Below are 72089 nucleotides of genomic sequence, written 5' to 3'. Positions count from 1 at the left end.
GAAGCGGAGGGTATTGCACCTAGCAAGTAAATGGTGTAAAGCAAACAGAAGTTTTTTTCCTAGCAACTGCACATCCAGTATACCTAAAGAGAGAGAATGCGTGCACAGTACTGCTGATATTGTAAAACTTACCCAAGAAAAAGAAAAGTCTACAGAGATGCCTGTGAGAGCTACGACCTCTACAAGCAAAATATGCCCACCTGTAAGACTACCACAATTGGGGGTTCTAGCAAATACAGTGGTAACAGCTGCAATAGCGCCTCCTGAGGTCAGGAAGAAAATTACACCTGATTTCCCCAAAATGGAGGACAAGATGCAGCGTTCCTGTAATGAACCCTACCCCATGGAAGAGTGGCCCTTCCAGTCTCATAAAGAGGAAGACATCTCTTACGGGGAACCCGAACCGAATCACACCCCCAAAACACCCCAAGAATGGTGGGGGTGCCTGAACTCGGCACGAACCGAAAAGACCGCTCTCTATGATGACAAGTATGATCGACGGGAGAAAGAGCGGGAGCAGCAGATCACCAAATATTTCTGTCAGCTAACGCAACTGCAAGAAAAGCCTGGCGTATACAGTGAAGCCGCTGATGTAGCAAATAAAGAAGGAGACCCCAGTATTCCTGATCAGACAGAGTCATCCAAAACAAAAAGACGGAAAAAGAAAAAGAAAGGAACAGACACGTCCGCAGATCCTGTGGAGGAAAAGGGGGACCGAGATGCCCTGCAGCCTAGAGAAAATGGAGAATTCGTCCCGCGGATAACCGAATATCCAGAGGGCCCAAGGCAGAAGTCGTGTACCCCAAAGAAGTGTCTGTCCAGTGCCAACAGTGAGGAACCCTCAACCAACCATCCCAGGGAAGCGGAGCCGGAACCAGTGAGTGTCGATCCCTTGACCAGCCCTGAAGATGCCCTGAAAAATGCCAGGCATGACTGTGATATGCTCCATGAACAATTGAAACAAAAGAAAGATGATTACACAGAGCTACAGAAAAATAACGTGAGGCTACAGAAAGATGTGCTCACAATTTACTCTTTGGCCAGGACAGAATTGGACGATCTCAAGACTGAGCTAGATACTACAAACCCTACTATTTCCGCCATGGATGAAAAGCAGAGCCAATCTGATAAAATGATGGCTAAGCTGAAGCGGAAGTATGAGGAGGCACTGAAGCAGATGACAGTCTTTCAGCAAGAGGTTCACACTCTTCGCGTAGAGCTGAATGCCTCACAACAGGATTTCAACAGTGTCCGGACAGAGGTGGACGTATCTCAGAAAGAGGTTCAGACACTCCGCAGAGCACTGGATGCCTCACATCATGAGACCAACAGCTGCCGCACAGACCTGGAAGTCTCCAGAAAGGAACTACATGGTCTCACTGAGGAGCTGGACATTTCTAAAGAAACTATTGTCCATCTTAATACAGATCTCAAAGTCTCTCAGAAGGAGCTTCAGACCCTCAACCTAGAGAAGGAAGTCTCGCGCCAGGAGACTGTCATTCTCAAAGCAGATGTGCGTAAATGGAAGGAGGACTACATGGAGGCCCTGAATAGTACAGAGACTGAAAAAGGAGAAAATTTAAGATTAAAAAGAGAAAACTTAAAACTGAAAGAAGAAAATTTTCATTTGACAGACGAAGTCAAGGAAAAGAATGAAAAGCTGCACGAGCTTAAAGAAATAAATAGACTGTTGGAAGGTGAGATGTTTGAAGCAGAGCACCGACTGCAGAACCAACTGCAAGGTCTGCGTATGCACCTCCAGATGGCCGAGGAGAAGCAGCGAACTCTGCAGGAAGACAATCTGCAGGCTGTTAAAGAAATACAGGTGCTGCAGGAACGTCTGATTACACAATATGTCCCCGCAAAGCAGCATGAGAAACTGAAGGCTACCCTGAGCCTCACCAAAGCATCGCTAGAGGCCAAGCTTAGAACCCAGGTGAGTCGGCACAAAAGGGAGCACAAGAAGGTCCAGAAACTGAGACAAGTAACTCTGGCCCGAGCAAAGAAATTCATAGTGCTTCACAATGCTGTGAAAATGTGGAAGCAAGCTCAGAGAAAACAAAGTGTGCAGGTAAATTCCCTGAGAAGAGACTTGCAAGACGCACTCAAAAAACAGGGATCTCTCGCGGATGAGATTACAGTTCTACAAGGACAAGTATTGACCATGATTAAGCGTCAGTATCCCACAGCCACAAAAACCCATGAAGACAAGGGTACAGTGAGAGCTGGGAATACCGCTCGTCTGAAAAACAAGGTTGCAAAATGTGAACCACCTAAACAAGCACGAGCAAAACCTTCAGCCACCCAACAGGCAACAAAAGAAGGTACACGTGCTGAATCAAAACCAGAAGAACCCTTAGCTGATGAAGCTAAAAAGATGGGACATTCTCTGGAAGTGGATATGGATTTGCAACTTAATCCCAAAGAGGCTAAACTAGCAACTCCATTATGTGGGAAAAGTGCAGAGAGACAGCTCCAAGAGCGGAAAACTCAAAGGGCTGTTTTTAAACGCTCTGCAACTGCTGCCATGCAGTCTGCCTACAATAAAACGAGCGCCCGACGCGAGGGAAATCTCATGACCACGCACGTAGCAAAAAGACTATACTTAGAAAAAGTCCTCCTCGAGCGACTGAGGAGTGCTGATCTCAAGCACCTTAGGGAGGAGACACGAATGAACTGAAGAAAGGGCTCCGATCCCAGCAGGATGGAGGATTCTCTTCCTCTATCCACTCTCATTCAAGTCACGGAGATATCTAGAATGAAAGTGGAAGTATGGGCTTTGGCCGTGGCAAGCCCGAGCTTCCCACAAACAGGGGAGGTATGTAACAGGGGAGTTATCCCTGTTCAGGAAATGTGCCTCTAATCCAGCAGTGTGGTGGTTTACTGCTGGTAGTCAATTATCCAACACCACCTGCCTGATTAGCTTCTTAGAAAAGCCTGTCTTTTGAGACAGGAAGGGAGATTGTTCCTGAGTCTCACAAGCTGTGAGACTGGCCATGGGGACAGATGTCTTGAGCCTGCCAGAAGAAACAGCAGAGCTGCTTGCAAGACACAGGGGAAAACACCTCTAAACCTGAATGCTGACAAAACCTGAGGAAAAAGGCAGCAACCCAGGAACAGAGAAGACTTTCCCTCCAACCACAAGAATCAGATAAGACTTGCCTTTATAAGACTTTTTGTATATCTGCTCATATCAAGATATATGTTTGGGGCTGGGAGACATGCTTATCTAAAGGGAGTTGTGGACCATAGGTTTCGCTAGAAATACTCCCAAGTGAATAGAAGCTTTGTTTGACCCCTTGTTTGGATTGTTTTCTGCTGTTAAGGAAACAGGCGCAATAAAAGCCTTATTTAATTTCACCGTAACAAGTCTCCCTTGCATACCTCTGTGCGCGTTCCTCCTACACTTTCCCTCCCTCTACTTCGCTCGCCCACTCCCTCCACTTCTCTCTCCCTCTCCCTCCCTCCACTTCTCTCTCCCTCTCCCTCCATCCACTTCCCACTCACTCTCCCTCCACTTCTCACTCAATCTCCCTCTATCTACTTCATATTCACTCTCCCTCCACTTTTCACTCACTCTCCCCCCTCTATTTTTCACTTTCTCCACCTCTCTCCCTCTACTTCCCTCTCCTGCCCTCCACTTCCCTCTCCCTCCCTCTACTTCCCTCTCCCTCCCTCCACTTCTCTCACCCTCTCCCTCCACCTCCCTCTACTTCTCTCTCTTTCCCTCCCACTACTTCTCTCCCTCCACCTCACACCCTCCCCCTACTTCTCTCCCACCCTCCCTCCACTTCCCTCCCACCCTCCCTCCACTTCTCTCACCCTCTCCCTCCACCTCCCTCTACTTCTCTCTCTTTCCCTCCCACTACTTCTCTCCCTCCACCTCACACCCTCCCCCTACTTCTCTCCCACCCTCCCTCCCTCCACTTCCCTCCCACCCTCCCTCCACTTCTCTCACCCTCTCCCTCCACCTCCCTCTACTTCTCTCTCTTTCCCTCCCACTACTTCTCTCCCTCCACCTCACTCCCTCCCCCTACTTCTCTCCCACCCTCCCTCCACTTCCCTCCCACCCTCCCTCCACTTCTCTCCCACCCTCCCTCCACTTCTCCCTTTCTCCCTCCCTCCACTTCTCTCACCCTCTCCCTTTACTTCTCTCTCACTCTCTCCAACTACTTCTCTCTCACTCTCCCTCCACTTCTCACTCACTCTCCCTCCACTTCTAACTCACTCTCCCCCCTCCCACCGCTTCCCTCTCCCCCCTCCCACCGCTTCCCTCTCCCCCCTCCCACCACTTCCCTCTCGCCACTTGTTAGGACCAGTATGTCAGGCCAGAATCTGCATTTGTGTTAAGCATCCATGTTGTCTGTTTATAACTAGTTAAGATTCTGCAGTCAGCCTTTTGCTGAAATATAATTCCTAAATGCACTCAGTTTCTGCCAAATAACATCTCCTTTCTTCCTGCTCAGGATATTGCTAAGATACTTTTTATATTGTCAGTCTCCTGCTCTTTTAGTTAGAATATAATAGACTGGTTCTCTGAAAGAAGCAAAATAGTATAATTAGTTGCTAAAGATTCAAGGTCTCTTTTGATAACAGACAATGAATAAGCTATGTATTCAGACATTGCTTGTATTGGGAGAAACACGTCCCAAAATCATGCCACTAATATGTCCTGCCCCTAAATCACGCCTCTAATCAAAGCTACGCCCAAGACACACCCAGGTTATGCCTATGTTACGCCTATGTTACGCCTCTAACCAATATCTTCTTTTTCCTGTATAAAAGTCATTACCCTATGAGTAATAAATTGAGACAAAGGATTTGAAACCTGGCTTTCGTTACGTTTCATTTCTTTCATATTCCCGGGCCTGTAAGTTCAACAAAAAATCGGATATAACAAGTGGCAGGGCATGAAAGCTTCCCGGGGCGTCTGCTGCAATAATGGTGCAGAATGTGTATCCAGTCACAAGGCCTTCAGCTTTCTTGGCAGAGGAAAGGTTCCTCAGTTCTGGAGCCTAGCCAAGGAAGAGGTTTTTCCTTCACCGCTCCTTCCACTTCCCTCTCCCCGCTCCTTCCACTTCCCTCTTCCCATCCCTCCACTTCCCTCTCTCCCTCTACTTTTCTCACCCTCTCCCCCACCTCCCTCTACTTCTCTCTCCCTTTCCCTCTCTCTACATCTCGCCCTCTCCCTCCACTTCTCTTTCCCTCTCCCTCCACTTCTCTCTCCCTCCCTCTCTCCCTTCCTCCACTTCTCACTTCCTCCCTCCATCTACTTCTCACTCACTCTCCCTCCATCTACTTCCCACTCACTCTCCCCACTTTTCACTCACTCCCCCCTCTACTTTTCACTTTCTCCACCTCCCTCTACTTCTCTCTCCCTCTCTCTACTTCCCTCTCCCGCCCTCCACTTCACTCTCCCTCCCTCCACTTCCCTCTCCCGCCTCCCTCCACTTCCCTCTCCCTCCCTCCACTTCTCTCACACTCTCCCTCCACCTCCCTCTACTTCTCTCTCTTTCCCTCCCACTACTTCTCTCCATCCAACTCCCTCCCTCCCTCTACTTCTCTCGCACCCTCCCTCCACTTCTCTCCCACCCTCCCTCCACTTCCCTCCCACCCTCCCTCCACTTCCCTCCCTCCACTTCTCCCTTTATCCCTCCCTCCACTTCTTTCACCCTCTCCCTCTACTTCTCTCTCACTCTCTCCATCTACTTCTCTCTCACTGTCCCTCCACTTCTCACCCACTCTCCCTCCACTTCCCTCTCCACGCTCCCTCCACTTCCCTCTCTCTCTCTCTCTCTCTCTCTACTTCTCTCACCCTCTCCCTCCACCTCCCTCTACTTCTCTCCCTTTCCCTCCCTCTACTTTGCTCGCCCACTCCCTCCATCTACTTCCCACTCACTCTCCCTTCACTTCTCACTCCCTCTCCCTCTATCTATGTCATACTCACTCTCCCTCCACTTTTCACTCACACCCCTCTACTTTTTGCTTTCTCCACCTCCCTCTCTCTACTTCTCTCTCCCTCCCTCTACTTCCCTCTAACGCCCTCTACTTCCCTCTCCCACCCTCCACTTACCTTTCCCTCCCTCTATTTCCCTCTCCCTCCCTCTCCCTCCCCCTCTCCCTCCCTCCACTTCCCTCTCCCGCCCTCTACTTCCCTCTCCCGCCCCCCACGTCCCCCTCACGCCATCCACTTCCCTCTTCCTCCCTCCACTTCCCTCTCCCGCCTCCCTCCACTTCCCTCTCCCTCCCTCCACTTCTCTCACCATCTCCCTCCACCTCTCTCTACTTCTCTCTCCCTTTCTCTCCCACTACTTCTCCCTCCCTTTCTCGCCCACTACTTCTCTCTCCACCTCACTCCATCCCTCTACTTCTCTCCCAACCTCCCTCCACTTCTCTCCCACCCTCCCTCCACTTCTCTCACTTTCTCCCTCTACTTCTCTCACTCTCTCCTTTGCACTCTCTCCCTCTTACTTCTCTCACTCTCTCCCTCTACTTCTCTCACCCTCTCCTTTGCACTCTCTCCCTCTACTTCTCTAACTCTCTCCCTCTACTTCTCTCACCCTCTCCTTGGCACTCTCTCCATCTACTACTCACTCACTCTCCCTCCACTTCTCACTCACTCTCCCTCCACTTCTCACTCACTCTCCCTCCACTTCTCCCTCCCTCTACTTCCTTACCTCTCCATCTACTTTCCTCTACCCCCTCCCAACCTCCACTTCCCTCTCCCCCTCCACTTCCCTCTACCCCTCCCTCCTTCCACTTCCCTCTCCCACCCTCCACTTCCCTCTCCCATCCTCCACTTCCCTCTCCCCTCCACTTCCCTCTCCCCCCTCCACTTCCTTCTCCCCTTCACTTCCCTCCCTCTACCCCTCCCTCTACTTCCCTCTACCCCCTCCCTCCTTCCATTTCCATCTCCCACCCTCCACTTCCCCCTCCACTTCCCTCTCCCCCCTCCACTTCCCTCTCCCTCCACCTCCCTCTACTTCTCTCTCAATTTCCTCCCTCTACATTTCTCGCCCTCTCCCTCCACTTCTCTCTCCATCTCTACTTCTCTCTCCCTCTCTCTACTTCTCTCTCCATCTCTACTTCTCTCTCCCTCTCTCTACTTCTCTCTCCCTCCACCTCACTCCCTCTGTCTCTCTCCCTCCACTTCTCTATATCTCCCCCTCCCTCTACTTCACTCCCTCCCTCAATTTCTCTCTCACCCTCCCTCCACTTCTCACTTTCTCCCTCCACTTCTCTCTCACCCTCTCCCTCAATCACTCTTCTTCCAACCCATTTATATTTAATTGTCCTTGTTTTCTTCTTCTTCCTTTGCTTTCTTCTTTTTTTCTCTCCTTTTCCTTTTCTATTTTATGGTATACTTCCATTTAATAGCCAAATTAATTTTGTCTTTGACATCATCTTTTTCTTTTTTCATACATTATTTACCCCTTCATAACTTTCCCCTTTCCCGAATTGATCAATAATGTATTCAAATGTAATCTAAAAAATTATAATAAACTCTTAAATTATTGTCTTATAAAAATATTAAACTATATTTGGTAATATTATTGGCAATTTTTGAATAACGTATTTAAAGTCGGACACAAGGCTGTAAATGTGACTCCTGGGGAAGCACAGCCTGTGCGAAACGCGTAGCAGTCACATTGCATAAAAGCTGTTACTTTATCCTATATCCGTACTTACAGTATATTGATCCAGAGGAATGCAAACAAAACCCCCCCAGTGAAATATCATCCAATGATATCTAATAAGGGGCAAAATAAATCCCTTCCTGACACCAAGAATTGGCAATCAGATTACTCCCTGGATCAACATCCTTCCCAACTTTACTTATTTGTTATATCCCGGTATACCTTTCCTTTCTAAAAAGATGTCCAACCTGTTTTGAACAGATCTATTGCATCTGCCATCACAGTCTCCATGGGCAATGAATTCCACGTTTTAACTAATATGTTTTTTTCTGGTGCAATACTTGCCTGCATAGCAGGCGGAGTTGACAGAGACCGGGGGAGTTTGCTGGCAAAATGCCCCCCCCCCCACTTCCCTCTACTCACTCTCTCCACTTCTCACTCCCTCTCTCTGCTTACTTCTCTCTCTCTCACTCTACTCACTCACCCTCCCTCGCTCTCCCCCCTCCCTATTTCTATCTCCCCTCTCCCTCTATTTCCCCTTCACCTATTTCTCTCTCTCACACTCCCCCTCCCTCATTTTCTCACACTCCCACTTCCTAATTTTCTCACTCTCCTCACCCCCCATTTCCTCTCACTCCCCCCCCCCATTTCTTCTCACTGTCTCCACCCCATTTCTTCTCACTCTCCCCCCCCATTTTCTTCTATCTCCCCCCTCTACCTCACACTCCCACATCTACCTCTCACTCTCCCCCCTCTACCTCTCACTCTCACTATCTCCCCTCTACCTCTCTCTCCCCCTCTACCTCTCCCTATCTCCCCCTCTACCTCTCACTCTCCCCCTCTACCTCTCTCTTCCCCCTCTACCTCTCACTCTCCCCCCTCTACCTCACTCTCCCCCCTCTACCCATCACTCTTCCCCTCTCTACCTTTCACTCTCCCCCCTCTACCTCTCACTTCCCCCCTCTGCCTCTCACTCTCTCCCCTCTACTTCTCACTCTCCCCTCCCCGCTTCTTCTCACTCCCCCCATTTCTTCTCACTTCCCCCTCCCCCATTCCTTCTTACTTCCCCCCTCCTATTTCTTCCCACCACCACCCCCATTTCTTTGCCTCCCCATTTCTTTTCCCCATTTGTTTTCCCTCCTCTCCCCATTTCTTTTTCCCCCCCCATTTCTTTCCACCCCTAACCCCCCATTTCTTTCCACCCCTCTCCCCCCCATTTCTTTTCCCTCCTCCCCCCATTTCTTTCCCCTCCAATTCTTTTCCCCTCCCCCATTTCTTTCCCCCCTCTCCCCATTTCTTTTCCCTCCTCCCCTCCATTTCTTTCCCCCCACCCCCATTTACCCCCCCCCCATTTCTTCCCGTCCCATTTCTTCCCGTCCCATTTCTTATCCCACCTTCCCCCCATTTCTTTCCCCCCATTTCCCCCCCTTCCCCCCATTTATTTCCCCCCCTTCCCCCCATTTATTTTCCCTCCTTCTGCTCCCATTTCTTCCCCCACCATTTCTTTTCCCCCTTTCCCCCCCATTTATTCCCCCCCATTTCTCCTTCCCCATTTATTCCCCCACTATCCCCCCCATTTATTTCCCCCCTGCCCCCCCATTTATTCCCCCTACCCCCTTTTAATTCCCCCCCATTTATTCCCCCCATTAATTTCCCCCCTCCCCCCTATTTATTTCCCCCCATCCCCCCATTTATTCCCCCCTCCCCCTATTTATTCCCCCATTTATTTCTCCCCCTCTCCCCCCATTTATTTCTCCCCCCCATTTATTCCCCCTTACCCCCCCTTTTATTTCCCCCCCATTTATTTCCCCCCTCTGCCCTATTTATTTCCCCCCCATCCCCCCATTTATTCCCCCATCCCCCTATTTATTCCCCCATTTATTTCCCCCCCTCTCCCCCCATTTATTCTCCCCCCTCCCCCCCATTTATTTCCCCCCCTCCCCCTATTTATTCCCCCACCAATTATTCCCCCCCATTTATTTCCCCCCTCCCCCAATTTATTTCCCCCCTCCCCCCCATTTATTTCCCCCCTCCCTCCATTTCTTTCCCCCCCTCCCCCCCATTTCTCCCCCCCCATTTATTCCCCCCCATTTCTTCCCCCCCCATTTCTTCCCCCCTCCCCCCTCATTTCTTCCCCCCCTTTATTTTCCCCCCTTCCCCCCATTTCTTTTCCTCCCATTTCTTCCCCCCCTTCCCCCCCATTTTCTTTCCTCCCATTTCTTCCCCCCCTTCCCCCCATTTCTTACCCCCCTTTTCTTTCCCCCTTTTCTTTCCCCCCATTTCTTCCCCCCCAATTTATTTACCCCCATTTTCTCCCCCCCAATTTATTTACCCCCATTTATCCCCCCCCATTTCTTCCCCCATTTCTTTTCCCCACCTTACCCCCCATTTCTTCCCCCACATTTCTTTTCCCGCGTCCCCCCTCACCCCCCCATTTCATTTCATCCCCTGCCCCCATTTCTTCCCCCCATCCCCCAATTTCTTCACCCCATTTCTTTCCCCCCTTCCTCCCATTTATTTCCCCCCCTCCCCCTCATTTATTTCCCCCCTCCATTTATTTCCCCCATCCCCCCATTTATTTCCCCCCTCCCCCCCATTTATTTCCCCCCCTCCCCCCATTTATTTCCCCCCCATCCCCCCATTTATTCCCCCCCTCCCCCCCTTTGTTCCTCCCTCCCCCCATTTATTTCCCACCTCCCCCCCATTTCCCCCCCCCCCCATTTATCCCCCCCATTTATTTCCCCCCCATCCCCCCATTTATTTCCCCTCTCCCCCCCATTTATTTCCCCCCTCGCTCCCATTTATTTCCCCCCTCCCCCCCATTTATTTCCCCCCTCCCCATTTGTTCCCCTCCCCCATTTATTTCCCCCTCCCTCCCCTCATTTATTCCCCCCCCTGCCCCCCATTTATTCCCCCCCCCCATTTATTTCCTCCCCTCCCCCCATTTATTTCCCCCCTCCACCCCCATTTATTTCCCCCCTCCCCCCAGTTCTTTCCCCCCTCCCCCCATTAATTTCCCTTCCCATTTATTTCCCCTCTCCATTTATCCCCCCCATTTATTTCCCCCCCTCTCCCATTTATTCCCCCCTCTCCATTTATTCCCCCCTCCCCCATTTATTCCCCCCCTCCCCCATTATTCCCCCCCATTTATTTCCCCCCCCATTTATTTCCCCCCTCCCCCATTTATTCCCCCTCTCCCATTTATTCCCACTCCCCCATTTTTCCCCCCTCCCCCATTTATTACCCTCCTCCCCCATTTATTCCCCCCTCCCCCATTATTTCCCCCCCTCCCCCATTTACTCCCCCCTCCCCATTATTTCCCCCCCCTCCCATTTATTTCCCCCCTCCCCCATTTATTCCCCCCTCCCCCATTTATTTCCCCCCCTCCCCCCCATTTATTCCCCCCCTACCCCCTTTATTCCCCCCCGCTCCCCCCATTTATTTCCCCCCCCCTCCCCCCCATTTATTCCCCCTCCTCCCCCCCTTTTATTTCCCCTCCCCTCCCCCCCATTTATTCCCCCCCCCCATTTATTCCCCCCCCCATTTATTTCCCCCCTCCCCCCCATTTATTCCCCCCCCCATTTATTCACCCCCCTCCCCCACATTTATTTCCCCCCCTCCCACCCATTTATTTCCCACCCACCCCCTTCCCACCCCCCATTTATTTCCCCACCCCTCCCCCCCATTTTATTTCCCCCCTCCCACCCATTTATTCCCCCCCTCCTCCCCATTTATTTCCCCCCCCTCCCCCCATTTATTTCCCCCCCCTCCCCCTTTATTTCCCCCCCCTCCCCCATTTTTCCTTCCCCCCCTCCCCCATTTATTCCCCCCTCCTCCATTTATTCCCCCCTCCTCCATTTATTCCCCCCTCCCCCCATTTATTCTCCCCCTCCCCCCCATTTATTCCCCCCCTCCCCCCATTTATTTCCCCTCCTCCACCCATTTATTTCCCCTCCTCCCCCCATTTATTCCCCCCCCCTCCCCCCCATTTATTCCCCCCCCCCATTTATTTCCACCCTTCCCCCCCATTTATTTCCCCCCTCCCCATTTATTTCCCCCTCCTCCCCCCCATTTATTTCCCCCCCCTCCCACCCCATTTATTTCCCCCCCCCTCCCACCCCATTTATTTCCCCCCCCCCTCCACCCCATTTATTTCCCCCCCCTCCCACCCCATTTATTTCCCCCCCCCTCCCACCCCATTTATTCCCCCCCCCTCCCACCCCATTTATTCCCCCCCCTCCCACCCCATTTATTCCCCCCTCCCCCCCCATTTATTTCCCCCCTCCCCCCCATTTATTTCCTGCCCCATTTATTTCCCCCCTCCCCCATTTATTTCCCCCTCCCCCATTTATTTCCCCCCTCTCCCATTTATTCCCCCCTCCCCATTTATTCCCCTTCCCCCATTTATTCCCCCCCTCCCCCATTTATTCCCCCCCTCCCCCATTTATTCCCCCCCCTCCCCGATTTATTCCTCCCCCCTCCCCCATTTATTCCCCCCTTCCCCATTTATTTCCCCACCTCCCCCATTTATTTCCCCCCCTCCCCATTTATTTTCCCCCCTCCCCCATTTATTTACCCCTCCCCCATTTATTCCCCCCCTCACCCATTTATTCCCCCCCTCCCCCATTTATTCCATCCCCCTCCCCCATTTATTCCCCCCCTCCACCCCCCATTTATTCCCCCCCCCATTTATTTCCCCCCCTCCCCCCCCATTTATTTCCCCCCCATTTATTTCCCCCCCTCCCCCCCATTTATTTCCCCCCCCATCATTTCCCCCCCTCCACCCCCATTATTTCCCCCCCTCCCCCTCCACCCCATTTATTCCCCCCCCTCCCCCATTTATTTCCCCCCCTGCCCCATTTATTCCCCCCCCTCCCCCATTTATTTCCCCCCCTCCCCATTTATTTCCCCCACCCTCCCCCATTTATTTCCCCCCTCCCCCATTTATTTCCCCCCTCCCCCCATTTATTTCTCCCCCTCCCCCCATTTATTTCCCCCCCTCCCCCCATTTATTTCCCCCCCCATTTATTCCCCCCCTCCCCCATTTATTCACCCCTCCCCCATTTATTCCCCCCCCTCTCCCATTTATTCCCCCCTCTCCCATTTATTCCCCCCTCCCCCATTTATTCCCCCCCTCCCCCATTTATTCCCCCCATTTATTCCCCCCCCATTTATTTCCCCCCCATTTATTTCCCCCCTCCCCCATTTATTCCCCCCTCTCCCATTTATTCCCCCTCCCCCATTTATTCCCCCCTCCCCCATTTATTCCCCTCCTCCCCCATTTATTCCCCCCTCCCCCATTTATTTCCCCCCCTCCCCCATTTATTCCCCCCTCCCCCATTTATTTCCCCCCCCTCTCCCATTTATTTCCTCCCTCCCCCATTTATTCCCCCCCTCCCCCATTTATTTCCCCCCCTCCCCCCCATTTATTTCCCCCCCCATCATTTCCCCCCCTCCACCCCCATTATTTCCCCCCTCCCCCCTCCACCCCATTTATTCCCCCCCCTCCCACATTTATTTCCCCCCTGCCCCATTTATTCCCCCCCCTCCCCCCATTTATTTCCCCCCCTCCCCCATTTATTCCCCCCCCCTCCCCCATTTATTTCCCCCCTCCCCCATTTATTTCCCCCCCCTCCCCCCATTTATTTCTCCCCCTCCCCCCATTTATTTCCCCCCCTCCCCCCATTTATTCCCCCCCCCCATTTATTCCCCCCCTCCCCCATTTATTCACCCCCTCCCCCATTTATTCCCCCCTCTCCCATTTATTCCCCCCTCTCCCATTATTCCCCCCTCCCCCATTTATTCCCCCCCTCCCCCATTTATTCCCCCCATTTATTTCCCCCCTCCCCCATTTATTCCCCCCTCTCCCATTTATTCCCCCCTCCCCCATTTATTCCCCCTCCCCCATTTATTCCCCTCCTCCCCCATTTATTCCCCCCTCCCCCATTTATTTCCCCCCTCCCCCATTTACTCCCCCATTTATTTCCCCCCCCTCTCCCATTTATTTCCCCCCTCCCCCATTTATTCCCCCCTCCCCCATTATTTCCCCCCTCCCCCCCATTTATTTCCCCCCCTACCCCCTTTATTCCCCCCGCTCCCCCCATTTATTTCCCACCCCCTCCCCCCCATTTATTCCCCCCCTCCTCCCCCCCCATTTATTTCCCCTCCCCTCCCCCCCATTTATTCCCCCCCCCCCATTTATTTCCCCCCCCATTTATTTCCCCCCCTCCCCCCATTTATTCCCCCCCCCATTTATTTCCCCCCCTCCCCCCCATTTATTTCCCCACCCCTCCCCCCCATTTATTTCCCCCCCTCCCTCCCATTTATTTCCCCCCTCCCTCCCATTTATTTCCCCCCTCCCTCCCATTTATTTCCCCCCCTCCCCCCATTTATTCCCCCTCCCCTCCCCCCTTTATTTCCCCCCCTCCCCCATTTATTTTCCCCCCCTCCCCCATTTATTTCCCCCCTCCTCCATTTATTCCCCCCCTCCTCCATTTATTCCCCCCTCCCCCATTTATTCCCCCCCTCCCCCCCATTTATTCCCCCCCTCCCCCCCATTTATTTCCCCCCCCTCCCCCCCTCCCCCCCATTTATTCCCCCCCCCATTTATTTCCACCCCTCCCCCCCATTTATTTCCCCCCTCCCCCCCCCATTTATTTCCCCCTCCTCCCCCCATTTATTTCCCCCCCCCTCCCACCCCATTTATTCCCCCCCCCCTCCCACCCCATTTATTCCCCCCCCCTCCCACCCCATTTATTCCCCATCCCACCCCATTTATTTCCCCCCCCTCCCACCCCATTTATTTCCCCCCCCTCCCACCCCATTTATTTCCCCCCCCTCCCACCCCATTTATTTCCCCCCCCTCCCACCCCATTTATTCCCCCCCCCTCCCACCCCATTTATTCCCCCCTCCCCCCCATTTATTTCCCCCCTCCCCCCCATTAATTTCCTGCCCCATTTATTTCCCCCCCCCATTTATTTCCCCCCTCCCCCATTTATTTCCCCCCTCCCCATTTATTCCCCCTTCCCCCATTTATTCCCCCCCCTCCACCCCCATTTATTCCCCCCCCTCCCACCCCATTTATTTCCCCCGTCCCCCCCCATTTATTTCCCCCCGTCCCCCCCCATTTATTCCCCCTCTTCCCCCATTTATTCCCCCCCTCCTCCCCCCACATTTATTTCCGCCTCCCCCCCATTTATTCCCCCCCCCTCCCCCATTTATTTCCCCCCATTTATTCCCCCCCCCTCCCCCATTTATTTCCCCCCTCCCCTCCCCCATTTACTCCCCCCCCATTTATTTCCCCCCCTCCCCCATTTATTCCCCCCCTCCCCCATTTATTCCCCCCCCTCCCCCATTTATTCCCCCCCTCCCCCATTTATTCCCCCCCCTCCCCCATTTATTCCCCCCCCCTCTCCCCCTCTCCCCTCCTGACCCCTCCCTCCCCCCATTCTCTCCTCCTGACTCTCCCTCTCTCTCCTTCTGACCCCTCTCTCTCTCTCCCCCTCTCTCTTTCTGACCCCTCCCTCTCTCTCCCCCTCTCTCTTTCTGACCCCTCCCTCTCTCTCCCCCTCTCTCCTTCTGACCCCTCCCTCTCTCTCCCCCTCACTCCTTCTGACCCTCCCTCTCCTCCTGACTCCTCCCTCTCCTTCTGACCCCTCCTCTCCCTCCTCCCTCTCGCCTCTCCTTCCCTCCCTTGATCCCTCCCTCTCCTCCCTCCTCCCTTCTCTTCCCTTGCCCTCCTGCTGTTTGCAGATTGTACAAGATGAGCGGCCGGGGCGGTTTCTACCGGCAAGAGCTCAACAAGACGGTGTGGGAGGTCCCGGAGCGGTACCAGCGGCTCACCCCGGTGGGATCCGGCGCGTATGGCTCTGTGTGGTAGGTGGAAGGTGTGAAGTGGTCCTTTAAAGCGCCTTTGATGTCGGGGGAGGGGGTCTTGTAACGCTTTGCAAGCCCCCCTGGCGGGGTTAACCACCCTAGTTTCCCATCGCACTTATTCATTTACAGTGTAAGTGGCTATGAGCCCCCGCAGTGATCGTGCATAGGGGCAGTATAGGGTTAATGTACCATTGGTGGGTAAGTGACCTGCTTCCCGGGGGTGTCTCGTGTACACACCGTGTGTCTTGCAGGTGTGCATGCAGCAGCTGGGTATTATACAATGCTTGGTGTGATTAGTGATAGTGTATTATCACAGAGCAATGGTGTCCTGGAGCAAGGCTTGTGTGTCAGAGGGACAGTGCGAGTCTGCATGTCCTATAGGTTATCAGCGGATGTATGCATCAGTCTGTGTATGACTGCAGTATGTTAGACAAGAGAACAGTGTGTCCTATATCTTTTTAGGGGATTCCTCAGCTTATCATACAGGAGAACCCCCATTTTTATCCTATCACTTCCTGTTCCGTAGTCTATCTCCCTGGGTTCCCTCTATCACATTGTGCCATGCACTGTGCCCATGTGAAATCCTCCTGCTGTCTCTTCCTTCCCATGTTACTGCAGTTCTCAGGGGGGGGGGGGGGTGTTGTGTGTGAATTCTTTCTCTACCTCCTTTGTTTTTATTTTTATGCTCCTGCATTAATTTTCCTTTTCCGGGATTACCTCTGTTTTTTTTATTTTCATGGTTGTATGCCTCATTCAAAGCCCATTACTCTGATCCCATGTTTCTCTCCATTCTGGTTTATATACATGCTTCACCCCCCCCCCCCCACCCCCTGATTTAACTCTTAACCCTTTGTCCTGTTTTTTCTATCATTCCTGTGTCTGCAGCTTCTTTTCAATTTATCTATTTATATTGTAATGGAAATTCCACCCCAATCATGAACAATGCACAGATTCCTCTACTCCAAGCGTTGCTGTTGAACTAGCTGCTCTGTATATTGGTCTGCCCTTGTGTATTGGCCTTAAATGCACGATTACAAACCAATTATTTGGTTCCTTTAGAGATGGGCGACTAGTGTAGCCATTAGGTAAATATGTACCCGTTTTAAATAACTAACCCCTCATTTATCAGCACTATAAGTGTTTTGTCTACAGAGACAGTGTTTGTGGCCCTAATAAGATCATTTCACTCTTTGGTGCCTGTAGGTTCTTCAACACTGTTCTGGAAGATGATCTCCCACTTAAGTGGCCAATCACAAGGTTGCTCCTGCTCCAATATTTACTGTTGTCACAGCTGAGAGGTGGAAATGTGTTATTTTAGATGTATACTTTTACCTCTTTTTCACTTGCCGTTGTTCTAAACACTAACCACTTAATTGTTTTCTGTGTGGGATAGTGGTCACCTCTTACCCATAGGCACCTGATCTCATGTTGTATTTGTTGCTGATTGGAAGTGTGCAACATTTGTATGAAAGCCGCAATCCCTTATTGTTGATAGTCTGGCTGCAGATTTCCACTCAGAAGAACTATTGCTTAAAAAAACAAACATTTTTTTGTTTAATAAAATAGGATAGTCTCCTTACCCCACTGAACATGTGCTGCAGAATAATTGGGCCATGTAATATTTTAAAAGGATCATATGTTTTCCTTTCACATACAGGATTGAATGGTGTCTCGCAGATGTATAACATACAGTACTGAACCCATGTTCAGTGCCTCAGACTGAAAAGGCACAGTTCAGTTTTCTAGTCTACCTGTTTTGCAACAATTTGATACATAACCCTGCTGCCTGTACTCCTGTAGTACTCATCACAACTATGACCTACATAATCGCTAATGTAGGTTTCATCTTCCTGCTACATTTTATGCATATATAAGCTATGACTGTTTCAATGGTTCCTAAACTATAATTGCATATTACACAACACTAAACCCTTATTCTATACAGATTAGTTGTTTTTTTTTAACTAGTCATAAACCAATATACTAAATACTATATTGTGATCACTTTGAACTAGGTTCTTCCTTAGGCCACGGACATGGTCAAAAAGACCGTGCTGAGGCGCGCTGAGGGGAAACATTATCCCTATCGGCGTGGCTTTAGACGGCGCTTGCGGGAGACGTGTGGAAATGCAGGAGACAGGCAAGTTTAAATTTTGTCGCGCAGGGCCGGTCACGTGACTGCCAGAAGCCAATGGCAGTCCGTGACATCGGCGCCGTGACGTGGCGCGCTAGCCCCGCCACCAGGCCTGCCTCCCACCCGGCACACAAGCGCGCTCGCTGACGCTCATGCAGGGACAAGAAAAATCTCCTGCTTGAGCAGGAGAGCATGAGCGTCAGCGCTGCCCAGCGCCGCTCCCTGCACCATGTCCCAGGCCTTATGTTGTCATTTGCTGCTCTTTTCCCCATTGTTGGTACTTTATTTTTCCTGTATTATAATGATGTGAAGCGCTGCGCACACTGCCTGCACTATATAAATAGAATGATACATACTTCTTGTCTTAGGTGTACAATGCAGTCACTGCACTTAAAACAAAGTGCTTATATTTAATGTGCTGCCTCTGTGTGGATTTCCTTTCTGCGTCACAATCATGCCTGTATTCCAGCATCATTGCTATAACTGTTACCTGTTTGTATAGGCGATTTGCTAAATAAGCAAAGGAGGAAAAGCGACAGAGTAGATTTTGGGCCCTCGAAATGCATTGTGACCTATTTTCAAGGTGAAGTTCTACTTGAGACCAAACTACACTAAAACCACTCAAGTGATAATTTCCAATATTTCCAAACATGTTGCTGCAATTAGTTTGTATTAGTCATCTGTCCTACAAGAGACTGCACTTTGAAACCAGGTCTAAATGCACTAAGCTCCATTAAATAAGGGAACATAATGTGACATTACCTAAAATAGGAAGAGACGCTGTGTTCCCTGAGTTTGTGTGGTAAATTAAAGTTAAGCGCAAAGTTAATTAAATGCATTATATGCACTAATTATTGTTATGCATAACAATGTCCGTACTACATCTTGTTAGACTAGGGTTAACATCACATTATTGTAGCGATATCATGCTATGCTGGTCTTGGTGTTACTTCTATCCAGACTCTGAAATAAGGCTTGTGTGGAGAGAGGAGGGCATTAACACCAGGAAATAACGCTATGTTATTTAAACCATGTCTAAACGGGAATCTTGTAAGAACGGTTCCTAGACTTGGTGCATCAAAAAGCCTTCAGAGGTAAATGATTGTTTGTAGGGACTGTTAATAAGTCTTGATTTGAATCAGGAACCATCTTAGTTGGTAGGTAAGGATCAAACAGAGCCTCTATACATGTGGCGATAGGGGGTGAAGGAAGGGACATGGAGACCACACACCTGGCATGTCCTCCGCAACAACTGAGCTCGACCTAGAAATCGGTCAACCCGGATCCAAAACCACACTGGCTCAATTTATGCAAGAGGAGAAGTAAATGTGGTACCAAAGTCCCTGATGGTTTCTTCCTCATAGGCGTGCTCCTGCCAAATAGATGAGCACATAGCAAAAAGAAGGAAAACATGGCGGTGCATTGTGGGTGACGTGTCTCCTGGCTGTTCTGGTGCTTTACCAAAGAGTTACTTTTTGATAAAGTGCCGGAACAGGCGCGAAACGCATCTGTGGACTTTTTTTACTTTGTACATGTTTGCTTAGTGCAGATTTTAATTTGTTTTGCGTCCAGCCCTTTTTAAAAAATTCTCGCAGTGCACCGCCATTTTTTGCCTTTTTGCCGTGCCTAAAGTGCTGTTACAGCCATCCAGAAACCACAAAAGCCTTATTCCAGGCTCTGGGTGGGAGTAACACCAAGTTTACGTTCTGGCCTAACTAACGTAACATTAAGTCCCTGCATTAACCTTGTGTATGATCTTATCCCTAATGTGCGTTATAGTTAACGCTCTGCTCGTTACCGGAGAAAGCGTGACTTTCCATTGTGTTAGTCCTTTTGAGGATACAATGTTATGCTTAACTTGGTGTTGAGTAGCTTAAAGGAGCTTAGTGCATCTAGGCCCATAGTGCAATAAAAATAATAGAAATTCCCAATACACTCTGATAAGTAAAGTTAAAAATTCACAGTTTTTTATTCAAATACCAACAAAAAAAAAAAGTATTGAGAATCCTTGAACACCATATATGACTAACTCACAAAAGTATCACACGTGGAAAAGTTAAAACCGAAAAGGGAAAAACTAGACAAAAAAAATGGAAAAATAAATAAAACTGTGAAGAAAAACGTGTGCGCCCCCCACCGGGCAGCAAAAAACTGAGCGAACAATATTGATAGTGAGGAACGTTTTAGGCTTCCTGCCCATGGTCAACCATAATCCACAGTACAGACCCCATAATCTGAGGGGTATAAATACAGTATTGACAAACTACCAATCTTGAGCTATGCCACGGCGCTAAACCTATATGGGATTGGAACATTACCCTGTTTGCTGCCAAACGGGCACAGCAAAGAAATAGGGCTCATGTAGATCTGAGGAATACAAATAAAAAAGACAACTTTATTTGTCTTGTTTTATTAGATAAGAGATGGGGAAAATCCAGGGCGCTTAGAATGTGTGACGGCACAGTGCTGACCAGTCAGTCAGAACTCTATACAGCTTTGGTAGTGAGACCGAAGAGCACGCTCTTCCCGGTCACAAGGAAAGCGGGAAGGGGCTGGGTGACTGCCCTTCTCTGCTCTAAGTTTTGATTTCAGATAGTGGAACGGGGCAGGAATGTGTGTGGCAGTGTCTGGCACAGAGCCACACGCCAGTCGCTCAACAAAACTCTCGCTCCTTAAAATTCTGACTAAGTATTTATATTTATTTAAATTGGGGGAGGGGAATGTGTTGGTGTAGTTAAGGTTTGTAAGCAAACCATTCAAAAATCTGTAAATGTCGAAGTTAATGTGACACACCTTAACTCTAACCCCAATGCTTTGATGTCATCATACATGACATCACACTTGACATGATCCCATCACATCAGAGAATGTGGAATGTAGCCCCAAAGAACCAGGCTTCTCCGGTCCATTTCTCCTCCAGTCCATTCTTCAAACATCAGGCTTTTCTGGACCCTTCTTCCCCACTTCCCCAAGCATTGCACTTCTTTGGTCCCTGTTTCCTCCCGTTACCAAGAAACATCGGACCTCTAGAAATTCCTTTCTCCCTCTCGCCCCCACAAGCATATGGCTTCTCTGATCCCTCTCTCCTCTCACCCCACAAGCATTAGGTTTCTCAGGTACCTTTCACCATCCACCAACCAGACGCATGAGGCTTGTCCAATCTCTTGCTCTTTCTTACATCAGACTCCACTGCAGATGCATCAAGCTTCTGTGATCCCTTTGTTCTCCTTGCCTCCAAGTATCAGGTTTCTGTGGACTCTTTATCCCTTCACCCACAAGTATCCATCCACTCTGATCCCTTTTTCTACGCACCCTATGCATCCCACAAGTATCAGGCTTCTCAACACACACACACACACACACACACACACACTGCTCTTCCATGCTTGGTTGTGATGATGGCATTGGAGGAATTAAGTTTTCAGTGCTGGTCAGAGTGGAAATTGTCCACGGTGCTGTAGTAGTAGTTTTTAATGTGCTACATACATCTTGACTTGATGTCCACGTCACCAATTCCATAATACCCTTTATCCACCCCACAATCACTGATGTGATCATCAGTGACGTCATGTGTGACACCATCAGTGAAGGGAGAGAGTTAATGTTGTGTGTCACCTTAACTTTGACGTTTCCAGACTTTTTTTTTATATAAAGGGTTTGCTTACAAACCTTAACTTCACTTTAATGAAGGTTTTTTTTTTTTTTTTTTCAATTGAATTTCTGTGGTTTTATCCTATGGACCATTATATAGCAATTTATCACAAGGATTCTTTCATATATTTCACTATGAAGTTGTTGATTGAGACCTCGTAAAGAACGTGTGTGTGTGTGTGTGTGTGTGTGTGTGTGTGTGTGTGTGTGTGTGTGTGTGTGTGTGTGTGTGTGTGTGTGTGTGTGTGTGTGTGTGTGTGTGTGTGTGTGTGTGTGTGTACAACAGAAACCGTGTAAAAGCTCCGGGTGGTTTAGCAAATAATACTATTAAAGCATAATATGTGATGTGATAAAAGGAGCTAACACCGGACAATGGGGAATAAAGGGTTAAGCAGTAACCGTATGAGGATAACTGGGGGTAACAAGAGGGGAAAATAACAGGGACAGAATGGTGTGATATAAAATCACTGAGTCCCCATAACCCCGGCTAAGCCCGGTGGGGAGTAGCTCCTACTCACGATAAGACACCGTCTTGATCCCCCTCCTTCCAGCTGCTTCCCTGACGCTGCCAGAAGCGTCTCCCGTTTGGCCTCCAGTGGTGTAGCAGATCCTCTCAGACAGCAGCAGAACAAGGTAAGGATCAAATGAACAGCTCCAGCAAAAAAGGGGTAAAAATCAACTTTATTAGACTACATAAAAAAACAAAGAAACAAACAGTGCTAGCTACTCTCCCACGCATTTCACGCCCACTGTGGCGCTTTCTCAAGGAGATCTGCACAACTCCTTGAGAAAGCGCCATAGTGGGCGTGGGAGAATAGCTAGCACTGTTTGTTTCTTTGTTTTTTATGTAGTCTAATAAAGATGATTTTTTACCCCTTTTTTTGCTGGTGAGCACCTTACCTTTTTTCCTGGAGCTGTTGTTCTTGTGATCCTTACCTTGTTCGGCTCTGTGTATGCGCTATTACAAGATCTAGCGATGGACATGTTTTAAAATTGTATCAAATGGATACAACCAATTTTATGCTCAAACTTTCCACAAAAATTCACCTTGCCAATCCGACCGGAAATCCCACATTTCAGACGGATTCGTAAATTTGAGAGTTAGGCCGCGCGTATAGTGCTGGCGACGTGACCGATGACGTCGCCACCAGTGAAAGTTGTAATTTGATTTGAAGTGACTGTCGCCAGCGATGTCACGAAAAGGGGCGGGCTGCAGTCTCTGGTTTAGAGAGTCACATGTGGCGACTGTCTCTAAAAAATCAAATAGCCCCGGCTTTCAAATTATCAGACGCTCCGTCGTTTCGTTGCTCTGTCGCGGGCACTATAAGCGCAGCCTTAACAACTGAAAGGACATATTTGAAAACGAGAGAACTCTCTGGTAAAACATTTTAGAAATAAATAAAAGAAGGGTTACAATGGAAGTCTCGTTCCCAAAAAAATATCTATCACTTAGGAGCCAGGCAGAGTTTTTTTTATTTTTTAAATATCTCCCCAATAAGGAGAACTGAATGTTTCTAGTTGCTCTGAAGTGGCATTAACTCTCTCTTATAAACATTTGTAAAGTATTCCTCTCCTAACTTCCCCTCACAATGTTATCACTTCCCTTTTTATTGCACTTCTGTACAGCAACAAAAACAGATGGTCAGCACTTTAATTTTCCCCATCTCTCTATCTATCTATCTCTCTCTCTCTGCCCAGGAAAAGGAAGCCCTGTAAAAATGGCCTGCTTCTCTAAGCACTATAAAAATAATGAAATACCCAGCACAACCAGCGGAGTGAAGTTAAACATGTGGCATGTGGTTGTATACATGACTTCAGGGAGGGAAAGCCAGTGTACAGTTGCTAACCATCCCTTGGGTAGTCTGCATACTACAAACAAAACAGTGATTGATGTGATTGTCCTTTATCTGGGCACTTGTCTATTGATTGCAATGGATTAGAGCCTGTTGAGTGCAGATTAGCAGCTAGAAATATTAGGGCTTCGATATTTTCTGGGGTGGTGGGAGGGGTTTCAGTGAAACAAATCCAATTATACTGAGAATTGCTCTATACCAGGGGTGGGCAACTTCAGTTCTCAAGGGCCACCAACAGGTCAGGTTTTCAGGATATCCCTGCTTCAGCATAAGTGGCTCAATCAATGGGTCAGTAGAAGACTGAGCCACCTGTGCTGAAGCAGGGGTGTCCTGAAAACCTGACCTGTTGGTGGCTCTTAAGGACTGGAGTTGCTCACGCCTGCTCGATATGGTGGCATGCAGGGTTTCCAAGGAGGGACAGAAAAATGTTTTGCATGTATCCTTTTAAATTAGATATGTTTACCTGTGATTCTGAACTTTATTTGGGGTATCGGCCACTATAAGCCTTGGTGTTTTCCTCATGTAACCATATTAGAGAACATTTGAATATGCTATATTGATCACATATCAGAATGTGTGTACTTGTAAAAGTAAAATGTTCAATTCTACACAGACTATAAATGAGGTCTGTTTTAATGCATATCTCTAAATAGCAGAATATGCCATCCATGTCGGCACTAATGCTTTACTGATCATTTCATCTACATTTTGAAACTTAAGCGAAGTCACACTTACGATTTGGATATAAACACAATTTCTCATTGCTTCTGGCCAAAAGATAATCACTGTCCTATATGAAGCCTTTGAAATAGGAATATCTTTGTCAGCGTAACTTGTTCTCTAGGACTGATTCCTTGAGAAATAACATCTCATCAGACTGTTGATTTTTTAGCTTCCTTTACCTCATAAAAGGTATACTGTACCAGTGTGCTATGTACAACAAAAATGGCTTCAGTAGGCGTTCTATCTTTCAGATAACTGATAAAACCAACACCACTAAGATTTCTGCCTTCAGTTCGTTTGTTTGTGTGGTACTAGCACTGCATGCAATAGTGTGCATACAAGTACGGCCGCATCCTTGGTGAGTGCCACCAAAATGCTGTGCCTCTGAGGCAGGCCATAGAGCTCGCGCGATTTACCAGAAGACAAATACATTTGTTTCTGACGGCCGGGTCACCGTGAGCGGTTCGCCCAATGAGTGCAAGCCAGCTCCGTGACGTCACGGCCACACCTCCCCATCGCGTCTACCCCATGGCCACAAATCTCTCCAGCTACCGGCACGTGTGACGCCACGCGCATGCGCTCACCATGGATGTGTTTTCCCATATAGAACTGCTATGTAATAATGGCAGGGATACGTTTAGTAACATAGTCCATGTTGTAACTGAAAACAAAGGAAAACTTTTTCCAACATGTTAAAAAAAAAAAAAGTGACTTAAAAATACTAATAGTTTACTCTTTATAACAAATATATATTTTAAAATCTAGTTACAGTTGATTACGCATATCCCTGATCCCAACAGCTCAGTCTAATTTTTGGAAATATGGTGATTTAACCTCTTGTTAAAGGAATAAAAATGGAACCTATAACTCCTCCCAATGTTTGTAATCTTTTTAGTACTACAAATGGATGCATATTATCACATGCTGCAAGTGCTCAAATGTAGAAAAGAAATCCGAGTGGTTGTGCACTGCCTGTCCAGTACATGCTTCCAGGAACACTCGCGGACGTTTCTCTTCACAAGCTAACCACGTGCACATCCTGTGGCTGTGGTACTGTGCCAGGCAGATAGCAGCGTTTCCTGTGGGCTCCCTGTTATGCTTTTTGCCGAACAATGCTAAACAGTGAAACGTTTTCAGGGGAAACTGTTAAGGACCTGGAACGCATGCTGGGGAATTTATTGTTTCCATTTCAGATGGAACAAATCACCTGATTTTGGCCCATAGCAAGATCTGCTTGTTGAAAACGTTCTCTTTATTCATTTATCTTGTTCATAATCAGATAGATAACCTCCCCCACTCCTCAACAAAATGTCTGTAAAAGGCTATTTATTTATAAAATGTTTTACCAGAAAGTAATACTTTGGTAACTCTCAATCTTTTTCAAGTATTTCCTGGACACGGAGTTATGAAGACAAATAATACATGGTTACAAATACATAGTTACATTATGTGAACAGGATTAATCATTTTATCAAGTTAATCATCTTCCACTGACACAAAGCTCTATAGGATGAAAGGAAAAGCTCACATTATATTGAGAGCCCCAAAAGGTTGGCTGTATAAACCCAATATCAGAGAGGCTTTTACATTTATATACAAGACATTGCATGCACATGTAACGGTGTTTCCCCCACCCGATGGGTGATTCGTCCATTACTGCGTGTGTGGTGCGTGCTACCTGTTGGTAAGCAGGAGGTGTAAGTCATCCGCTGATTGTTTGTGGGGACACAGGACAGGTTTCTGGGGTACATACCCGACATAGATATCTAGTGGTACAGCGCCTCCATCTGCCGCAGACTCCAGATGTATGGAGGTGATCTCCTATGATAGAAATAATCCCTCTCTTTCCTCAGTAAGATCACACACCAGGCAGGAGGTATATGAAACAGGAACGGTTTATTCTGTCAGCCCTCGGTCACGGGAGACTTCTGCCCAATGCAGTCTCTGGCTCGGATATCCATCTGTAGGATGGTCCCTGGACCTGTACTACAGGTCAAGGGCCCCCGCAGCAGTCCTAGCTCTGCCCTACCCCTCTAGCAGAGGCAGGGGAAAGGTACACACTCGCTCACTCTCCACCGAGGGGAAGAGGAACAGGGAAGGCCCAATGTTCAGGCAACCTGTTGTGTGACCTGCCTCAAGTGGGGAGAGACACTAACTCCAATTTGGGTGGCAACCCACTTAAGTACAGCCAGGAGGAAGGCACCAGGTCTGACCCATGATTGGGCAACCCAGGCCTGGTTCCACCTCCTCCCCTGTCACTCAAGAGCACTGCAGGGAGTGGGGAAAACGCCATAAGTACTGGCAGGCCTGCTCTTACCAGGAATTACTGCGAGTGAGGGCAGACTGGTAGCCAGAACCAGTCCTGGCTATACACAGTTATAAATAATATATATTATAGGCGTATGTTAGGCTGCGTCCATAGACACTTCGCCCATGTGGAGGCGCGCGGAGGCTGAGGGAAAGCGGGTGCTTTCCCTGGCTATGGTGCGCGCGCCATCTGTGGGTGTGTCTAGGGGCGTGCCAATGACATCACGGAGCTGGTTCGCCCTCATTGGGCGAACCGCTCACGTGACCAGCCTGTCGCACCAAGAAATCAGTTTTAACTGATTTCTTGTTCAACGTGCGCCCCTCCCGCTTGTGCCCGCACGAGGTATAGACGCGATCACTGCCTTTAGGCAGTCTGATCGCTCAGCGTGCGGACGCGTCCATGCGGTTTTCCATACCATGGACGCAGCCTAACAGTTACAGACCAGATTAAAATGAGACCGCTTTAGGGCTGTTTATATAGTGCCGGGTGCGCGCTACGCTGTGCGCGCGCGGAATTTTAGTTGGCTGACGTTAGTCAGCCTTTCTTTAATGGCGCACGCCAGGGAGAGGGGAGCCGACAGACAGTGGCGAAGACGGGGAAATTCATCTTTTCGCGCCACTACTGGCGCTGTGTGTCTACACAAATTTAATAAATATTTTATTTTTATCAATGTGTTTTTTTTAATAAATTACACACGCACACAAACACTGTACCTTCACAGCTTCTATAGTATACATACAAAAAGCATGCGGCACGTGCACGCGCGTTCGCATAGGCACGCATGGCCGCATGCTGTATAGAACGGCCCTAGGTTTTGAAAGAACTTAGACTGGTGGCAGAAGTGAGGGTCTCCGGTAGATTGTTCCAGTTGTGGGGTGCACGGTAAGAGGAGGAGCGGCCGGATACTTTGTTGAACCTTGGGACCATGAACAGTCTTTTGGCGTCAGATCACAGATACGTGCTGCATGTGGTAGGGGTGAGGATTTCTCTACAGATAATTATAATGTTCTCGCATGTGTGGTGTTGGAACCTCAAGGAGTCACACCCATGACCACCACTGCCTCTAATAAAAGGTAGATAATATTTATTTTTTACAGACCTACTTGGGATGTTTCATTTAATAATGTTTTATAGTTCTCTTTAAAATGAACACGTGGTAGTTAGTGGAGTCAAACTTTTAAAATGAGATGTCCTATCAGTGCTGCATAATATGCATTGGTTTGTTGGAAAACAATGTGCGCTGGAAATAAACTCTTGGATTTATGCTCACTTTTGTCTCTCGCGTGCTTTCTCTCCCTTATTATTATTATTATTATTATTATTATTATTTTATATTTCTCAAAACAGAATTAGGTGAGCTCAGACCTACCTCGATAACAAAATGCATTAGTAACACTATACAAATACCTTAGGAGGGCTGTAGGTAAAGGGAATTGGTCTTACATTATGGAAAACAAATACAAAACCCTGTGCTTCAATAATGGAACATGTAAAATATGGGAAACTAGCTGGAAGTACCCAGCGTTGCTCGGGAATTCTAAGAAACCAACCTCCTCCCTCCCCTGCTTCTCTCTCCCTCCCCTGCTTCTCTCGCCCTCCCCTCCTTCTCTCTCCCTCCCATCACTTTCCTTTTAATAGCTTCTGATGACCCAATTCTTTCCGCCTCTCTCCAGCATTCTTACTTTCTCCTCACGTGCCAACTGACTTCCTCTTTCTTTCTGCCTCTGCTTTCTGTGTAAACTTTTTATATGTCCCAGCTTCTGCACAGGTGGCTTAGAGGCCCAGTCTTCGGCTGAGCCTCTGATTGAACCACCTGTGCTGAAGCTGGGACATCCTGAAAACCTGACCTGTTGGGGCAAGGGGGAAGGCCTGAGGACTGGAGCTAAGCACACCTGTCTTAAAACCAAAAATCATTTTTTCCATTATTAGCACCTTTATCTTTATCTAGTGTGCATAAAATATGTACTTGTTACTGGAAATAAGATCACGGTGTACTTGTCCTTGTATTTTGTATTCTCTGTGCCTTACGTTTGTTTACACGCTAAAGAGATGTTTCATGGGTGATGCTATAAGATGTAAAAATAATAGTATGTTGAAAATACCCTGTGCTAGTTTAGTATGATAATTTATTTGGATTTGGTTACTATTTAAAGAGACTAGCTATGCACTTTTTTTTTTGTATTATTTTTTTTAATTTAAATACAGTATTGAAGCAGGGGGGTCTCGAGCTGAAGCCCATAACTTTCAGCCCTGGGGACCCCCTGCTTCCAGAGGTACTTACCTCCGTAGTGGGTGACGGTAGCCACTCCAGGGTTCACATTATGGCTGATTTTCAAAGCTGCTGCGGGCCAATAGAAAGCTGTGAAGTCATCCGGTGCGGCTTCCTATTGGCCTACATGACACTAGCTTTAAACTGCAGAGAGATACTTACCTCCAAAAAGGGGGTACCGGTATCCCAGGAAGCAGGGGGTCCCCCTAGCTGAAATTAATGGGGTTCAGTTCCGTAGACACCCCTGCTTCAATCCTGTAATTAACAAAAGGACACGGATTGCTCGTTAATGTATGTACAGTATAGTCTCGGTTATCCGACTTTCAATTAACCAACACTCAGTTTTATCCGACATCTGCAGCGCCCCCCATTTTTTTTGCTTACCGGCGGCGGAAGAGAAGACCATGGGAGTGGAGCGGCACAGGAGGAAGACAGCTGGTGGCGGGAGAAGAGGACCATGAGACCATGTGCAAAGAGCAGGAGCAGAATGGCCGGAGAGGATCGCGCTATAACAGCGGAAGACTCCGGAAGTCCAGTGTCTTCCGCTGTTACAACGCACTCCTCCCCGACCGTTCTCCTGTGCCATCCTGCTCTTCACATGGTCTTCTACCGCTTCCGCCGGCCGCTGTCTTAACGCCTTTCCTCCGCTGGCATGGTCCTCTTCTCCCGCTGCCAGCTGTCTCCCTCCTGTGCAACTCCGCTCCCATGGTCTTCAGTCCTCTACTGCCACCGGCAAGCCTGGTAAGTGAGAAGAAAGGGGGGTGGGGGGTTGCGCTCAGATGTCGGATTATGCTTTCTGTATTATCCGTCATTTTCATTTATCCAACACTATCGGTTCCGTTTTAGGTCGGATAATCGGGACTCTACTATACAGCTCAACCCCCTTATAACGCTGTACTTGGGGTCCAAAGAATCCACATCGCGCTATAAGCGGATCGCGTTAGAAATAATGTACAATTGTATGCATTGTACAATACATTATTTAAAGTACCAATAATCGTGTTGTAAAGTATTCATAAATAGAAAAGCTGAAAGCCACGCTTGTAACGCATTAGAAGCAGATTTGCGTTGTAACGGATCGCGTTATAACGGGGTTGAGCTTTATTTTGTTCTTTCTGTGTATTTTGCATAGTACTGCTCTTCTCTTTCAGCTATATAAGGCTCAGAATTGAAAACAAAACATTCTATTGAAAAGCCAGAAACAAAGGCCCATATTTATAAAGCCATGATTTGCCATGAGACACCTTATTTATTATTTATTTATTTATTTATAAAATATTTTACCAGGAAGTAATACATTGAGAGTTACCTCTCGTTTTCAAGTATGTCCTGGGCACAGAGTAAAACAAATAGTACATGGTTACAAGTACAGTTACATAAATGAACAGGGTATACATTATATACAAGACATTGCGTGCACAGTTAAAGAAAATATATATTATGAGCGTATGAAACAGTTACAGACCAGGTTAAAATGTGAGACAGCCTTAGATTTGAGAGAACTTAAACTGGTGGTGGATGTGAGAGTCTCTGGTAGGTTGTTCCAGTTTTGGGGTGCACGGAAGGAGAAGGAGGAACTATTCCGTCAAGTGTTTTTTTCCCTTGAAATGTGTCCCTAGGTGGAGACTTTCTTAGAAGTCTTTGCAAACCATGATTGGTTTAATTTAAGACATTTTGATGAAGGCCATTCTAACTACAGTATTATTATTTTACAAATGTATATTACTGGTACAAAAATATAGTAATGTAGTACCCCAGTGGGATTCTAACGAATCCTAAAGGGTTAATCCTGGTAATGGCCCTTAAACAAATGTTGCAGTTGGTCTATGATTATGTTGCAGTGATTAAGGCAGTTGTTTAACCGCACCCACCTTCTAGAAGGTGCTTAGGATGTCACTAGGTAAAGATACTTTGTAGAACTTAACCCTTCCCCTAGTAGTCATAGTGACTAGTGATGTCACTATGGGGGATGGAAGATTCCAGATCAGATCCCAGGAGGAACTACAGGGGGGATCTCACCTGTAGATACAGTTTATATTAATTAACTAGGAAAGGAACCACTTTGTGACGTTTCCCTCACTGGAATACAACAATCAGTTTCAGGGTCCCTCTATATATGGCCTTTGAATGTGTCCTACCCACAAGGGGATGGCAAGGCACTCCATCATGGGTTCCTTACTGATCGGTTCATTTGTGTATCACCTCATAGCTGCCAGAAGGGATAGGTTCCTATCTGTCCTCAAACTAGGGGAGTACAAGCTATGTTGGGGGGGGGGGGGAGGATAAGGTGTGCTGCCTCAAACTTGAGGGCACCCTGCCAACGGGTCCCAATTTAGGTGAGAGCAGCCACATTCGTAAAGGCGAGTGCATTGCCTTGCAGTGATAACAAGGGAAAGACTTGTGCCTCTTTGGGGAATGCTGCAGGAGCATCCCTAAAGAAGAAGTTGTTGTATTGGACTGTTCAAATAAAGTTCGTACCCAAGGACCCAGAAAAGCAACATTTTGAACTCTAAATCTAAAAGCAACATTTTCAAGCGGAAATCTCCCCCTCTCTGCCCCCCACCCCACTCATTAGACATAATCCAAACAAGGGAGGGGGGGGGGAGTGTTTTCTAGAGCTGAACTGTGCTCTATTGAGCGATGGGAACCCTCGGTACCCCAGACACTTACCATTTTAGTTGCTAGTGTTTCGGCTCTAATTAGGGAATTCAAATAGCTGCCAAATCCCGCGGGCCAGCAGGAAGCAGGAGGAATAACATTGGGGCTTCCTACGCGACTGTTGGTGCCATGATAAAAAAAATCCAGGTAGTAAAACTGGCAACTAAAATGGTAAGTGTCTCCAGATCCAGGGGGGAGGGGAACAGAGTTAGAAATAGCACGGTTCCGCTTCGAACTGCATTTAATTAATAGTTATATGCTATTAATTGCGTGACACTCTATTTATAGTTAACAGCAGCGTCCTACAAAGTGATGACTAGGTTTTTTTTTTGTGGCTGCATTTTAATACGTGCTTTTAGCTACCTCGATCTTAATAGGGTGTTTAAATAGAATCACATTACTATAATCTAATGGCAAAAATGTATACATCATAGAACTTATGCCAGCCCAATACTTTGATAAATGAGGACAGAAATAATCCCTTTGTGCGGCACTAAAGAGACACCCTAGGTAAAATATTAAATCTTTATTGAAATTAATTAAAAATATAACTGTTTGGGCACCACAACAAATAGATACAAAACGAATAAAAACAATTAAAAGAACCGAAGGGGTGTGGGTAAGTGTCGCTAATTATACTAGTGATACAGTGGCTTATAATATATCTGATAACTAGATATTATGTACACTTAATATTTTAGATGGTTGTAATCCGTGTGGCCATCTAGTGTCCTGAGATGACAGGATATAATACCTGATATCTGGTACTTGAGTCAAGCTTGTTGATTCGTAATGTAAGGAGAAACCCTGTGAAGGGACACCTAACCACCAAACTGCTAACAATTGTACATTCCAACCACAATCAGTTCGTATGATTTAATATTTTACCTAGGGTGTCTCTTTAGTGCCACACAAAGGGATTCTTTCTGTCCTACAGTAGTTTATCAATTGTCCCCACTTCCCTGTGAGCACCGCCCTCCCCACACTGTTTGGCTATTATTATTATTCCCTCCTGGTGTAGAGCAGTCTTCTTCCAACGTTTTATACAAACGCAGCTACTTTCTGTATATATAGCACAATACTTTACTTTATCAGAATAGCCATACTGGGTTTCCCATTACATAGTACATGTATCCGCACCTTTACTCTGTCAAGTCCAAGTTCTGCCTCAAAGGTTTATGATGAGTTATTGCACGTAAACCAACACTACTGTTAACTTTTACCTTTTTTTTATTTTTTTTATTATTCATGCAAGTTAGGTGAGTAGTTTCGCTACGGATAGCTGAAACCACTAATGTTCCTAGGAAGCTTGTTTCACTGGGGATTAATTATAAACAGATGACAATATGCCCAGCTGAAAGATTTGTTGCAGAGATGTTTAAGAAAAACCCGGAACATAATAGTAATACTGATTTCTATATAAACTGTACGTTGTCAACATTTTGGAGTCTTTCCTAACCATGTTCTCTCCCCACACTGGGTAATACGTGGGAGGTGCAATGACTAAATTATAATGTTAGGAACTGCCAGGGCCACTACTTTAAAGGTGGTTAACTTGTTTTTATGTTCACGACAACAATTGTGATGATGGTTTTAGTGGGCATAGTCTTTAGAGGTGTGTAGTCCAATGAACCAGGAAAAAATAAAGAGCTGATCAGTATAATTGGCTTCATTAGAAAGATTCAATCACCTTAAAGTAACACTATCATTGTCACGTACAGCACACATATATAATATACTACTAATAATAGTTTGTTCTTGTATAGCGCTGCTAATTTTACGTAGCGCTTTACAGAGACATTTTGCAGGCACAGGTCCCTGCCCCGTGGAACTTACAATCTATGTTTTTGGTGCCTGAGGCACAGGGAGATAAAGTGACTTGCCCAAGGTCACAAGGAATTGATGTGAAAAGGTACCCGGGCGCTATCTCTGTAAGGCTTGTTACAAGTGTGGAGGTGTAGAAAAAAAGGGGGGGTAAGATACTGCCTGTGAATAGTGTTCGTTTGATGTCCTCCTGTGACTCGGAACCCCAGCAGGATCTATCCAGGACCCTTATTGGCAATGAATACAGAAAAGAATGGGGGAGCACAGTTATAGGAAACGGGCAGTGTAAAATCTCTAGTGATTGATACGGATAGCGTGGTTAGCACATCTATTACAATGATGGTTCACGAATCAAAGGTATACATACAATAATGTGTATGTGTGGGTGGAAGAATAAAATAATATATAACTTACACGGCCTTGTGTAAGTTTAGTCACATCAAGGTTTCTTTGGGTTTCCCGTCTCCTCGGAATGGTAAGTTCTTCTACGATTTGGGATCCTCTTCTTGGTGTGTATTCAGCTTTCTTCGTTCATTTGGTATACCCCTCCAGGGGGATTTCCTCATGTAAACAAAAAGAGGGTAAGGTTAAGTAACATGCACATAAGCGACAATGTGGGGAAGGATAGTGAAGTATTAGACCATTAAATGATATAATCAACCACTCACACGGGCTAATGTGAGTCTTCTCCTATCTTGGTATCTTGTTGTTGCCCGTTAGGGGTAACTATCAAATGGTAGCTGATGGTAATGAGGGGGGGGGAAATAACACAATACTCACACGGGCCAGTGTGAGTGCACACTCCTAGTGGTTTCTTGAAACTTTAGTTCTTGGTCTTTTAGGTTCCCCTGCTTCAAACTCAGTGCCAGTCAGTGTCTTTACTCGCTGAGCCGCTCCTCACAACTATGAGCACGTGACCTACATGTGGGACAAGGTTAATACACAGCTCTCTAGCTGACCCACTTTACGCAAAGGTTCCTCAAATGAACAATATCTCCCCTGAATCCGTCCCAATATCCTATCTGTCAGGGACAGCACATTTGAGAGCATGTGACTTATGTATGCAATTATGGTTAATACACACAGCTAAACTAGCCAACTCGCCTTTCTCCTTCGCAAGGTACTTCAAATGAGTTCATATTTACCCATGCTCGTTTGCAATCTATCTGTCCGCTGCCACCACCAAAAAAGTATCAGATATATGTTATTTGCAAAGTCTAATGGTCCCTTTTTACGAAGACAAAACTATGTACTTAAAACACACCTGTTACAGCAAAATGTGTCTCAAAATGTACTTTACCCTCTACAGAGTGTGCAACAGTTTAAATCTGAGCTCAAAGTATTACTATTAATATTTAATTTAATATTAAATATTTAATATTTAAAATATATAGTGCTTGGCTTACAGAAAGATTATTACAAGAACATACAGTTGCAATAAATGCAGACTGTTTCATCAAAATAAAAGAAACAAAGAATCTAAGTTATGTTATGATCTAACATTGATCAGATCTTTTCCCAACGGGTCTTGAGTTGGACTTGGGATTTCACGTGCTCCAACATGGACATTTGGTTGAAATCTAATTGTCTATTTACACATGCCAACTTTTACAATATGCCCAAACCTTCTGCATCGAAACATACACACACACACAACCCACTCCTTTCCACCAACAATCAGCCACAACCGTTTTTATAATTTAAGAAGGAAAAAAGTCTTTGGACTTTAAAAGTTGGCTGAATATAGAAACACGCTCCTAACTTTATTTCTATAATACTTGGAATAACGTGATTCCTATCAGGTTCAGGTGAGTTTGCCAAATGTAACGAGACTCATTTTGACCGACTTGCTCCAAAATCTTAGTGGATATGGGTCCCTTGTCATCTCCTAGGTATGAAGGGTTTAGCCTTATTGCATCCGTCTCATTGCAACTGTTACGAGTATCTATTAGGCCTCGGTCATGTTGCCTGCTTGCTGGCGGAAGCGTGCTAACGCGCGCTCCCGCTCAGCACTGAGCCCCTACAGTCGCAATTAGAGCGGCTTTAGTAGGGGCTCACCTACGCTTCCGCGTGTTTGTGGAAGCGCAGGTCTTAGGGGAATTTAAAATTCCCCCGCTTACTGGCACGACAGGCCGGTCACGTGAGCGGTTCGCCCAATGAGGGCGAACCAGCTCCGTGACGTCACTGGCCCGCCCCCGTCCAGTGACGTGCCCGACCCCGGCCCGCCCCCTTACGGCGAGCAGGACAAGCAACCGCAAGGTCAGGGAAAGCACCCGCTTTCCCTGAGCCTCAGCACGCCAGTGGTAAGCATGTCCGAGGCCTTAGTTATTCTTCAGAATAGGTGTTGGGCCCATGATATCTTCATATTTAATACATTTACTCTTTTTGGAATACCTTCTTAGGCACGCCCCCTGACCTCTTCAAATAATGTCTGTGAAGGTGCATTTAAAAGCGCCTTTTTTATTCTAGTGTAGGGGAAGCCATATTTCAATCCCTTCTGGCAAAAACAGATGCCCTTATCCCTTGATTATATCAGTTCTATAAACGTCCCTGGTCATGGGTTTATCTGGCCATAACAGCAATTCTTGTATTTGTAATACAATTGTCACCAACATTAACCCCTTGTGTCTGATTAAAATACCCAATATCTTCTGCCATTTTTATTGATATATATTGTTTTCCTTTGAGAAAATAATGGTTTCCTTTTCATTGTCCTACTGAATTTATGCTTTTATGAGCTACTTCTGTTTACCTAGTTGAGTAATGATGGCATCATTACTCAGTCATATATTTGGTAAAGATAGCCTAAGTATTTGTTTACCACTGAAACATTAAGCTTAACACAAATATTTTAAATACTTCCTGCACACGTGTCCAATTTTGTTTTTCATTTACCATTTTAAAGATGTCAGTCACCTACATTTAGAGGGGCAATGCCTCCAAGGACTGAACTAGTTCCAGTGATTAATACGCTATTTTCTGTAAATCTGACACCTATTAATATTTGTCAAAATTGGACTTGGGAGGGGGTTGATATCCTCTGGCTACTCCCTTTTTGTGTCATGTCATGTCACTGATGGTATGTATGTATACTGTATATGTGTGCTTTACAAGAGAGACAATACAGTACAGGGAGTTATAATAATACAATAAGTGTAGCAAATAAAATCAGACCATAGGAAAGGAAATCCCTGCCACGGAGAGCTTACAATATATGTACAGCCAGAGTCCCCCTCCTCGCCTTCCCTTAACTTTATTGGCTCTCTGAGGGCAGGGTGGGCCAAGGTGAAAGGAAACACTTGGTTGATAAATACATTTCTTAGGAAGCTTCTGGATGGAAAAGTAACTGGCGACCATGTGCGATTGCACCTTTAATCGAACATTCATACCACTGCCATTAGTTCACTTTGCTCTATAGGGGAACTGTCTTGTTAAGTATCTATTTGTCAGTTTAAGTGTGTACCACTGCCAAGATTATACTAGAAAATCCCATTATACAGCATACATTAGAGAGACTTGGTACTCCCAAACAGACTTCCTTTTGCAGGCTTGCATTGTGATATAGAAATATTTATCAGGACAGAACATATACTGCTACAACACACTCCAGTTTGTAACTTTCCTTTTGATTTTTTTAGCTCGGCGTATGATACCAAGACGAGACAAAAGGTGGCAGTGAAAAAGCTGTCCAGGCCATTCCAGTCACTTGTTCATGCACGAAGAACTTACAGGGAACTGCGGCTGCTCAAGCACATGAAGCATGAAAACGTAAGCAACGAACTACTCCCGTTCAGGAGAGCGATCATAAACATGTAAATGTATGTTAAAGGAGCAATTCATGCTCTTCAAAAAAAATATTGTTTGAAGCAGGGGGTCTCTGGAGCCGAACCCCGTTAATTTCAGCTTGGGGAACCCCTGCTTCCAGAGTTATAGACCTCCAAAGGGAGTGCCGGTATTTCGGCAAAGTTTTTTAAAGCTCCCTAATCACACCGGCCAATAGGAAGTCGCACCTGAGGACCTCACGGCTTCCTATTGGCCCACAGGGCGCGGAACCTTATCAAACTCCGCCATTATGTGAACCCTGCTAGCGGAGCGGCTACCGATAACCCCCCCTACGGAGGTCTGGGTCTTCAGGACACAGGTGGTCCCCGGAGCTGAAATTGAGGTTTCGCTCTGGAGACCCCCTGCTTCAATTCTGTTAAAAATGTAAACATATCGCAAAAAAAATACATAAACAATTGAATGCTTCGATTTGCCTCTTTAACAACCAGCAGTGAAGGTTTGGAGTAAGGACATTGAAAGCTGCCTCTTCTGTAATGAATGGGCTATGTATTTGGGACAGAATGTATTTTTAATCCAGCAATCTATGTTCTTGGCAGTGGTAGATGAATAGCTGAATCTGTCCCATGGTAACATGCCAGTAAATTTGTTATTAAGCAATGTCCGTGTAATTGGCTTCATTAGAAAGATTGTCATCCTTAAAGTGATTAAAAAAAAAAAAAAAAATATTCATGTCCTGTGAAAAATGTATTTATCTTAATTGGGTGCGATGATGATGATTAAAGTGGCAAACTGTTCGGCTAATGCCATCATACAAGGCATTACTTTTTGAGAAATCTATGAATAAAATGAAAGAAGCGCAGAAAATCACCACAGTGTTTTACTGTACACATGTAACTTTCAGCAAACTCAAGACTGTTTGTTTGAAGATCTTGTGATATTGTAAATAACTGGTGTTCTCCATCACTGTTTCGCTTCGGCAGTCTGTGCATTAACAGATGTTTCTGTCTCGTAGGTTATAGGTTTGCTGGATGTGTTTACTCCATCTACCTCAATTGAAAACTTTCATGAAGTGTAAGTATTGGTTTGACACAAGCGAATGGCATTGTGGGCAACAATGTAACAGTACGATACATTTATTCTAGTAAATGTTGGTAATATGGAGAAATTCGTTTGTGGTAGTGAGGGCATATTTAGCTTGGTCCTAAATATTTTTTGTTTTTGAAGAAATATGAATATAACAATTTGTGGGGGGGAAGACTTCAAAGTAGCTGCCCTGTAACATTCTAACCACTGCTTTATAGCTCGGCGACTTTGGAAATGCCTTTCTTCTGTGTGGTGTGATCACCTACCAACCGCATTTTGAATCGTTGTATATTCTGTCATTTATGTGGTGCTCTTCGAAGTTGCGTTTGGCCTAAATTTAGTCTAAACAAGTCCTACCAATAGTAGAGAGGTTGTTACATGGTAAAGTAGTTGCAGTTTATTGCAATTTCCCTATATTTTGGGAATAAGGACTGCTACTTTTAGGGGTTAATTTATTGTTTCACCTGGGAAGGTTTTATTGCTATTTCTTATTCAAATAAAAGGTTGTGAAGAAAATGGATGTATTTATTTATTTATAGCATTTACATATGCCAGCAGTGTCCTTAAGGGCATTGTTGTTCAAACTTGTGGTAAAAAATGTAAAGTCCTATAATTAAAAAAAGAATATGTATATTTATTTGAAAAAAAAAATGTTTTATATACATTAGTTGAACATTGCGCTTGTTAAAAGTTCACTAAAGATGTCCATGTATATAAATTGATTAGGGCAGTTTTTCTGAAACACATATTGCAAACTGTAGGGCTATCATGTAATTAATATACAAGGAAGAGAACTGACGGCATAAATGCATCTTTAGCATTTATTAAACGAGGTCTGTTTTGATGTTGCTAAGAAAGAGAAAAGATCCCCGTTATATCATGAACACAACCTTAATGAAGTTGATCACATTTACTGGAAAGAGGTGGTGTTAGCCACCTCCACTCATAGAGAAAATGTTTATTTACAATTTAGGACATGAAGGAAAATTATTTTTAAATCAAACTCTCGTAGTACTCACTGTTAAGATTCCCAGTAGTGAATAGTTCCTGCCAATGGTATAATAATTACACGCTCATAAATTTGATATAGCGCCTCAGCTTATCATTGGGTATTCTCCTAGAAATACATTGGATAACTGTGTCCAAAAATCAAGTGCAGAAATGTACAGTGGCGTGATAGTGAAAACATTTAAAGTTCAGTTTAATAACCTCTCGTTTATAGCAAAGTTCTGTACATAAACAACAAAACAGGTAGCGCTAACCGCAATGTGTGTGGTGTAGTAACTATTACCTTATATATTAAATAAAACTATACATAAGGGGCTGCCTAGGACACAAAGCCTGACCCCCTGGTCAGGAAAACAGTATGGACAGGGAATAGTTCCGTGGGCGCCTATAAAATTTTACCACTATAAAGGATATACGAAAACCAAGCCTGTTGGTTGTGAAGATTGTTGATCCTCACGGTGGGCTTGAAAACAAAGAGAAAGCACAACACATAGCGTAATACTGTTAAAACATTAAACAAACAACATATAAGACAACATATAACAGCTGAATACTGAAATGGTATTTTTAGGACAATAAAATCATTTAATAACAATTAATATTTAATATAATGCACAATTTGCATGGACATATAGATTTAAGCAATTAAAAATCTGAATAGGTGGTTCAACTGCTCCGTAGCACCAATGTTGATGATAGCAATGCCTACTCACCAGATGGAATAGGTTTGCAGGCAGTGGATATTTTAGAGAGTATCCCCTCTCATCTGTGTGCTGCTCTCTGCTTAGCTGGCGTCTCTGTCGGCTCGTGGGTGCAGCTCATCAGCGGGGACTCCTGCAGCTCCAGGAAGCACGTCTGAGCAGATGGAACTCAGCTGCAGCTGATTCAGCACGATGTCAGCCACGGACCACCGTGAGCTCGTCTATCTGCTGCTCACTGCTAGCTGGCGTCTCTATCCGCTCGTGGACGCAACTTGTCAGCAGGTACTCCTGCAGGGCGCTGAATAATGGGAAACCGCAACAGCTGGTTCAACTCGTCGGCGGCTATAAGAGATGGTTAGCTGGCAGCTCACGTTGATTCACTGATGTACGGGGGGTACTACACCAATGTGTGCGGGGCTTGAACCTCCACCCTACGCGTTTCAAGAGCGATCTGCTCTCTTCCTCAGGGGTATATGAATAAAAAAGTCCAAAATGTCCTTTAAATACTGACTTCACCATTTGGGTAAATAGTTCCACCTGTAGCTAATTGCACATGTGCTGTGCTTGTAATAAAGTTGCTCTTAGTGTGTTTGCAATCAGACACTGCACAGTGAGAATGTCTTTGAACAAAAAAGCTACTTACTATTTTGTACAGCTGTTATACATAATGACAACATTAAACATAACACAATATACAATGAACATATACTACTAACAACATATATATTTAAACATGACACAATAAACAATGAACATATACTACTAACAACATATATATTTATGTATATAAACAAAAAATAAATGAATAAAAATAAAAAAAAAATGCATAATTTTAAGGTAGGACATAAATAATTTTTTTTTTTTTTTTTTTTTTAATATAATATTGCGAATTATGATTAGATAAAATGTATTAAACCAGTGATAGTGTGCTTATTTATGTAGGAGGAACCTACTGCTATAAGCGAATTTAAACACTAATGTATATGACATGTCACCTTATGTGGATGTATTTGGTACTAACCCACCAAAAAGGATTTCAAATCGAATTCTACATTTAAGCCCATTGGGGACAGAGTACATAACTCATAAATCCAATAGGACTCTCTTCTCCCCAATAGGCTCAATGTGTTACCTCCTCTCCAGTGTGGTACAATGCGCTCTATTCCTACGCACCTCAAACCTTTTGGGTCTTTATTGTGCACCTGAAGAAAATGATTAGACACATTGTGTGTGACTAAACCAGTTTTAATATTGTATATATGTTCATACAAACGTCTTTTTATAGCTCGCGTTGTCATACCCACATACTGCAGACCACACGGACATTCAAGTAAATATATAACAAAGGAACTACTACATGTAATATGTTGTTTAATTTTATACTGTTTATGTGTTTTATTTGATATAAAATTTATTTTTTTGTTACTGTATTTGCATGCCGTGCATTTGTTACAGAGGAAGTATCCCCCACAGAGTGTTGTGTCTCTTTGAACTGGCTGCAGCGATGGACAGCTGGGTGCCAGTCTCTGTCCTATATTAGGAGCTTTTGTGAATATAATATGTGGATATTCGGGTAGAATTCCCTCTAGTTCTTTATCCTTTTTCAATATTGGCCAGTATTTCCTTAAAGTTTTGCGTATGTTGGGTGCCATTTGGTTATATTGAGTGACAAATGACAAATTGCCTGATGAGTTAATATTTTTATTTTTATATTGTAAGAGACTGGTTCTGTCCATCGCTGCAACTTCAGAGATAGTTCTATCCAACTCTAGTGGGGAGTACTTCCTCTCCACAAATTTTTGTTTTAAATCCTCGGCTTGAATTTTAAATGTATCTGGATGTGAGCTGTTTCTTTTCAGTCTAATGAACTGTCCTTTAGGGATGTTTTTGACCCATGTGGGGTTGTGGTGACTCTGTGCATGTAAATAATTATTTGATTGAACCGGTTTAAAATATGTGCTGGTGTGTATGTGATTATTAACTATAGTGATTTCTAAATCTAAAAATTCTATTTTATTAGTATTAGTGACAAACGTAGAGTGTAGGGAAGCAAGGAGCACAGCTGAAGTAGAAATCTGCAGGGAGAGTCCTGTAGAAAAAATGAATAAGGGGCACAACTCCGTGCTAAAACTGAGGGTGGTTTATTGGATAATTGCACAGGGACAGAAACACAGCCCACACACCGACATGTTTCGTCCCACGGGACTTTATCAAGGTGTCCCGTGGGACGAAACATGTCGGTGTGTGGGCTGTGTTTCTGTCCCTGTGCAATTATCCAATAAACCACCCTCAGTTTTAGCACGGAGTTGTGCCCCTTATTCATTTTTTCTACAGGACTCTCCCTGCAGATTTCTACTTCAGCTGTGCTCCTTGCTTCCCTACACTCTGATTTCCCTGATCAGGATTGCACGCAGTGGAACTTCGTCTGGATGGATTTCGTATTCCCATACACTCAATGGAAAGGTAATGGGCAGTAGCCCTCATTCTATGTTACCTTGGTCCCTATTTAGGGAAGTGTATATGGTAAGGGGGGTAAGCAGGGTAAACCATATCTGCGGTAGTCGCGCTGACTGACCGCTAGGTCCCGTGTTCATGTCCCCCCTTAACCTAGTATTATATAATTGCTGGAATTATTTATGGAAGTTCCTATCTACCTATATGCTGTAATACAGTTTGTGAGTCTATACACTTGTATGAGCGTCAATCTCTACGTTTATACATATTAGTGACAAACGTGAATTTTAAATTATTAGTGTTGTTATTCATATATAACTGAAACTGTGTTAACTGTGCTAAAGTGCCTGACCAGATAAAAATAATATCATCTATGTAGCGCCGCCACAGCACCAAGTTTGCACCATAGGGACAATTGGACCATATATGTTGTTTCTCCCAATATCCCATAAATATATTGGCATAACTAGGAGCAAACTTGGTGCCCATGGCGGTGCCACATACCTGCAAATAATAAGCTTTATTAAAGTGAAAAAAATTGTGACAAAGGATGAATTTAATTCCTAAAATCAAAAAATCTCTAAATTCTTTTGAAACAGATGGGTCATTTTTTAGGGTGTTTAAGACTGATTCACATCCTTGATCATGGTTTATTATGGTGTATAATGAATTGACGTCTGCGGTAACAAAAATATAATGGGGTTGCCACTGAATGTCCTGGAGTGTCTGCAGTATGTGGGTAGTATCCCGGAGGTAAGAAGGTAATTGTATGACATATTTCTGAAGTTGTCTATCTATATATTGAGATAAGTGTGATGTTAATGATTGAATGCCCGAAATGATGGGGCGGCCGGGGGGAAAATTTATATTTTTATGTATTTTAGGGATTATATAAAACAAGGGTAGTCTGGGGTGTTTATTGTAAAGAAAGTCAAATTCTTTTGGAGTAATTAAATTTTGATCTAAACCAAATGTTAAATAATTAAATAATTTTTGCTGGTAATGTGTAGTAGGATTCGTTGGGAGGAGTTGGTAAGTGGATATGTCACTTAGAATTCTCAGTGACTCTTGGATGTAATATGATTTATCCATGATTACCAACCCCCCCCCCCCTTATCCGCTGGTTTTATGATTATGTCTTCATTTTCTTCAAGTGCACGTAAAGTTATTTTTTCATCTTTACTAAGATTATCAGTCCTAACTTTGTGGTTTCTACTTAGGGTCTCTAGGTCATCTGTGACCATTTTAGCGAATGTGTCCACAAAGGGACCACTCACAAACCTAGGAAAGAATGTTGAGGGATTTCTGAACGTTGAATTGTTTGTATTTAGTGGTAAGTTAGTGTTGGTGTCCAGTCACTAACTTACCACTAAATACAAACAATTCAACTTATCCATATCCACTTACCAACTCCTCCCAACGAATCCTACTACACATTACCAGCAAAAATTATTTAATTATTTAACATTTGGTTTAGATCAAAATTTAATTACTCCAAAAGAATTTGACTTTGTTTCTCCCAATATCCCATAAATATATTGGCATAACTAGGAGCAAACTTGGTGCCCATGGCGGTGCCACATACCTGCAAATAATAAGCTTTATTAAAGTGAAAAAAATTGTGACAAAGGATGAATTTAATTCCTAAAATCAAAAAATCTCTAAATTCTTTTGAAACAGATGGGTCATTTTTTAGGGTGTTTAAGACTGATTCACATCCTTGATCATGGTTGATTATGGTGTATAATGAATAGACGTCTGCGGTAACAAAAATATAATGGGGTTGCCACTGAATGTCCTGGAGTGTCTGCAGTATGTGGGTAGTATCCCGGAGGTAAGAAGGTAATTGTATGACATATTTCTGGAGTTGTCTATCTATATATTGAGATAAGTGTGATGTTAATGATTGAATGCCCGAAATGATGGGGCGGCCGGGGGAAAAATTTATATTTTTATGTATTTTAGGGATTATATAAAACAAGGGTAGTCTGGGGTGTTTATTGTAAAGAAAGTCAAATTCTTTTGGAGTAATTAAATTTTGATCTAAACCAAATGTTAAATAATTAAATAATTTTTGCTGGTAATGTGTAGTAGGATTCGTTGGGAGGAGTTGGTAAGTGGATATGTCACTTAGAATTCTCAGTGACTCTTGGATGTAATATGATTTATCCATGATTACCAACCCCCCCCCCCCCTTATCCGCTGGTTTTATGATTATGTCTTCATTTTCTTCAAGTGCACGTAAAGTTATTTTTTCATCTTTACTAAGATTATCAGTCCTAACTTTGTGGTTTCTACTTAGGGTCTCTAGGTCATCTGTGACCATTTTAGCGAATGTGTCCACAAAGGGACCACTCACAAACCTAGGAAAGAATGTTGAGGGATTTCTGAACGTTGAATTGTTTGTATTTAGTGGTAAGTTAGTGTTGGTGTCCAGTCACTAACTTACCACTAAATACAAACAATTCAACTTATCCATATCCACTTACCAACTCCTCCCAACGAATCCTACTACACATTACCAGCAAAAATTATTTAATTATTTAACATTTGGTTTAGATCAAAATTTAATTACTCCAAAAGAATTTGACTTTCTTTACAATAAACACCCCAGACTACCCTTGTTTTATATAATCCCTAAAATACATAAAAATATAAATTTTCCCCCCGGCCGCCCCATCATTTCGGGCATTCAATCATTAACATCACACTTATCTCAATATATAGATAGACAACTTCAGAAATATGTCATACAATTACCTTCTTACCTCCGGGATACTACCCACATACTGCAGACACTCCAGGACATTCAGTGGCAACCCCATTATATTTTTGTTACCGCAGACGTCAATTCATTATACACCATAATAAACCATGATCAAGGATGTGAATCAGTCTTAAACACCCTAAAAAATGACCCATCTGTTTCAAAAGAATTTAGAGATTTTTTGATTTTAGGAATTAAATTCATCCTTTGTCACAATTTTTTTCACTTTAATAAAGCTTATTATTTGCAGGTATGTGGCACCGCCATGGGCACCAAGTTTGCTCCTAGTTATGCTAATATATTTATGGGATATTGGGAGAAACAACATATATGGTCCAATTGTCCCTATGGTGCAAACTTGGTGCTGTGGCGGCGCTACATAGATGATATTATTTTTATCTGGTCAGGCACTTTAGCACAGTTAACACAGTTTCAGTTATATATGAATAACAACACTAATAATTTAAAATTCACGTTTGTCACTAATACTAATAAAATAGAATTTTTAGATTTAGAAATCACTATAGTTAATAATCACATACACACCAGCACATATTTTAAACCGGTTCAATCAAATAATTATTTACATGCACAGAGTCACCACAACCCCACATGGGTCAAAAACATCCCTAAGGGACAGTTCATTAGACTGAAAAGAAACAGCTCACATCCAGATACATTTAAAATTCAAGCCGAGGATTTAAAACAAAAATTTGTGGAGAGGAAGTACTCCCCACTAGAGTTGGATAGAACTATCTCTGAAGTTGCAGCGATGGACAGAACCAGTCTCTTACAATATAAAAATAAAAATATTAACTCATCAGGCAATTTGTCATTTGTCACTCAATATAACCAAATGGCACCCAACATACGCAAAACTTTAAGGAAATACTGGCCAATATTGAAAAAGGATAAAGAACTAGAGGGAATTCTACCCGAATATCCACATATTATATTCACAAAAGCTCCTAATATAGGACAGAGACTGGCACCCAGCTGTCCATCGCTGCAGCCAGTTCAAAGAGACACAACACTCTGTGGGGAATACTTCCTCTGTAACAAATGCACGGCATGCAAATACAGTAACAAAAAAATAAATTTTATATCAAATAAAACACATAAACAGTATAAAATTAAACAACATATTACATGTAGTAGTTCCTTTGTTATATATTTACTTGAATGTCCGTGTGGTCTGCAGTATGTGGGTATGACAACGCGAGCTATAAAAAGACGTTTGTATGAACATATATACAATATTAAAACTGGTTTAGTCACACACAATGTGTCTAATCATTTTCTTCAGGTGCACAATAAAGACCCAAAAGGTTTGAGGTGCGTAGGAATAGAGCGCATTGTACCACACTGGAGAGGAGGTAACACATTGAGCCTATTGGGGAGAAGAGAGTCCTATTGGATTTATGAGTTATGTACTCTGTCCCCAATGGGCTTAAATGTAGAATTCGATTTGAAATCCTTTTTGGTGGGTTAGTACCAAATACATCCACATAAGGTGACATGTCATATACATTAGTGTTTAAATTCGCTTATAGCAGTAGGTTCCTCCTACATAAATAAGCACACTATCACTGGTTTAATACATTTTATCTAATCATAATTCGCAATATTATATTAAATAAATTTTTTTTTTTTTTTTTTTTTATGTCCTACCTTAAAATTATGCATTTTTTTTTTTTTTTTATTCATTTATTTTTTGTTTATATACATAAATATATATGTTGTTAGTAGTATATGTTCATTGTTTATTGTGTCATGTTTAAATATATATGTTGTTAGTAGTATATGTTCATTGTATATTGTGTTATGTTTAATGTTGTCATTATGTATAACAGCTGTACAAAATAGTAAGTAGCATTTTTGTTCAAAGACATTCTCACTGTGCAGTGTCTGATTGCAAACACACTAAGAGCAACTTTATTACAAGCACAGCACATGTGCAATTAGCTACAGGTGGAACTATTTACCCAAATGGTGAAGTCAGTATTTAAAGGACATTTTGGACTTTTTTATTCATATACCCCTGAGGAAGAGAGCAGATCGCTCTTGAAACGCGTAGGGTGGAGGTTCAAGCCCCGCACACATTGGTGTAGTACCCCCCGTACATCAGTGAATCAACGTGAGCTGCCAGCTAACCATCTCTTATAGCCGCCGACGAGTTGAACCAGCTGTTGCGGTTTCCCATTATTCAAGCGCCCTGCAGGAGTACCTGCTGACAAGTTGCGTCCACGAGCGGATAGAGACGCCAGCTAGCAGTGAGCAGCAGATAGACGAGCTCACGGTGGTCCGTGGCTGACATCGTGCTGAATCAGCTGCAGCTGAGTTCCATCTGCTCAGACGTGCTTCCTGGAGCTGCAGGAGTCCCCGCTGATGAGCTGCACCCACGAGCCGACAGAGACGCCAGCTAAGCAGAGAGCAGCACACAGATGAGAGGGGATACTCTCTAAAATATCCACTGCCTGCAAACCTATTCCATCTGGTGAGTAGGCATTGCTATCATCAACATTGGTGCTACGGAGCAGTTGAACCACCTATTCAGATTTTTAATTGCTTAAATCTATATGTCCATGCAAATTGTGCATTATATTAAATATTAATTGTTATTAAATGATTTTATTGTCCTAAAAATACCATTTCAGTATTCAGCTGTTATATGTTGTCTTATATGTTGTTTGTTTAATGTTTTAACAGTATTACGCTATGTGTTGTGCTTTCTCTTTGTTTTCAAGCCCACCGTGAGGATCAACAATCTTCACAACCAACAGGCTTGGTTTTCGTATATCCTTTATAGTGGTAAAATTTTATAGGCGCCCACGGAACTATTCCCTGTCCAAAGTTCTGTACATGTTACCATAAAAGCTTATACAATGAACTTTGGGGGAGATGGACTGAGCCCCATTCAACACCATTAGTGACTCACAGCAACGGAATCTCGGCTGCACTGCTGATCTGGTTCTTCAACTATTAACATAAGCACCTGAATACTTTTAATGGGTTTAACAGAATTAATAACCTAGTTGCATGGCATTTTTTTAAAGCATGTACATTATAATTATGTTTAATTTCCTTTTACAGGTATCTGGTGACAAATCTAATGGGAGCTGACCTTAATAACATTGTAAAGTGCCAAAAACTAACAGATGACCACATACAATTTCTGATATACCAGTTACTTAGGGGCCTCAAGGTAATGTTTGGCATTGCTTGTGTTTTTGGTATTGCAGATTATACTCTACCATTCTGTACTGTTTTATGCATTGCTGCAAGAACAATAGGGAAAGATCCTCTGGCAGACCGTTTTAGGAATAACAGCAGGGCCTCGCTCACGGGCGTGGTAACACCAAAACGGACTGGTTAGGGAAAACTGGCTTTTTGAACAGGATACCAATTTAAAATGGATTTGAATAGATTTTTTTTCTCTCCGTCATATTCTTCTGTGCTTCTGATTAATTACATTGTTGGAAGAAAAATGTATTGCGTGAATAAATATGAATGTCCTGGTTTGATTAAAGAAGTCAGTCAAAGGGATCTTTTTGTCTTTACACGGAGGTGGAAAAAAAATATATAAATTACTTGGGAGCCAGACAGAATTGTTAGGAGCCAGCATTAAGCGGCAGGGGGTGCTTTCCAGCCCACACCCGCTCTGGCTCTCCCCCACACCCGGTCTGACACACTACCTCCCTCTCCCTGCCATAGTAGGATATGAGAGATGGGGCAGGTAGAGTCCTGGATTGCTCCGACTCACTCCCGCCTCCAGCCTCACGCACCTCAAATACCCTCTCCCCACGCACTCAAAACTATGAAGCGCAGCGGTGACTGAGAGGTTAGTAGCTGCCACTGACGGTCCGCGCTTCGGCTAAGTGTCATCGGGCATGGAAGCTAGAGTGCTGTTGCTCGCGATGCACAGCCAAGGCGACAGGAGGTCAATTTTAGGTGCCTGAGATTTTTTCCACTCCTGCCCTGCTTTGATACGTTCCCTATTGTGTTACAGGTTGAGCACCCCCAAATATTGATGGTATCTCCTCCAAACCATATATTCTTTACAAGAACAGTATAGAGAATCTAAAGGGCTCATTTACAGAACTATGCTATTTGTTTCAAATACCGGAAATCCATTAAAATGAACGTGTTTCCTGCGTGTGCTGCTGCTAGTTTTGTACACAAGTCTAGAAGTTTTTTTTTGTTTTACATTTTTGATAGCTTTTCATACTTTGCTAGATGAAATGTGGAAGACATAACAAACGGAATAATGGAACAGAAGGTCCATACAAAAGGGATACATTACTCGCGTACTACTTATGATCTGCTCCCAGACTAGATCTATATCACAGTGACCCACTTACAGAATTGCAAAACGGATGGTTATACAGTATAGGCTGACAGACCTATTTTTTTTTATCATTGGGAAATACAATGATGCTTTTCTAACATGGCTCTGTTGGTTTCAGCACGTCGCAACCATATTCTAGTGCAGGGGTGGCCAACTCCAGTCCTCAAGGGCCACCAACAGAGCAGCCTTTCAGGATATCCATGCTTAGCAGGTGGCTCAGTCAACGACTGAGCCACTGATTGACCCACCTGTGCTGAGGCAGGGATATCCTTAAATCCTGACCCGTTGGTGGCCCTTGAGGACGGCAGTTGGCAATACCTGCTCTGGACTCTCTCGATATCTGGCTTTTTGCTCTACAAATGTGACCTAGCATCATGTTGAGCGTTGTTTAGTAACTTGATAAATGATTCAGTTGAATGCTCTAACATGGTATGATTGTTGGTTAGAAACATACAACTCTGCATTTTCAATGTTTTGTCACATTTGAGGGAGATCGGTAATGTTCCGTTTTTATATACTTTTTAGGCATAATTAATGCACTTAGCAGCCATATGCCTAAAATTGTATTCTTCTTGCCAAAATGGGCACCCAAATACTTTTGTTGAAATCTGCCAAGTAATTGAAGCTCTTCAGCTCCACTCTTGCCTCTAACACTCTATATCCTCTTTAACACCAACAGAAAGTTCCGGAATGTACCGTGGGAAATAAGTCCTGCTGGTTATTGATCTGGATAAATTGATTGAAAACGTAGTGGCACACACAATTTACATGGTGTATTTTGCAAGTGTTTAATTGTTGCGACTATTTTATAGAATAGTTTCTGTGAACAGAGCTATGATAACCAGAAAACGAGGTACTTTTTTAAAACAAATTCTCAATGTATTTATTCATATTGTATTTACAGTATTCATATTGGTCCCAGAGAAGTGTAGCTTTATTGTAGGTTCTGGTACCTTTTTTTTATAGTGGACCTATATGATAGTACTTAATGGATGAAATGTTGTAGTGCACAGAGCTTTCAAAAGCACACGTCTGTTCTGTAACAGCACAGAGGAAAGCAAACATGTATACCAAAAGCAGATATGCATGAATGCGGATTAATTCTGCAGGTAGTCTTGAGCGTGTCAGTCATAGGTGAATAGGAAAGGTGTGAAGAGATGTGGGCCATTTAACTTGGTCATGAATCCAGTTTCTTGTTTAAAATTAGAGAGAAGAGAAACGGCAGCGCACTGCCAGGGAGCCAGGTGGATAAAAAAAATTGTATTTATTAATCAAAATCGATGAGAGCAAAGGAGCACTGCTGGTAAGAGAATCCACAGGAAAGAATCATAGTGAAAAAATAAAGGGCACAACTCCAGGACTAAAACTGAGGGTAATTTATTCCATGAGTACACAGGGACAGGAACACAGCCCACGCACCAACGCGTCTCGTCCCGTGGGACTTTATCAAGGTGTAACATGTATACATACCTCCTCACATTTATAAGCCCCATTTCACGCCAAAAAGTCCGTGAAGACACACTGCGCATGCGCGCCAGTGACGCGTCGCAACACTGTGACGCCAACTCATACCCCACCAATCGACCGAATCCCTGAGGTGACGTCACTTGTGTGCGTCCGCTTCCAGCCTGGAACGCATGGCACTGCTACTCCCACCGGGCTAAAGGCGGAAGGGAATTAAAAAAATGTTTTTTAAACAACTTTATTAATACTCTAAAAAACAAACAAACTTACATTCCTATCAAAAAAATCAATAAAATACACAAAGAAAGCTATAAACTAAGAATCCAACTATATTAAAACACAAAAGATTGAAAAAAACCTATTGATAAATAGGTTTTTTTCAATCTTTTGTGTTTTAATATTGTTGGATTCTTGATTTATAGCTTTCTTTGTGTACTTTATTGATCTTTTTGATAGGAATGTAAGTTTGTTTGTTTTTTAGAGTATTAATAAAGTTGTTTAAAAAAAACATTCCTGTGTACTCATGGAATAAATTACCCTCAGTTTTAGTCCTGGAGTTGTGCCCTTTATTTTTTTTTTCTATAGGGTTCTTTCCTGTGGATTCTCTTACCAGCAGTGCTCCTTTTGCTCTCATAGATTTTTGTTATATACCTTACCAGGATTGCACGCAGCGGAACTATCCTACTGATGATTTCTGGACTTCAATGTACCCCCGTGGTCAGGTAACGGGCAATAGCCCTTATATTCTTACCTTGGCCCTTATATGGGGAAGTGTGTTTATTAAGTGGGGTGTGCGGTGGGACCACATCTGCGGCAGTCTGGCTGACTGACCGCTAGGTCCTTTATTTTTGCCCCCTCTTAATTCCTTATTGCATACATGATGTTATGGATTTATGATAAGTTCCCATCTACCTTTATGTCTAAAATTATTTTGTGGGTCTAAACACTTATATTGAGCGTCAGTCTCTACATTAATATTTATTAATCAAAATAACATGACCCAAGGGGGGTAGTGTCGCCCTCCTACGCGTTTCGGTCCGTTGTTTAAAATTAATTTTGGAATGAAGAAGATGAATATATTTTCATTCCCATGTTCTTACCTGTGTGTTTTTAAAATGCCCTTTGAGGAATAGAAGAGATGGGTCTGGCAGGGAGTGTCCTGCTTGGAAAGTGCTCTCCAACGGGAATTCTTGTATTGGAGTCTGATGGTGAACCTGTGGGGATTTAATCCTGGTTTGAAGTGCTGCTTTGGTTTCCCTAAGTTAGTTCATATTGGTACGTTTTTATAAGATCTACAAATGTCGCTGTATTTACATGTGGATTATCCTATTGTTTTGAGCTGTGTGAGTGGTGGCTGCGGTTTGTGTTGGGATGTTTTGCATTTATTTTAATTGCAGGGCTGTGTCCCTGGGGGCTCTGTGATGCTCTCCCCTTTTTCTCCCCCTCCCCCCTCGTGGCGCGAACAGGCTGCACCTCTAAGGCAGGCCATAGAGCACGACTGCGTTTTCAGGAGACAAGAGAATTTGTTGCGCACCGCCCGGGTCACGTGAGTGGTTTAGCCTTGTGATCTCACGGCCACGCCTCCCCGTCGCTGTGGATCTCAGTCCACAGATCGCTCGTCCGACAGGTGCGCGTGACCCCATGTGCTCCGTCACGCGCCCACTATATCTGAGACCTTGCCATAGTCAAAACCGCTACACACAAGGACAGACCGACGGTTACAGAAAACCAGGACACATTGACACCAATCCTCGCCTCCCTCTGCTCTCCACTCCCTCCTGCCCATGCTGCTGCTTCCTCCTCTTGGCACACCACCCAGGCAAAGGCTGCTAACACTACCTCCTGATTGGCTACTGCTGGGTATTGCCACCCATCAGGATGGAGGAAACGGACTAGCCACCTAGCAACTACTCTGGGAGAGCGGGGAACTCCAGATGAGAAACGCTGGGTTAAATATTAGCATGTATGGAAAAATCTTCGGCGCTTAAAATGTGCCCCCTGACACGTGCTGTGCGCAGTGAGGACTAACTTGTCGATTTTTACAGCCGCGACCCGCACGGCGGTGATTGACCGGTCAGTCACTGCCACACCACTTTGTGAGTAGTTTGGGGGAGGGGAGAGCAGGAGGCGGTAGAGGTGCATGAGGGCTGGGGCAACTAGTTGGTGCGCTCCAGTACTCTGCCTGCCCCTGTTCGCAATGCACACTGTGGCCAGGGGAGGGGGGAGAAGTGTCTGTGGGAGAGAGAAATACAATACTGTCTCCTAAAAATTCTGTCTGGCTCCTAAGTATTTTATATTTTCGTCCACCTCCTGGATATTAAGTTGTTGCTCATGAATTGATTGTGGAGTTTAGTGACACAACCCTGACAACTATAGTCTCAGACACACAAATACCATATAGTTTTTCATCCCTTGGAAGCATGGGGTTGGAGATATTTCATGACCCTTTTGAGTTGTTCCTATGAGGTGGTTATGACCTGGGAGTACAAGGTCCGTCTCCTTTTAGTTTATATTTACTGCAGACTTTATGCTGGTTTTCTGTTCCATCACACTATTTGATGGACAGTATAGCCTTCGATCATTAAAGTAATTCAGGAGTAAGCAGAGATGTGACAGTTGCCAGTGCTCATGAGCTGTAGAAAGGGTGTGTCACCAATGCAGAAGTGGAGAGTAAAGCCGCGATTCATTTAACTCAGCCTTGAATTGCAGTATTCAGCAACCACGATGTTATCAGAGGAAGGAAATTCCTCAACAGTACGAGAAATTTCAGAAAGATACTGTACTATGTTTTTATGGAAATGTAATTCTTATGCAACTGTCTTATTTCAATATTTGATTCAAGAAATGTTGTTGATTTAACATTGGATATAGAATAATGTTCTCTCCTACCATATATGAAATGTTGTTGACACTGGCCTATTTGCACGATTTTCATTAAATACCTGCAGCAGAACTTCTTGGTAACAACACTTAGTTTATTTTTTTTGCAGTAGCTTGGTTGTTGATGTGCAACAGGTACAAATAGTTCAGTTATAATGCTCCTAGAGCAGTCCAAGGCACAGCCTCTTATTTCCACATGATTGGAGTTATTCTCGTGACTTAAGACACAGGCTCATACAGGGAATGTAACCCTGATATAGCAGCAAATTTACTGCAAAGTGTTAAAAGTTCCATTTTGGCGACGTGCTTTTTCTTCATCTTAACACTTTTTTAAATTTTTTATAATAACATTCTTGTCAAACCTTCTCTGTCAGAGACTGAGTTATCGTACCACATAAGAGACAAACCTGACAAGACGTAATGTGAAACTAAGTATGGTTGTGTTTGAAATCCGGACTTTGCAATATGTGTTTGGTTCTAAAGTTCGTTGAAGTATGGAGCAACTCTTCAAATACGAGCCAAAGTCCAGCAGCTCATCCGTGGATTTGTGTGGGGTTTTTTGTTTGTTTTTTTTATATATATGTAACGGTGTTTCCCCCATCCTCTGGGAGATTTGGCCATTTCTGCGTATGTGGCGCATGATACCTGCTGGTAACAGGAGGGCTGAGCTATCCATCGATAGTTGTGGGGACACAGGATCAGGTTTCTGTGGTACATTACCCACATGGTTCTCTAGCAGTGCAGCGCCTCCATCTGCCGCAGGCTCCAAGATGAATGGAGGCGATCTCCTACAATAGAATCACTCCCTCTCCTCCCAGTAAGATCACACACCAGGCAGGAGGTATATAAACAGGAACGGTCTTTATTGATTACACCACAACACAGCAGTGGTCTGCCCAATCGCAGCTTCTCAGGATCAGCTATCCACTGGATAATAGTCCCTGGTCAACCACTACAGGTCAGGGTCCCTGCAGCTGTCCTAGCTCTTCCCAACTCCCCTATCAGGAGAAAGGGTATAGGTCTACACTCTCTCTCCCCCAAGGGGGAGAGGAACAGGGAAGGCCCCAATCTCGGGCTTCCTGTGTGCAACCTGCTTGTCTGTGGGGAGAGGCACTTTTTAAATTTGGGGCGGCACCGCCCTTAAGTACAGCCAGGAGGAGGGCACCAGGTTTGTCCCATGAAAGGGCATGCTCAGGCCTGATGTCACCGCCTCACACTGTCACTCAAGTGCAGCTCCAAAGAGGGGGGAAACCCCATGTTGACTACTGGCAGCCTGATTCTACCAGGGTTTATTGCCAGGAGTAGGGCAGGTTAGTAGCCACAGGGTGGCATGGCTACATCTGTATATACACATCTGTGTATATACAGACATCTGTATATATACATCTGTGTATATACATCTGTGTATATACAGACATCTGTATATACACATCCTATATATACACATCTGTATATACACATCTGTATGGCTGGTTTGTTTATTACATTAAGAGTGTTCTTTTGCACAGAAGTTTCCCCCCTCTTTTTTAAAATTTTTTATTATTGGACATCTTTTGAGTTCATGAAAAGTAAAATTGGTGAACTTACTGTATTGAACTTACATTTTGAAAAAATTTGGCAAAAATTCTAATTTTATTTTGCGTTTATAACCTAAGTTTTTACGGATCCTATACCAATAGAGTTCTGCAAAACCACAACATTATTTTTTTTTGGGGGGGGGGGGAACAAACAAGTGAAAGTGCCCACCCTTACTTTAAGCATAGTCTGCATAAATATCTGGTTTCATTTCCGATCCTGTAAAGAGAAGTAGATTACGTAGCCAAATGGTCACCATCTGCCGTCTTACCTACCCTCCTGTTGACTAGGCTGTTTGGTAATTGCTCTGCGCTTTGTGCATTGATGGGACATTTGTATTCTTTGTTCTTTATGCCTCTTGATAGTTCTTGGTTTAGATGTGGCATCCCTGTAGTCCTGGACGGACACAGAACTACTAATTTAGCTGGAAAATTATTCTGGAGTTGCAGCCAATACACTGGGGCCATTTGGGAAAATCTTATTGTTTTGTTCACTTGTTTTGAATTTAAAAGCCCACATTGAAAGGAACGACTTTTCCAAAAAGCACAGAAATATGGAGGTTTTTTTTTGTTTAATGTTTTGTGATTCACTTTAGATACACTTTGGAAAAATGATCATCTGGCATTTCTGAGGTATTTAGGACCAGAGTAGCAGCTGCAAAGTGCAATATTCCCAGTGGGGCTGACTTGAAAAACAAATTCTCGGTACAACAAAATGTAGTAGAAAAAAATATATACAATACAAAGTGAAAAAAGACATCTGTACTGTAGATAACGTTGTTGCATATATACTAAAAAAAAACACATCGGAGATGCATCCCCATAAGGCCTCGGCCATGGTCAGCGCTGAGCCATGCTGAGGCGCGCTTGCACTTACCTGTGAGCCCCTACAGCCGCAATGAGAGCATAGGTCTTAGGTAATTTTTAAATTCAAGCGCTTGCCGGAGCGTAGGGCCGGTCACGTGCGCGGTTCGCCCAATGAGGGCGAACCAGCTCCATGACGTCAATGACCTGCCCCCTGATGGCGCGCAGGGAAAGCACCCGCAAGGCCAGGGAAAGCACCCGCTTTCCCTGAGCCTCATCACGCCAGCGGGAAGCTTGGCCGAGGCCTAATACAGGAATCGTAAAGCAAAGGGAAAAACAGCAGGGAGGGATATACACCTTTCTCAAGCTTGTGTATTAAGTTCCCATATAACTTTATAAGTTATAAACGAAGAATAGTTTGCACATCTGGATTGTCCTACAGCTACTAGAGATGGGCGGATTTATCGAAATGCGCTACACAAGCTTGTTTATTTTTGGTTAAATCTAAAATTCACATTCAAGTAACCTTTAGGGTAAATCATTCGAGCGACACTGTCTAGATTAGCTGAATAAGCTACCTGACATTATATTGTTGTTTTTGAAATATTCAAATGTTCACATTTTTTTGTAACTTTTGGGTGGTGGGGGAGGGGGAGAGAATTATCGGTGGTTATTTTCAAGCTTAGAGGATTTTGCGAAATGTGAAAAAGTGAAACATTTTCACTGCATATTACATTTTGGCTAACAAATTGCTTATCTGCATTAGCCACATCCTCCACGCACGTAAAACCAGTAAGGGGAGGCTGTTGCTGGACGGAGGTGTGGTGGGGTCGTGGCCATGATGTCACCTGGCCGGTTCGCCCTCATTGGCTGAACCACCGGGGGCGTGGCCACCGCGCTCGTCGCCATTATTGAGCACAATTTTCCTGTCTTCAGGAAAAACTGGCCACGCAGCATGGCGGCCACCCCTTGTAGTGGGCCTGGCCCCATTTATATTATATATAATATATTATATAATATATATTATATATCTCTCTTTTTCTTCTTTTATATCATTCTGAAGAGCTTAAAAAAGAAACTGAAATGTATTAATAGCATATTAATAGCAAACTGAACAAACGGCCTGATTTGCTTTTCTGTTTGAGCTCTGCTGTTTGCTTAGGAAACCATGCGCTCGCTTTCCTTTCTGGACACGATTCAATGACGTGGAGTGTCAGTTTGTAGCCTGTAAGCAGTTCTATACCGGAAATCCTATTTGGAAACCTTGTATTGCTTCTACTAACCATGCAAAGTTGTATATGCAAGTTTAATATGTAGAGGTCTTTATATCCCATTCAAATGCAGGAAAGTGGAGCTGGTAGAATTAACAAGGCAGGCCTGGCAAAGGGTTTAGGTTTGGAAGCTTTATAACATCTTCTCCAAGGCTGCGGCCATAGTGCGCGCGATGCCAACAAAATACAGTAACTATCAGGCCGATCATAGTGTGCGTGAGGAAGCGCAATGGCGTGGCGGTTTTTGAAGAGACACAATTTGTGTTTTCGCGCAATGGCTGCGTCACAAGCGTTTGATCATTCAATGTGAACCTGCCTGGTGACATCACAGCCACACCTCCCCATTGCGAGCACATCTGAGTCCACAGATCATTTAGGTGACAGGCACGCGCGCCTCCTTGTGCTCTGACGCACACGCCTGCACTATGTCCAATGCCCAAGACGGGTCTGTGGCGATTGTGAAGTATGTACAATTATTTTAGAGTATATGAACTGCTTAAAACCTCTAGGATTACTAATTTTAAACAAATACATTCATAAATAAAAGTTCAGGTGGTCCTCGGTTATCCGCTGGGATCCGTCCGGCAAACCATCATCGGATAGCGGACCATCGGATTGCGGATCCCATGTTAATCCGCGGCGGTGAGCTTCGGATGACCCGTTCAGCGGAAAGCATTGTCCAGCGTCAGATACACCGTTAGGATAGCAGCCCGTCGTATAGCGTGGGCCACCTCTACTGATCTGGATATAGTCTTCTCGGTCTCTTTGTTTCTATAATGTATCCTATTACATCAGCTCTTTTATTGACTAGGGACTATTATCCAGTGGAGGGCAACCTGTGAGTAAAATGGGAAGTGCCTCAGGGATCAGAGGGTTCCCGGAGCTAAAACAAAAGGTGCGGCTCATCAACTGAGGATCCCCAGGGTTCAAATTCTGTAATGCGACAACATGGACAGGGTGGCTGCTTTAAATATAGCATTTCACCTATTATCTTGGGAGCACATGCTGCTAGTGCTTAGTGTTTGTAAGGGCCACCGCAGGTTGCTTTATATAGGATTATGTTGCCCAACATGGGTTGATGTGTTGACTTTAAAATCTTTGTTTTAAAATATTTTAACCTTATGAATTTTGTTTCTGTTTTTACAGTATATACATTCAGCTGGAATCATCCATAGAGTAAGTTGTTGTAACTATGTATTTGTAACCATGTATTATTTGTCATCATAACTTTATGCCCAGGACATACTTGAAAACGAGAGGTAACTCTCTATGTATTACTTCCTGGTAAAACATTCTATAAATAAATACGTTTTTAAAACATACGGTCAAGGCCTGTTGCAATTTAAGAGGGAGCTTTAAATGTCAAAAAGTGAGTTGCTAAGGCTGTTCTTCTTTCTTTCTTATCCAGGACTTGAAACCCAGCAATTTAGCTGTAAATGAAGACTGTGAATTACGGGTAAGAGTTATCAAGACTTCTCCACTTTGCCACTGAAAGAAACCACAGAGAACAGCAATGTTCCCCATCTTCCACACACAGAAAAAGACAGACGGGATCTGACCCTTTTTGTTTTCCCCCTGGAGATTTTAGATTTTGGTTTGGCACGACAGACGGATGATGAAATGACTGGATATGTTGCAACAAGGTGGTACAGAGCACCAGAAATCATGTTAAATTGGATGCACTATAACCAAACGGGTAACTATGAAAGAGTGCATATGGGGTATTACAAAATTATAACAGTCCTGCAATTCAAGCAATATCCTATATATTATTATTATTATTATTATTTTTAATCAGTTATGTGGTATTGGAAAATACTTTCTAATTTATTTATTTTCCATTCAACTCTTAATACCATTTTTAGAGTTTTAATACACAGTACTGCGCATCCTTTATTTTCCATAGCAGATTTTAGCCCACCTCCCCAGCAGTGCAAGATCTTTGCAACATTTTCCTATTTGTGATTATTTGTTGCCAATATTCCCAGCAGTTTGAGCTGCAAACTGTAACAGTAGATAATGTTACCTTAGTAATTTCAGGATACATTGTAGCTTCTGAGTTTCACTGAAGGATTGATTGAAACTGAAAGGCAGCCATTTAGTGAGGCTGCATGTACTAAAACAAAAACAATGTTTATTATTTGGGGGGAGGGTTTATTATTTGGGGGGAGGGTTTAAAAGTGTCACTGTCTCTTTAATACTGCTGTTCTGCGCATGATACTAAATGCACTGACATTTGAATAGGTTGAAACTAGTTGATGCACCTAAAATATGTTATGCTTTATTTTACTGTGGGTACTCTAAAAAGAGGGTGTCTGATGATGAGCTGTTTGGTTTGCTTTATTCTAATGGTAGTGGATTCCAATATTTACTAATATTATTAAAAGCAATTTAAAATTATTTCAAAATGTTATTGTTCTTCCTCAAAAAAGGCACCATTCACCAATTGACATAAAAGTTAACTTAAGACAGAAGACTGCTTAGTAAATATGGGCCAGTGTGTACTCCGGTTACACATGGGATGACCCTGGAAAGGGAAGACGGTGTGGGGATTTATGAAGACTAGAGACATGTAGGGCGCCTTCAACTCTGCGATCTAACAAAATGACATTGACGCCGTTTCTTACGGTCACGGTTCCTGTATCGTAGGCCTGCGTGTTTATTTAGCCAGGAACGTTTTGTTGATTTTCCGATCTCGGTTTTTTTTTAATGTACGCTCCTAGTTTTCTCTTACAAAAGAAATGATGTTCGCCGTGCTGCATGTCCCTTCTATTGTGCAGCTAAACTCTCATGCCTTTGGGTAGGTTTGATCACACATGGTTCTGCTAAGTGTACCCATACTTACCCATGTCATTCCCCCCCTTGCAGTTGATATTTGGTCGGTTGGATGCATCATGGCAGAGTTATTGAAAGGCAAAGCTCTCTTCCCAGGAAATGATTGTATCCTTATACTGCGCATCATTTCATTACCGTGTATTGCGTTACATTTGATTTATTAAGAATGTTTCTGTTCAGGTCTTAGTAACCCTTTCTGTCCCAGGTATGCCATCAATGTATTATATTGTACAAGTCCCGTTGGCAACTTCACACATTTATTATAGTGGTAGTAGAAGAGCAAGTGACCATTATTACATGTTTAAACTGGCCAGGAAAAATGCCCCCAGGACAGACACACACAGCTGGTAACTACTGTATATGTTTTAAGTTATGGTTTAAAAAAAAAAAATAAGGGAGTACAAAATATATTCAAATATTCCTATGAGACTGCATTTAGTAAAACCTTATGGTCACTTATTGTCCTTTTTTGGTCTCCACGTTTTACCATTATTTAATGTAATAATGCTTTAAAGTGGGAGCATGTTAATTATGTGTCGGATGATTTATGTCTTTTGACCTTGAAACCGTGAGGTTACAAAGAAGTTCCACACAAGGGCATCCATAGCCTTAAATAATGTCAATCATATACATATCAAAATCATGAGACGTTAGTGCAGTCCTTCGTTTTGAACTGTAGTCCCAGAGCATTGTGGTTGGTGACAGTCCTGTGTGTCTACAGGAGAGCCTGGTGAGCTAGAAGTGTACGAGATACTCTGATCTCTGCCGATGCAGTCCAAGTAGAGGGCAAGATAAGAGGAATATATTATATGGCTGAAGCTCAGTGGTAATATCACTGCCTTGAAAGTGGGTTATATCGGTTTGCGTTGGGTTCGATCTGGCAGGTACAATTGTCTCATGTCTGTCATGTGTCTTTAATAGGGAAGTTACTCTTAGGGCCAGAGTGAGCACATGGCTGTGCAATGTTTAATAGGTTAATTGTAAGTGGTTGGAAACAGTGCTTTTTTTTATCAATAGGTAAAAAATATTTTTTTGTTGTTAAAATATATAACTATTCACATTAAAGATGGTTGAATCTTCTAAGGAGACCAGTTATACTGATGAGCTTTTTTTATTTTTAATTGGCCTGCTTTGTAGGGTATCCTCATGTTTCTTTAGTGAATATTTATCTTATTCCGATCAAGTTAGTACAATTAGTTAATTAAAACCTACAACTACTAGTACTTACTAATGCTGTCTAATAATACCGCATAATAAAACATTTCTAGTAGTAGAGATTTTCCTGAATCTTCACAGATATTGACCAGTTAAAAAGAATAATGGAAGTTGTTGGAACACCGAATTCTGAATTTCTCATGAAAATTTCATCCGAACACGCAAGTATTTCAGTTTTGTGTAATGTACAATGGAAATTTACAGCGGCAATCCCACACAAAATGTATTTCTTTTTTACCTTAAAAAAACCAAAAAAAAAATCAATGCAGCTCTCAACCGTGATTCTCCCAGCCCCAGGGGCCTCCCTGTTGCTGGTAAAATTAACTTTACATTTCTTGTAAAGAACAACATATATGGGTCGCCAATAGAAAGCAGCAACATCATCCCATATACAGGGTCTAAGCACAAACTGGATCTTGGTAAATAATAATCTCCCCCCTACAACTCCTCCCATTTTAGGATGGGCACTCCATTCTAGCGTGGAAATGTGCAAGAAGCAGTGATATTGTACATGGTTTACATTGGTCATGGACACATGCATGAACATTTCTGAGGGTCAGCGGCGGATTTGAAAATCCACCCTCTAGGCACTTGGCTGATGTGGTCACCTCCTTGCTGCCGCCCCCCTCTTCCTTCTGAACCACAGCGTCATTTGCGTCACCAACGTGATGTCGCACCGCTATGGTAAGGTGACGTCATTTGCAGCTGCAACGTCATGTTGCCATGGCACCGAGACACCGTGGGACGTCACACGGGTGACGTCTGACGCCGCAGTTCAGAAGAAGGGAAGCGGGTAAGGAGCCGGCCGCAACTGCTAAATGATTTCCCATCAGGCCCGACAGGCCAGAGAGCGCAGAAAAACTATATGGGGCGGACATTGTTGCCGCCCAGGACTAATGGGGAATCCGCCACTGCTAATGGTATTACACAAGACTTGAGATGGAGAAAAACAATGCAGTGCTCCCGTAGGCAGACACTAAATATAAAATGTACATCTTTTTCCTAATGAATATTAAAAAAATGATAACGTTATTACTTTTGATAAAGGAAGCTGCCTTCATTGGCAGTGACTTAAAATATATATTTTGTCGACTAAATACAGTATGACTCTCTCAAACGCATCTTTGCCGTTTGTGGAAAATGTAAGATTGTTTTTGCACGTACAAAAAGTATATTTGAAATACACCTGGAACATGAAAGACAATTGCTGTAATTTTTGCATATTTGTTGAAACTTGCAGTGCTAAATTTCAAATGATTTGTCTGTATCAACACTTCTGTGAATGTCCTAAAAATAAAAAATCTAAATAAAATTGTCTAATTATACACAGGCTAGAAGATATATTGAATCTTTACCGCACATGCCTCAACAAGATTTGAAGGAAGTATTCCATGGTGCCAACCCATTAGGTACGTTTACTTTCAAGTGATGAGTCCTACAGCTGTGTAAACCTTTCATTGACTTTACATTTTACCCAAAATCCAATATAATCTGCCACTCCAAAAAATAAAAATAAAAAAGAAGCCATGGGTTTGCAAGCAATCAGGGAGGATGTATCTGAAAATAGAGATTGCTAATTTGCCCAAATTCACTTTGTGTTTTGCTTAAACTTTTGAAAAAGTTAGAAAATTCTCAGAATGTTTGCTAGAACCCGTTAACCCAAAAAAGTCCCAATAGCGTACCCAATTTATACCCCTTCAAAACACTCATCTATACCACACGTGGAGAGATATCCATCAACCCCTATGATACCTGTAAAATACACACCATTTAAATATGCTAGTTTAAATAAGCAAATAGTGTTATTTGCCAGACACACCCGCTCTCTCGACCTCTCATCTGGTAAAATTCTATCTGGCAGGCACAATCTGTAGCGTTAATCAGTTACCGGAAATTATATTAATTAATAAAAGGCCCTCACACACGAATCTTGTAAGGGATTCATATGTGAAGGCCTTTTATAAATTAATGTAATTCATGGGATCTGATGCCACAGACTAAGCCCGCCATTTGACTATGCCCGCCATATCATTTGTGGGAAAGGAGAGGAGTAGACTCCCCCTCTACTTCTGGACCCCCTACACTTCTGTACCCCTCTACAACAATCTGCTTTACAACATTTGGAGATGTCGGCACACCTACTGTATTGCACATGGAAAATACAAAAATATAAATCTGAAAAGTCCTTTCCAGACTCGCGTGCTCTCTCGCCCTCTTACCTGTTAAAGTTGTATTTGGTGGGCATAGTCTGTGGCATCAACCAGATACCGTGATTTAAATTCACTTATGAAATGCCCTCGCATATGAATCTTGCAACAAAAAAAAAATGTTTGCCTTGCCCCCCCCCCCCTCCTTAGTCCGTTATGAAAAATAATCTCCATTTGGTGTGCTATAATAGAAGCCAGACATAATTTTCAGTGTAATAGATAAAACTGAATGTACTGTATATAGATGTCCCTACAAGTTGAGAGCTGTTATAACATTAGAAATTTCCAGTAATCCCATTGTCATTTAGTTCTACAGAAAAAATGCATAATTAGGCTGGAGGCTTAATGGTGTTTTTTTTTTTTTTTTTTTTAAGCTATTGATCTACTTGAGAAGATGCTCCTATTAGACAGTGATAAGAGGACATCTGCCCCTGAAGCCCTCGCACATGCATATTTTGTACAGTATCATGATCCCGATGATGAGCCTGAAGCTGAACCCTACGATGAATCGACAGAGAACAAAGAACGTACCATAGATGAATGGAAAGGTAATCTGTTCCTGCCCTGCATGTTCAGTGTCGGTTTGTGTCTTGATTCGGTTGCAAATCTGTGCAATATGCATATTAAGGCATCTTGCAAAATGAGCTATTCACATGTTACACATTTCAAAAGTAAAGTGTGAGAGCAATGGAGTTCATAATGGAGATCTTCATCTCTCTATATGACAAACGTAAAGACAACAAAATGGACAGTGCCCTACATAAGTGAATCAATTATACCGAGAGGACCTAATAAGTGGAAAAATTATTTTGTATATAAAAAATGTGGCGCAACTAACAAAAGTAATGATAAATGCCTATACCATAAATATTATTATATAATCTAATGTATTAAAGCCAATAGCTGTAAGACGTTCCGACTTACATAGGTCTTAAGTGAAAAAGTGGCATCTGGGATGAGTAGTTCTTTTGAAAGCTCCTTGTATTATCCCGAATATATTTGTATATAGTAATCATATCCCCTCTTAGACGCCTCTTTTCTAATGTAAACAAATCTAATTTAGCTAGCCTCTCCTTATAAATCAGATTATCCATCCCCTTTATTAATTTAGTGGCTATTTTTCTAGTTCCATAATGTCTTTTCTATGGAGTGGTGCCCACAACTGTACTCCACATTCAAAGTGTGGTCTTACTAATACTAAGGAGGAGATAGGAAAGACACTGACCCTGGCATTAAGTTTGAAGCAGGGGAACCTGGTTCAATTCCTGGTGTCGGTTCCTTGTGACCTTGGGCAAGTCACTTTATCTGTCAAACATAGATTGTAAGCTCTATGGGGCAGGGACTGTGTTACATAGTAACTAATGGAGGTAGGGATCTCTGGAAGCAGCATTGAGGTTCAGCTATGGAGATCCGCTGCTTCAATCCTAGAACATAAAAAATAAATCAAGCAATACAACCTGCAGTGCTGCTTTGCATAGCGCTGCTAGTTTTACATAGCGCTTTACAGAGACACTGTGCAGACACTTACTGGAGCAGAAGGGCAAAAGCTCGCTTGATCTTGAAAATATAAGCTGCTCCAGTAAGTGTCTGCAAAAAGTCTCTGTAAAGCGCTATGTAAAGCTAGCAACGCTATACAAGAACAAACAATTATTATTCATTATTATTTATAGAGGGGTGTAATTATGTTAACTTCCCTTCCACCCAAGCCCCATTTAAAGCAAGATAAGATGTTGAATTAGAGTTGAATCTGTTAAAGCAGCACTACAGGTTAATTTTTTTATGTTCTAGGATTGAAGCAGCGGGTCTCCGGAGCTGAACCTCATTAATGCTGCTCCGGGGACCCCTGCTTCCAGAGATCCTTACCTCCTATAGGTGGGGGCAGTATTTCTGTGCCATTTAAAGCCCCCATTCACGCTGGCCAAGGGACGACATCACTGCTTCCTATTAGCCTGCGTGAGGCAGTACATTTTAAACGCCGCCCTTTCGCTGAGCACAAAAGTTCCCTGACTGCAGAGATCCCGGCATCGCTACACAGGTAAGTATCTCTGGAAGCAGGGGATCATCAGAGCTGAAAGTAACAGGATTCAGCTGCAGAGACCCCCATGCTTCAGTCCTATAACCAAAATACAAGCAATGCAACCTTCAGTAGTGCTTTACGTGCTGTCATGGTATTTAAGGAGAGAGGAGAGCACTGTAGTAGATTCTCTTCCATTTGAAAGCTACGATCTCTCATGCCTGGGTCAAACGTAAATGTGATTGGGTTTTTGTAGCGTTATTTTGTATAGAAAATTCTTTGACTCCGGCCAAACGTCCAAACGTTTTTATATCCAATTGCGGTTGTTATAACTCTGATTCTTAAGACATCCATCTTTGGAACATCTAATCACTTAAATGTTAGATTATTTTCTGAAATGTATGAAAAATGCTTAGAAATTGTGTCCTGCGTTGTACGATTGTAATGCCGACGTGTGACCGTGTGATGTCGCACGCAAAACATGCACTGCAGGCAGGAGGCGACAGCGAGGCGTGTCCGTGACATCACGAGTGGTTTGCCCTCATTGGCTTAACCGCTTCACGTGACGTGGCTGTCGCTTGGACAGAGACTGATTTGTCTGTCCAAAAACCGCGGTCGTGTCTCGTGTGCACGCTTGTGCACACTGTGGGCGGCCTCGTAGGATTAAGGCATGTGGTAAGCAACCTATTTTAGGTCCTGGGTCGGTGTTACACCAAGACATAGTGAACACAAAGTTATCTTCAAATACAGTGATGTTCTCTTGAAATAACATGACCTTACGCCTATGCAAATGAGATGTCTTCTTCCTGTTGTCTCTGCATACACTTAACTCTGCGGATACACTTTAACCTCGGGGAAAATAACGTTCCTTCCGGTTTTAAGTAACGTCACGTTTTTTGCTCTGAACATAGCTTAGTGTATCTGGGCCTAAGATGCTAGTAAATAGTCAGACCTAACAATTGAGGGGAAAAGTACAATGTTTTAATGTATGTGGAAGTGACCATGAATGTGGATGCATTAGTGGGACTTTCCATCGTATTCTCAGAATACAATATGTCGGTGTCCAACTTAATCATATCTGGCAGTTAGTAAATACGTAACAGCAAATGTATATTGTTCATATTTTAACCATGTTTCTGTCTTTCCCTTTCGTTTCAGAAATTACATACCAAGAAGTGATTAGTTTTAAAACGTCTGATCTTAAAATTGATAACTTGGAAATTGAACAGTAAGCGCCTCTTCCTCCTCACTGTGGACTGTTTAGCAACTTGGCTTTTACAACTTGAAGTGGTCCTGTTGACCAAAGATTTGTGACCGCACTGGAGAAATCTCCTTAGTGGACTATTTGCCTATTACGCTGAATGTAGCAAAAATATATTTATTTTTCCTGCCACCTACTTGACAGGAGTATATCCTGATTTTAAAGTTCCAGCTCAGGCGCTAGAGCAGGGAAAGCCAACTTCAGTCCTCAAGGGCCACCAACAGGTCAGGATATCGTGGCTCAGTGCAATGGTGCAATCCAGTGCTGAAGCACGGATATTCTGGAAACCTGACCTGTTGGTGGCCCTTGAGGACTGGAGTTGGCCAGTCCTTACTAGAGGAAAGTTCCCATGAAACTCATCATAACGATCACTATACACATGCACCCCTGAAGCTGCTTCTTCCCTTACAAAAAAACTAATATATATTGCAGGCCACACACAGATCTTGTGTGCATAATGCTCATCGCTACCAACCTCCAACCTCTAGTAATGATTAACCATGGCGTCTTTCTCTACAGCAGTAGTTTTCTCATGGTGGTTTAAACATGCGCATATGAAATGACTGGCAGGGCCCAGTAGTACGACATGCATTGCTATATCATGACACAGCAGTGCATGTACATGTTTCTGAGAAGTACAAGCGTTTCCCATGAATGTGAAAAGCCGCTTTTTGTGTGCGATGATCTGCACGTTACAATTCAGTTAGAATGCCAAAAAAGGGAGGTGTTGTGATCTATAGTGTACATAAGGTATATGCTGAAAAATGCTTTCTGCCAATTGACATGACTTTTGCTTGCTTTTATCTTTAGCTGGTGCCTTTAGAGGGTGAAGGGGCATGGTAATGAGATCATGCATCCTAGTTCTGTCCGTTTGCTGATTGTCCGGATGGCGATGTCTGAGAATTGTCAAAAACAAAACGTATTTGTTCTACTGCCAATAAAAATTGATCTTTTAATTTCTTCTTGGTCTTAACTCTGTTAGAGTGAGAGAAGGTAGTCATCTGAATACCTAGAGCAGCCCATATGCTGATTCCACACCAAATATATTCCAGACTATGGTAATGTGGAAGTAGGCTTTCAAGTGTTCTGGAATGTGCTTTATTTAATGTATCATTGCTGAAGGTGCAACCAAACAAGAGCAAGATCGCTATGCCACTGAAGCTGCTTCCCACACCATCACTTCTGTGGTGAGATGGTGTGCTGCCAAGAAGCACATTGAATGGAGCCATTGCCCATAGAACCAGATGTTCATATGATCTACCTTGGACATTCTCGTCTCTTCAGGGCATGGTGTTACAATGACCGAGAGGCACTCGCCACATTGCAAGACTGTGACATGTACAGTATCTACACTTTGTGCTAAATGCTGTTAAGATTTAAACTGCTCCTGTAGTTGGTACTATATGGCTTTATAGCATGTATTCCAAATACAGCTGAAGATGTCAACATGGTTAAGTATTCAGTGCTATCTTCCAGAAACTATAATGTGACATTGAAGAAAAGAACGTCTTCATTGCCAGTGACACACACGCTCAATATGCACTGTGTGATGGTGAGCTGCTACTCATTTATTTATTAAAATGGCATCAACCAACCAACCCCCATTTCTGTGTTACTGTATGACTTGCAGGGATGGTTTCTTTGTAACCGTCGTGTGAGATTATCACACAAGTGGCAAGAAGAGAAACCAAGCTAGAAATTTGCTTTGAAATGGAGTTAAAACAGGAATTATACCTATCGGGCTACTGCGAGGAATATCGATTTTAAAATAGTAAAAACCATGTGAAGGGCTTTAAACGTACAGTGTGTCTGTTCAATGGGGCAGCCCAATTTCACTTGCAGAATATTTTTTTTTCCAAATACCTTACTAATGCAATTTGTGTGTTTCCTTTAAACCAGGGGTGTTCAATCGCAGTCTTCATGGCCCCCCACGCACAACAGGTCAGGATTTCAGGATATCCCAGCTTTAGCACAGCTGGCTCAATCAGTCCCTGCTTCAGCACAGGTAACTCAGAGGCTCAGTCGCTGACTGAGCATCTGATTGAGCAACCTGTGCTAAAGCTGGGATATCCTGAAAACCTGACCTGTTGGGGGACTAGAGTTGAACTCCTGCCTTTAACAAATGTAATTTTACTTGATGCTTACGATGCACATTTCACTTATTTTATTTTATTTTTTTAATGTGTTGTAAAGTGTAATATTTTTAAGGGACCATTGTGAGCGTTCATCAATGAAATGATTAGTTTAGAGCAGGGGTGTGCAAACTTACCTTTAATGCGCCCCCCTATCTCCTCTCCATCTCGCGCCCCCCTATCTCCTCTCCATCTCGCGCCCCCCTGCACGGCTCCGGCGTCAAATGACGTTGCGGGGTCATGTGACGCCGGTTGTCATGGAGAAGCGTCGCTGAGACCAATGGAAGTAAAATGTTAGAGGCCTCTCGATCCCCGGCATTTATTTTAAATACAGAGGCCCCGCGCTTCCCTGACGGTAACAGCTGCGGCCTTCTTCCCATTTCCCCCTCCCCCCCACAGAAAATCTCTCACATCCCACTGCGCACCGGGGGTTTAGAGATTTGAAAACCTCACTGATTTCTTCAAGGGAACTGTGGGACAGTAGGAAAGCGTCATTACTTGTAATATGTATCGGCCTTTTAAAGAAATGCGTTGCTGCATTAGGCCTCGGGCATGGTTGGTGCTGAGGCGCGCTGAGGCACGCTGCTGCTCGGCAGTGAGACCCTGCAGCCCCAATGAGAGTGGCTTTAGCAGGGGCTCGCGCACGCTTCCGGAAGCGTAGGTCTTTTTCAAAAGAGATTTTCGCGCTCACGGGAGCGCAGGGCCGGTCACTGAGGGCGAACCAGCTCCGTGACGTCACAGGAAGCCCCCCCACCCCCCGGCGGCGCTCGGACCAAGGCCAAGCACCCGCTTTCCCTCAGCCTCCGCACGGCTGCAGTCCTATGGACGCAGCCTTAGAAAGAGCAGACAAGCATATTTTGAGAACTGAACTAGGTCTCACTGAATATGAAGTAACTGGCAATTAGCACCCTGACCAGCCTCTTCATGGGTGCTGTAGAAAACAATGCGGTGAGCGCAACTACAAAGAATGAGAAATTGATTTTCTTCATGGGTGCTGACAGTAATAGTTCAGTCTGTAGCGTGTGTACTGTAGCTCACATTGCGTTATTTCACAATGTAGGGTGTTTTTATGAACAGGGTTTGCAAATCACAAAGCTCTACTGGCTGCCGGCATTTGCGTTACATGCAGAATATACTCAACTACAGCAATGCGGATGCTACTAACCTGCAGTTTATTTCCAGTCTCTCCGCAAGAACAGGAACTTATCAGACATTCTATTTATTTTTCTAAGTGAAACTTTTTTACCGGCACCCACCATATGAAAATTTCCCTGGCAGTAAATTGCCTTGGAGACGGAAGTACAGTCCCAGAAGTGACGTCACTGCTGGCAAAAGAGGCCATCGGCGATGTCAGTGTTAGCCGCTCCCACCGGTCACCAGAGAGGAGGAACGAACACACACACACGTGCGCGCTCTCCTGAGATCTCTGGGCGGGGGCTGCGAGACCCGGGCGCTGTTTCCCCCGCAGCTCCGCTGGGGGAGAGGAGAGGTTGGGGGGTGGGGGCTGCTCCGGGCAGGGGGACTCGACAGCTCGTATCCAATAACGAGGAGGATGGGGTCGATGGCCCTGGATTGCTCACACATCCCACACTGAGCACAGGCGCGTGTGCCTCAGCTCCCCCGAGATGATCTTTTCGGCCGGGAGATGTGCCTGGAGGGAGGGGGGTGGGAGAGCCTGTGGACCATGCTGAGCGCGCAGCTCTGCTGGTGGCGGAGAGAGCTGGGGGGGCCTGCGGGACATGGTGAGCGCACCCTCCAGCCCAGCACCACACTTGGAAGACACACAGACTGACACGAATACACATGAGGAATTCACAGTTACTATAAATATAGAAGTGCAAATAGCTAAAACACGCGTTCTAAGTCCAACTTCTTCGTGTTTTGTATTTGAAATTGTGTTTTTGGTTTTTAATTAAAAACATCATCACAAATACAATTTCTGTGACAAAACAGTAACAAAAGACAGAACTTTCACTTCATGTGCGTGCTCGGCGCACACACACTTACTTTTTTTGTGGTTCTTAGCATTTGGGCAATTTACAGATCTACAGTATCTGTACGTAAAATTATTCCATTTAAAAAAAAAATGATACTTTGTCATATAACACATGCATTGGATGAAGTGAAATTGCACCTTTAAATTACATCTAAGCCAGATTAATGCTGTTTGTAACTAGTAGCATATAACTCGGAGAAGGCATTATATCATACCAGTAAATGACCGGAGTAAAACCTGTACATTAAACGAGTTTAACCGCTTTCCCCGGCCCGTGCTCTTTACCCAACACCTGGAGTCTCCCAAATTCACATGTGCAAAGTTTTAATATCCTTACTTGATAACATCGGTTCCAATTGAATCAATTAATTTTAGACGTGATACTACTTAATGGGTTCTTCATAGATCTAAAAGTGTAGCTTTTGTCTTTTGACAACCGCCCACGTTTCTTCATACTGTACGTAGCATAAAGAATGTGTCATTATTCATATCACTCGCCTGCCCAGCAGCAATCCTACATCCTTCACTTAATCCATTTAGGCCACTACACAATCTAGTGAGAAGCAGGATGACGCACAGTTATTAATGTGTCAACCTCTCCAAGTGAGCCTAGAAAAACAAAAGGGGGGTTAGTAAGACAGGACATGCATCACTTCATAGGCAGCCATTGAATGTCGATATTTATTCATTTTTAGGGAAAAAATTGCAATTTGTCAATTTATATTTAATTTTGCTCTTCTTGTGTCACCATGTAATTTTAGTGAGTGGTTAGATGGAAAAAAAGGAGAAATAAGTTATTTAACCTTAACCCCTTCAGTATCTGAATCAGTGCTTTCCAACCTTTTTTGTTTGGAGGAACCCTTGAAGTATTTCGAAAAATCTCGGGGAACCCCTATCTGGCTGACACATATTAGGTTAGACGGGGTCAGTCAGAAAATTTCACACCTCACGAGCCACCTCTATTTCCCACAATCTATCCATGTATTTCTCTCCCATCCGTCTCACTAACTCTCCACCCCTCCCGCCTCGCATGTATTTATCCCTTGCGTCTCACTCTTACTCCCGCCGCCCTCCCTTCCTTTTCTCACTCGCCCCTACCTTCCGTCAATTACCCCACTCGCACTCAATCCACCGTACAAAATACATACCAAAAAACCCCCCCACCAGGGGGGTGGGGGAGATCTGTGGTCCGTAGGAGGAACCCCTGAGACTGCTTCAAGGAGCCCCAGGTTTCCACGGGACCCTGGTTGAGAATCACTGGTCTAATGATGGATACAGTGCCTCACAAGAAAAGTGCCACCCCAGAGGCTCCAATGATGTATGCTGTACAGCATACATCATATCCATTTGCTCTGCTCT

The 72089-nt window shown here is 44.0% G+C and overlaps 1 protein-coding gene across 3 annotated transcripts; it reads left to right on the top strand.

Moving 5' to 3' along the window:
* The first annotated feature begins 15382 nt into the window (after window positions 1-15382).
* Window positions 15383-67558, top strand: MAPK11 (mitogen-activated protein kinase 11). 3 transcript variants are annotated; one of them, XM_075599860.1, is made up of 14 exons: window positions 15383-15513; window positions 17171-17348; window positions 36572-36701; window positions 37729-37787; window positions 47823-47934; window positions 58217-58246; window positions 58479-58526; window positions 58652-58766; window positions 59939-60010; window positions 61202-61281; window positions 62451-62529; window positions 63702-63875; window positions 66500-66569; window positions 67413-67558. In XM_075599860.1, the coding sequence occupies exons 3-14, from the start codon at window positions 36687-36689 to the stop codon at window positions 67423-67425; spliced, it is 867 nt and encodes a 288-aa protein (XP_075455975.1). In that variant the 5' UTR covers window positions 15383-15513; window positions 17171-17348; window positions 36572-36686; the 3' UTR covers window positions 67426-67558. The 3 variants fall into 3 exon arrangements, with proteins under 3 accessions (XP_075455975.1, XP_075455974.1, XP_075455977.1); XM_075599859.1 differs by lacking the exon at window positions 17171-17348 and having other exon boundaries at window positions 15387-15513; XM_075599862.1 differs by lacking the exon at window positions 17171-17348 and having other exon boundaries at window positions 15387-15524.
* The last annotated feature ends 4531 nt before the right edge of the window (window positions 67559-72089 follow it).

This window comes from Ascaphus truei, chromosome 5, assembly GCF_040206685.1.
Source record: "Ascaphus truei isolate aAscTru1 chromosome 5, aAscTru1.hap1, whole genome shotgun sequence".
In the NCBI taxonomy this organism is placed as follows: domain Eukaryota; kingdom Metazoa; phylum Chordata; class Amphibia; order Anura; family Ascaphidae; genus Ascaphus; species Ascaphus truei.
The sequence above is the reverse complement of the archived record's forward strand: the minus strand, read 5'-3'. Positions and strand labels throughout refer to the sequence as shown.

Bases quoted from the DNA above. Each gene is read 5' to 3' on its own strand.
- MAPK11 (XM_075599859.1), top strand. From the start codon at position 15,401: ATGAGCGGCCGGGGCGGTTTCTACCGGCAAGAGCTCAACAAGACGGTG. The intron at 62,530-63,701 runs GTACGTTTACTT...TTTTTTTTTAAG, and splicing joins CCATGGTGCCAACCCATTAG to CTATTGATCTACTTGAGAAG. The intron at 63,876-66,499 runs GTAATCTGTTCC...CTTTCGTTTCAG, and splicing joins TACCATAGATGAATGGAAAG to AAATTACATACCAAGAAGTG.